Source organism: Xenopus laevis, chromosome 6L (genome assembly GCF_017654675.1).
Source record: "Xenopus laevis strain J_2021 chromosome 6L, Xenopus_laevis_v10.1, whole genome shotgun sequence".
Classification (NCBI taxonomy): Eukaryota; Metazoa; Chordata; class Amphibia; order Anura; family Pipidae; genus Xenopus; species Xenopus laevis.
In genome coordinates, this window is record NC_054381.1 from 117,819,609 (window position 1) to 117,891,697 (window position 72,089).

The window sequence follows — 72,089 nt, forward strand, 5'->3', positions numbered from 1 at the left end:
CTGTCTAAATATCAATAATAATACCGTCTCCAGAAACACCACCTGAGTGACGTTTTCCAAGCAGCAATAATATATTCCGTATCCACTGCTGTAGTGTATACGTTGACCTTGCAGACATTGTTTGCCCAGTGTGTTCTTCAAACAACTGCCGCCTAGCTGTGTGAGCTTTTTCACATTCTGTCTAAATATCAATAATAATACTGTCTCCAGAAACACCACCTGAGTGACGTTTTCCAAGCAGCAATAATATATTCCGTATCCACTGCTGTAGTGTATACGTTGACCTTGCAGACATTGTTTGCCCAGTATGTTCTTCAAACAACTGCCGCCTAGCTGTGTGAGCTTTTTCACATTCTGTCTAAATATCAATAATAATACCGTCTCCAGAAACACCACCTGAGTGACGTTTTTCAAGCAGCAATAATATATTCCGTATCCACTGCTGTAGTGTATACGTTGACCTTGCAGACATTGTTTGCCCAGTGTGTTCTTCAAACAACTGCCGCCTAGCTGTGTGAGCTTTTTCACATTCTGTCTAAATATCAATAATAATACCGTCTCCAGAAACACCACCTGAGTGACGTTTTCCAAGCAGCAATAATATATTCCGTATCCACTGCTGTAGTGTATACGTTGACCTTGCAGACATTGTTTGCCCAGTGTGTTCTTCAAACAACTGCCGCCTAGCTGTGTGAGCTTGTTCACATTCTGTCTAAATATCAATAATAATACCGTCTCCAGAAACACCACCTGAGTGACGTTTTCCAAGCAGCAATAATATATTCCATATCCACTGCTGTAGTGTATACGTTGACCTTGCAGACATTGTTTGCCCAGTGTGTTCTTCAAACAACTGCCGCCTAGCTGTGTGAGCTTTTTCACATTCTGTCTAAATATCAATAATAATACCGTCTCCAGAAACACCACCTGAGTGACGTTTTTCAAGCAGCAATAATATATTCCGTATCCACTGCTGTAGTGTATATGTTGACCTTGCAGACATTGTTTGCCCAGTGTGTTCTTCAAACAACTGCCGCCTAGCTGTGTGAGCTTGTTCACATTCTGTCTAAATATCAATAATAATACCGTCTCCAGAAACACCACCTGAGTGACGTTTTCCAAGCAGCAATAATATATTCCGTATCCACTGCTGTAGTGTATACGTTGACCTTGCAGACATTGTTTGCCCAGTGTGTTCTTCAAACAACTGCCGCCTAGCTGTGTGAGCTTGTTCACATTCTGTCTAAATATCAATAATAATACCGTCTCCAGAAACACCACCTGAGTTGTTGTTGTTGTTTTAAAAAAAAATGCCAGGCAAAGGCAGGCCGCCACGCAGAGGCACTAAGGGCCGTGCTGCTATGCTATCCTGTGGCCCTAGGAAATTGCCCAGTTTTACAAAGGCAATTACCCTGAACTCCCAAAATGCTGAAGAGGTAGTTGACTGGCTTACACAGCACACCCCATCCTCTACCGTTTCTAACTTTGCCACAACATCCTCATCCTCCTCTGCTATGGGCACCCCACATAACACTTCCTCCACCACCGGCGCCCCTTCTTCACTGGAGTCAGAGGAGTTATTTACACATGAGTTTCTTGAACTGAGTGATGCGCAACCATTATTGGCAGAAGAAGATGAAGGAGATGAGGACGTTACACCAGATATAATTCTGGCAGACAACACAACAGAGATGGACATAATGAGTGATGAGGAGGTCCCCGCTGCTGCTTCCTTCTGTGAGCTGTTAGAAGAAATTGATGCATCTGAGGAGAATGATGATGAGGAGATTGATGTTTTGTGGGTGCCCAGTAGAAGAGAGCAAGAGGAGGATAGTTCAGATGGAGAGACGGAGAGTCAGAGAGGCAGGAGGAGAATAAGACTAAGAAGAAGCAGGGAGGACAGCTCGCAGGGAACAGTAGGGCAACAACATGTATCGGCACCTGTGGTCAGCCGGCCAACGCACCCGCCATTGCCGCCAACTTCTACTGTTACCGCCAGATTGCCAGCTTCAAAAAGCTCAGCAGTGTGGGATTTTTTTAATGTGTGTGCCTCTGACAAAAGCGTTGTAATTTGCAATGAGTGCAGTCAGAAACTGAGTCTTGGGAAGCCCAACACCCACATAGGTACAACTTCTATGCGAAGGCACATGAACGGCAAGCACAAAGCACTATGGGAGCAACACCTCAAAGGCAGCAGACAAACTAAAAGCCACCCTCCTTCTGGTCCAGCATCTTACTGCTCTACCTCTGCTGTCCTTGACCCGTCTGAACCACCCTCCACTCCGCCTTCCACCTTGACCACCAGTTCCCAGTCATCTGCCCCCAGCCAAGTTTCTGTGAGGGCCATGTTTGAGCGTAAGAAGCTAATGTCTGCGAGTCACCCCCTTGCCCGGCGTCTGACAGCTGGCTTGTCTGCACTCTTAGCCCGCCAGCTTTTACCATACCAGCTGGTGGACTCTGAAGCCTTCCGCAAATTTGTAGCAATTGGGACACCGCAGTGGAAGGTACCCAGCCGCAATTTTTTCTCCAAGAAGGGAATACCACACCTGTACCACCATGTGCAGAGCCAAGTCACCGCATCTCTGTCACTTAGTGTTGGGGCAAAGGTCCATATGACTACTGACGCATGGTCCTCACAGCATGGTCAGGGCAGGTATGTCACCTACACTGCCCACTGGGTGAACTTGCTTATGGCTGGGAAGCAGGGAATGCGTGGCTCAACAACAACAGTGGAGTTGGTGTCACCGCCACGGATTGCACGCGGTTCTGCCACCACCTCTACTCCTCCTTCGCTCTCTACCTCGTCTTCTTCCTCTGCTTCCTCCTCCTCTGCTGCTGGGTCCTCCTCCTCCACACCTGTGCACCCCCAGCTCCCCCTAGGCTATTCGACGTGCCAGGTACGCCGTTGTCATGCTGTCTTGGGGATGACGTGCCTGGAAAGCAGAAACCATACCGGATCTGTACTCCTGTCATCTCTGCAGTCACAGGCCGATCGGTGGCTGACCCCACGCCAACTGAAGATCGGAAAAGTGGTGTGTGACAACGGAAGCAATCTGTTGGCAGCACTGAGACTGGGCAATTTAACACATGTGCCCTGCATGGCACATGTTCTGAATTTAATAGTCCAACGTTTTGTCTCGAAGTACCCAGGATTCCAGGACATTCTCAGGCAGTCCAGGAAGGTGTCGGCCCATTTCAGACGTTCCTACACAGCCATGGCACGCCTTGCTGACATTCAGCAGCGGTACAACATGCCAGTCAGGCGTTTAATTTGCGACAGCCAGACTCGCTGGAATTCAAAGCTCCTCATGTTGGAACGTCTGCAGCAACAACAAAGAGCCGTCAATGAATACCTGTTTGAACTGGGTGGTAGGACTGGATCTGCAGAGCTGGGGATTTTTTTCCCCCGTTACTGGGTGCTTATGCGCGATGCCTGCAGGCTCATGCGCCCTTTTGAAGAGGTTACAAACATGGTCAGTCGCACCGAAGGCACCATCAGCGACCTAATACCCTTTGCTTTCTTCCTGGAGCGTGCCGTGCGACGAGTGACAGATGAGGCTGTAGACCAGCGTGACGAGGAGCAGGAAGAGCACAATTTCTGGTCGGAATCACCAGAACGAGCCCAGGCACCTGCTGCAACGCAGGGAGAGGTGTCAGAAGTGGAGTCAGAGGAGGAAGGTGGCTTTGTGGAGGAGGAGGACCAACAGGAGCAGGCTTCCCAGGGGGCTTGTGGTGACCTTTTGGGGACCCCTGGTCTTGTACGTGGCTGGGGGAGGAGACCGTGGATGATACAGTCCTTGATAACGAGGAAGCGGAGATGGATACCTCTGCATCCAACCTTGTGAGAATGGGGTCTTTCATGCTGTCATGCCTGTTGAAGGACCCCCGTATCAAGAGGCTTAAGGAGAAGGACCTGTACTGGGTCGCAACGCTACTAGACCCTCGGTACAAGCATAAAGTGGCAGAAATGTTACCAACGTACCACAAGTCCGAAAGGATGCTGCATTTACAAACCAGCCTGCAAAACATGTTGTACAATGCTTTTAAGGTTGATGTCACTTCAGGAACTCATCAACATTCCAGGGGCAGAGGTGCCAGTAATCCTGCCACGAGCGCACCTGCAAGGACAATGCACTTTGGCCACTCTGTAACGTCAGACATGCAAAGGTTTTTCAGTCCAAGGCAGCGCCAGAACCCTTCGGGATCCACCCTCAAAGGACGCCTCGACCGGCAGGTAGCGGACTACCTGGCATTAACTGCAGATATCGACACTCTGAGGAGCTATGAACCCCTGGACTACTGGGTGCACAGGCTTGATCTGTGGCCAGAGCTGTCACAATTTGCCATGAACCTCTTGTCTTGCCCCGCCTCAAGTGTCCTCTCAGAAAGGACCTTCAGTGCAGCAGGAGGGATTGTAACTGAGAAGAGAACTCGCCTAGGTCACAAAAGTGTGGATTACCTGACCTTTATTAAAATGAACGAGGCATGGATCTCGGAGGGTTACTGCACGCCGGAAGACTTGTTCTGACTCCCCATGCAGCTGTCCTTCTCTGCACGCCGCATGACTCCACACACAGCTGTCCTTTAGCGTCCTCCTCCCTCCGCCACCGTTACAAACTAGGGTGCAAACCCTACTGGTTTCATTTCAATCAAAACTTTTTGGACAGGTAAATCCTGAGTTTTTCTGGCCTCTGTGCTTCAGTGGCTGCGACAAAAAAAATTCATATTTTCAGCATTTATATGGCATATTTTTTCTGGCCTCTGTGCTTCAGTGGCTGCGACAAAAAAAATTCATATTTTTAGCATTCATATGGCATATTTTTTCTGGCCTCTGTGCTTCAGTGGCTGCGACAAAAAAAATTCATATTTTTAGCATTCATATGGCATATTTTTTCTGGCCTTTGTGCTTCAGTGGCTGCGACAAAAAAAATTCATATTTTCAGCATTTATATGGCATATTTTTTCTGGCCTCTGTGCTTCAGTGGCTGCGACAAAAAAAATTCATATTTTTAGCATTCATATGGAATATTTTTTCTGGCCTCTGTGCTTCAGTGGCTGCGACAAAAAAAATTCATATTTTTAGCATTCATATGGCATATTTTTTCTGGCCTCTGTGCTTCAGTGGCTGCGACAAAAAAAATTCATATTTTCAGCATTTATATGGCATATTTTTCTGGCCTCTGTGCTTCAGTGGCTGCGACAAAAAAAATCATATTTTCAGCATTTATATGGCATATTTTTTCTGGCCTCTGTGCTTCAGTGGCTGCGACAAAAAAAAATTATATTTTTAGCATTCATATGGCATATTTTTTCTGGCCTCTGTGCTTCAGTGTCTGCGACAAAAAAAACATAATTTTTCAGGAAAGTACACATGCCTAATTTTTCAGGGTTCTGCAACAGTGGCAAAATCGCATCTTTTATGGTCACCGCAGGTGATCAATAAAGTAGACCAAAACTGGGCCCACACTGCAGAATCAGTGTTTTTTGGTTCACTTCACTGTACATTGAATTACCTCTGCCTGACCGTGCACGTGCGCACAAGCACGGTGACTGCTAAACACACCACTACAGAAATATTGCCACCAACAGGACGAACATCCTGGAGGTGACAAGCAACTAGTAATTAAAAACTATTATTTGCTCACTTGACGGTATCATTCATGAAAGCTCTTTGCGTTTTTTTGCGTTGCAGTAAGCGCCGCGTTTTGTCTTTGCGTGTGAACAGGCTGTAACCTTTACACGACTTGATTGGCATGTAGACGCCGGACGTTTTAAAGCAGTTTATTACACAAGTTTAGAAATGTAGTGTGATTTCTGCCCTTTACAGCACAAAACGCAGCGCTGTGTCAACGATGTATTTTTCAGATACATTTTTGCCCTTGATCCCCCTCTGGCATGCCACTGTCCAGGTCGTTGCACCCTTTAAACAACTTTAAAATCATTTTTCTGGCCAGAAATGTCTTTTCTAGCTTTTAAAATTCGCCTTCCCATTGAAGTCTATGGGGTTCGCGACGTTCGCAAACCGTTCGCATTTTTGACGCAAGTTCGCGAATATGTTCGCGAACATTTTTTCCGACGTTCGCTACATCCCTAGTCTTTTGTATTAAAGGTACTTGATGACTTTACATGACTCTCACAAATAGAACATCTAGTCCCCTTTCCAATAGAAAATATAATATGAAAAAGGTTTGTGGTGAACTCATATCATGGAATGTTTAAGACAGTGTTTGCTTCTACAGTGCAGGAGAGCAGGTCAGTGACCCCCATTTGAAAGTTGGAAAGAGTCAGACAAAAAAAGCATGGTTTAGGAGGAATGGACCTTGTCAAAATATGTAATTGCTTTATATAAATAAAATTAGCTGGACAGCAGTCTTTCACTGAACAGAACACACAGATTAAAGGTTTAGGTTTTTTTAAAGGTTTTTTCATGTAATTTCACAACCAGTATTGATGGAAAAATTCGAAAGCAGTTAATTTTTTGTCGGAAAAAACATGTGTACTACATAATTATCAGTAGTGGACTCCTATCTGATTCGAGTTGGCATTCCTGTGTTATTTAGTGCAGTGGTACAGAGGAGACAGGGAAACCTATAAGGACCACTCTAAGATATACTACATACAGTGACACAATGCTTGTGCCCCTTCGGCAGTTTATATGAGTGTGAACAGGTGAACAAGGTGGACAGTTTCAGTCTGGGTCTGAAGTGTGAACAGTACAGGGCTTTAGGGGTGTGAACAATAGAGTTGTTACAAGTGTGAACAATGCATACGTGATGAATACAGGGGATTACAGTCTAAATTTGAGGTTTAAACAATGCAGGGGCCAGTCAATATCTGTAGCCACCATGAAAGCCAACGAAAATCCGTGGTTTACAGCAAAGGTTTGTGCACGGCTAAGAAAGAGAGATTTTCTAGTCAGGGGACAGGGCTGCTCTTAAAACAACCAGGGCCAACCTCTCTTGAACCATCCAACAAGCAAAGCAGGAATACACACTTCAGATTCAAAACCATTTTGACAACACAAAAGACTCACACAACCTATGGCAAGGCATTCAGGCTGTCACACAATACAAGCCTGCGCAGAGCAGCAGCAATGAAGACACCACACTCCCAGAGGAACTGAATAAATTCTACACACGGTTAGACGCGCTGAACAAAGAGCCTGTGAAGAAAGCCACTCCTCCTCTCACCAACCAAATCATCTGTCTACCCACAGCCAACGTGAGGCGAACCTTAACCAAGGCCAATCCACGTAAGGCTGCCAGACCAGACAACATTCTTGGTTGTGTGCTCAGCCCGTTGTTGTACACATTGCTGACAAATGACACACACGCACAGCTAGACACAGCTCAAAACATATCAACAAGTTCGCAGATGACACGACTGTGGTGGGGCTTATCAGCCACAACAACGAGTCGGCATACAGAGATGAGGTTCAGCAGCTGGTGGTCTGGTGCAGTGAGAACAACCTGTCACTGAATGTAGATAGAACGATAGAGATAATCATCAACTTCAGGAGAACTCGCCCTGCTCACACACCACTCAACATCAACGGCTCCACAGTAGAGACAGTAAAGAACACCAAATTCCTGGGAGTCCACATCTCAGATGACCTCACCTGGACCACCAACACCACCTCCATCACCAAAAAGGCTCAGCAGAGTCTTCCCTTCCTGAGCTGACTGACAGCCTTCCTCCTTCCACCCTCACAGTGTTCTAAAGGGGCACCATAGAGAGCGTCCTGACGAGCTGCATCTCCATCTGGTACAGTAGTGTCAGCTCTGCTGACTGGAAAAGTCTACAGCGGACTGTCAGAGCAGCTGGCAACATCATTGGAGTGGCTCTTCCATCACTGCAGGACCTTTTCCACAAGCGCTGTGCAAGAAAGGCCTCCTCCATTGCACTGAACTCCACACACCCCTCACACAGAATGTTCACACTGCTCCCATCTGGCAGATGCTTTTGCAGCATTAAAGTCCGAACAACCAGGCTGTGCGAAAGCTTTTTTCCACAAGCGATCAGACTCCTCAACGCACTGCCTGCCCTCCCACTACATTCCAGACACACCTGAACTGAACTTTGTTTCACACTTCTGTACTTTACACACTGGGACTACCTAAGAGACACTCTGATCTTACTTTTACTTAAATCTTTCTCCTGCTGACAAAGCACTGTTGACACTTTTGCACACATTACATCTACATTTGTATTGTTGGTACTTTTCACAAACCTTGTAGATGACTTAACTATATGTCCAGACCCCTTTAATACTTCATCTATTGTTAATTTATTTGCACAATTCTAAAGGTTTACACATATATATATCCAATTTCTGCCAATAGTTTGCTCATTTAAATATTTACATATTTATTGTGTATTCTTTGTGCCTTTTTGTGATATGTACTAGCTGGAACCACGTGGTCTCGTCTCACTGTGTATTCATATACTGCTGAGATGACAATCAAGTTTACTTTGACATTAGTGATACCTTTTGAAGCTTACAAATGGTAAGCAGACACAGACGCCAGACTTTCATGTGGGGGTCCACACAATGGGAGGGGTCGTGGGTCACCAGTTGGACAGCCCTGATTTAGCGCATTAAAGGGGTGGTTCAGCTTTAAGTTAACTTTTAGTATGTTATAGAATGGACACCTCTAATTAACTTTTTAGTTGTTCTTCATTGTTTATTATTTATTTATTTAATATGTTTTTGAATTATTTTTCTTCTGACTCTTTCCAACTTTCAAATGGGGGTCACTGACCCTATCTAAAGAACAAATTCTCTGTAAAGTTACAAATTTATTGTTTTTGCTACTATGTATTAGTTCCAGTCCCTTATTCAAATCAAAGCATGGTTGCTTGGGTAATTTGGACCCTATCAACCAGATTGCTGAACTTGCACACTGGAGAGTTGCTGCATAAAAAGCTAAATAACTCAAAAACCAGAAATAATAAAAAAAAATGACAATTGCAGAATATTACTCTCTACATCATACTAAAAGTTATTTTTTTAGTAAGTCTCCCAGGGCATTTGTTTCTGCTAACCCTAACCCTTAACAGGTTAAGTCAAGGGGGTATATTTATCAAAGAGTGAAGTTAGAGTCCGCAGAGTGAAAGCCTATCTGACAGAGAGAGTTTGTCATATGCCCTAGCAGGGTCCTTGCCTGAAAAGTGTTACTTATACACTGTGGTTTATGTAAGAGGTTTTTACCATCAGGTCAAGTTGGCACGGACATTCAAGAGTCATCTGTTTCTTAGTAACAACACTATGTGTTTAGTATATGTGTGTGGGGGAGGGGATAGATGAACATAATTTCCAACTTTGCCAATTATCTAAAAGGACAACAGGCAAAAACAAATAAGGTAAATGATGGATTTAAAGGAAACTCATAAAGAGTAATAAAACATTAACCTTGTGGGATGTCTTTAAGAACTTGCTTTTGATGTGCTCATTTCAAATTTGTAAGGTCATTAAATTCTAATGAAATTTAGACTGAACTATAAAAATACTTAATTGAATTAGTCAAAACCACCAACTTGTATTGCATGATGTTATTCCCATTATAGTTATTAATGCTCTTGTCATAAATTGTGTTTGCCATAAAACTTTCCTAATAAGGATGCTTTTTTCTATTACTATAATTACCTGAGCTCTATCAGCATATTCTTGAGGCTTTGGAGTAACATTTTGTAAAATAATACGAATACAAACTCTTGTCTGACAATTCCTTTCCAATTCTAAGGGGGCAGTTTTATGACTAAAGTTCCGCTTTTTAGGATGCTAAAATACATGACTCTTAGGGGGTTACTTACTAAACTCGATTTATTCTGGTTGAAGTTTTTTGGGCAAAAACTCAAATTTTTAGAGCTGCAAAAAGTCAGAATCCGAAAATCCACCATCTCAAACCTGTTGAGGTCATGTATGAAGTCAATGGGAGGTGGCCCATTTTTTAAAGATATTGTGATCGGCGATGGATTTTAACCCGATAATCTGAATCTGAATCTAGACTGGATGTAAGATTCATAGTAAGCTTCTACCACGATCATTTGTGATATGAATTATTTTGTAAAGAAAAATGAATTATTTTGTAAAAAATCATAAACATGTTAATCTTCTGGCATGAATGCAGAAGCTTTTAATATTTTGATAACACTTCTTCCAAAATCCCATAAAATACAAATAAGTAGTTAAACATATGTATAATGTGTTATTTTTGCACTTGATGATATGTCTTGCTTCTTGCTGTGTCAGTCCGAAATGTGTTATTCCTTCCCTTTGGACTGTAATAACTGTTTATATTTAACAGTGTTGAATGTCAATGTTTGTTTAAAATGCCCCTGGCAAAAATCCTTTGCTTGGATTTTCTTTTTTGCTCATTTCAAACTTTTAATAATATTTTAAAACCTAAATTCAGGAATCTATGATCTGCCAGTGTTATTTATTCTTGGAATAATACACGTTTCCTAGGAACAGTTGGTGAAAAATGGCCACCCTCCAAAGAAACAGCTTCATAACGATGGGAAAAATGCTTTTCTCAGGCCTCAAGCAACAGTTTGATTGTGCTGTTCATTGTACGGTACAGGTAAGTGATACATTATCCAGAAACCCATTATCCAGAAAGCTTTGGATTACTCCATTTTAATCAAATAATTTCATTTTTTTTTGAAAATTATTTATTTTTCTCTATAATAATAAAACAGTCCCTGATCCTGGCTAAACTGCATTAATCCATATTGGGGCAAACCAATGATATAGGGTTTAAATATTTTAGAAGAGTTATTGTATGGTGATCCAAATTATGGAAAACCCCAGGTCCCATGCATTTTGAATCTGGATAATAGATAGTAACTGTATTGTCATAATGTGCATCTGGTACAGGTATAGGATCCCTTATCCGGAAACACGATATCCAGAAAGCTCCAAATTACTTCTCCCATAGACTCCATTTTATCCAAATAATCCAAATTTTTAAAAATGATTTCCTTTTTCTCTGTAATAATAAAACAGTAGCTTGTACTTAATCTCAACTAAGATATAATTAATCATCATTGGAAGCAAAATCAGCCTATTGGGTTTATTTAATGTTTAAATGAATTTCTAGTATTCTAGTAGTTAAGGCATGAAGACCCAAATTACGGAAAATCCATTATCCGGAATACCCCAGGTCCCAAGCATTCTGGATAACAGGTCCCATACCTGTATAACATTTATCTTTAATACATACATATAGGGGGTTATTAAATTAAACCTTTATTTTTTCTGGTTGAGGTTTTTAGGGGGAGAAAAATTCCAATTTTAAATCCTGAAAATCTGAATCCAAAAATCTGCCATCTCAAACCTACTGTAGAAGTCAATGGGAAGATATTTGAAGATATCGTGATCTGCACTTGATTTCGTACAATAATCAAAAAAATTCTGGGTTTTCAGGGGATAATTCGAAAAATTTGAGCAATTTGCTCGATTTTGTCGAGGCTTGTCCCGACGCAACTTTTTTGAGCTAATTTTTTGATAAATAAGCTAAAATCATGGATGGAAGTTTGGTTGAGCTTGGTTTAATAAAAAGATGAGATGAATTTGGGTTTATCTATCTATCAGTCTATCATTTTATCATCTAAATTGTAGGTCTGTGTTTTAAAAATCCAACATTTTTATTAATAGTATGTTGATATTTGGGTTCAGGGAGGTTTATTGATCAGAGGTTTTTTTCTACTTTAATCAACTCAAACCTTTACCGAAATCCAATGTTTACTTATTTACAAAAGAATTTGACTGTAAAAAACTAGATTGAATAAAACTGTGAAAAACTGTGAAAAAACTTGAATAAACTTTCAAAAAAATGTTTAGAAACACTGGAATTGCTTGAAAATCAGCCCCCTATTTAGGATTTATATGAAGACTTAAAGATAAAGGTCTCTGATGAGCGCCAAAACCTTGGCTTGCCTGTCTGAAATAAAAAGGTTGAAATTTTAAAAGGAAGAACTAAAAGTGTGCTTCATGGGTGTCAGGAGCTCGGCGAGCGCTCAGGCCCGGAGGGCGGCACTTTTTTAGGGAACAGCATGCTGCCCAACCACACCCAAATTGGTTCAAAAACACTGGGGATACACTGAATTTTTTAATTCCCTGTGCGTTAATCCACATTGTTCCACTCCCGATGATGAAAATTTGCATGAATAAAGGGGAGGGGACAGGGGCGACAAACGGCAGTGGGCCTAGGGACGCCTCGCTATGTAAATCTGGGTGCTCCTGCTCCCGTCCGCGGAGAATCTAAGATGGTGGCGCCCATGATCGCTGTGTGGTTTCCGGCATCAGCGCATTGACATTGGTGCAATGTCACAACGCCACGTTTTGGCACCAAATTCAAAATAAAAGAAAGCCCAGTACGCCGGTTTAATGCTCAACTATAGTATTTGTTCCAAGCATTCCTGGGTATTCCTAAATTCGTTTTTATTGCATTCCTGGATTTTTGACCCTGTCTGAACCTTGAATTTGCTAATTATCTGCCTGCCTTCTGAACGACTGCCTGCATTTGACTAAGTTTGTTCCTGAACCCTGTCTTGGGGGGGGTTAAGACAAATGTTGGCACGTTACCCAAGAGCTCTGTAGCTCTGATGCATTCTGAACCAGTAATGGCACTCCATATTGTTTAATATAATATGTCAATATCACATTTTCTTTTTTGGTGGGTTGCATATTCTCAGCTATGATATTGCAAAAATAATATACAACAATTCATCTGTAAGATGGTTGTTCAAAATAACAGATGCTGTAAGAATAGTGAAATGATGGCCTCTGTAATAGAAACTGATTTGTGGATATTTTAACTAAAGCATACTTTACGCATACTTTACAAAGTCAAATGGAAATGAAGAAGAGACCAGAAGAGCATTCATTCAGGATTCTATCCGCTAATCATTTGATTTGATATCATAGCAGCCAAATTCAAATGTGTCTGAATCATAATAAAAGCTCTGAACACCATATTCAATTTTTTAGCATGTGATAAACTGAGATTATTCTTGAAGAATGTTCTTCTACAACAGCGGAAAATTGGAATTGATTAGCACTCTTTCTTCATAATATTGTTTTGATCCCTGTTGCAAAAGAGCTGCATAATTCAAAATTATTTAATTCTGTTGTAATAATAAATGTAGCATTGTTCCTTTTTATTACCAGTCAGCAGAAACTTTTTGCTTGCGCTCTACTGATCTATTATTAATACAATCATGTTCCTTTGATTATTAATTTAATGATGAAGACAAAAAAATTTTTTTTTATTGACTTTAAATAAAACTGAAATGTCTGAAATAGAAATTTAACATGCCACAACTTTATTCATAAAAGTGGATTATTAGTTAAATTCAATTTCTTGAAGTATTGTGAAAGTGGTCAGTGGCAATGGTAAACGTGGTATTGAAAATGCATTTTTTAAGAGGCAAAATAAATATTGTGTGACAAGCTGGATGCCTATACACTTAGGGGCACATATATCAAGGGTCGAACATCGAGGGTTAATAAACCTTCGAATTCGACCCTAGAAATTGAATCATTAGAATATCGAATTCGAAGGATTTACCGCAAATCGTTCGATCGATTGATCGAAGTACAAATCGTTTGATCGAACGATAAAATCTGAACGATTGTAAGCGATTGATTGAAGGATTTTTCTTCGATCACAAAAAAGGTTAGAAATGTGCTGGGGATTGTCCCCATAGGCTAACATTGTACCTCGGTAGGTTTAAACTGCCGAAGCATGTAGTCGAAGTATTTTTTAAAGAGACAGTACTTCGACTATCGAATGGTCGATTAGTCGAACGATTTTTAGTTTGAATCGAAGTCGAAGGTCGTAGTAGCCTATTCGATGGTCGAAGTACCCCAAAAAAATACTTTGAAATTTGAAGTTTTTTTTCATTCTAATCCTTCACTCGAGCTTAGTAAATGTGCCCTTAATTGTTGGGGGATATTGGCAATGGTAGGCAGGTAAGCAGAGCTTCAAATGCATAAAGACAGGAACATCTTATGTTAAAAACACAAATTTATTTAGACAAACTCAAGACTTTTTCCCACTCTGGGGTTCTCACCATACAGGGTGGCTTCCACACATATTCTGGGCTTCTCACTAAGCCCTGCTGACTCTCCCCTCCTGGGATACAAACTCACCAGCTTCTGGCAAGCCTCACCTTTTGGCTTTTCTCGATCACTCCAGCCTCTGGCCTGTCTCACCTTTTGGCTTTCCTTGATCATTTTAGACTCCAAATCACCTGGTCACGTCTCCCTCTGCTCCTTGTAGTGGCAGGCAGCACCCCCAATACCTCTGGGAGTTCCTAATACAGACAGGTAACCTTCCTGCTCTGTGCCCTGCTCAGAGAGAACTTCCTTACACTCTGACTACAATTAAATACTTTCCACAGGAAATAAGCAATATGCAAACTGGACCATGGAATGGATTGTCTGGCTTGCATGTTCCTGCCAGACCACTATAGCTCCAGAGCCAGACAGCAAAATCCAAGAGAAACCATCCTCTGTATAATAACATCTCCCTTGCAGCTATCCTACTGGGGAGAAATGAAAGGCAAAACTCACCTTTTTACACATTTTTTAAGTCATTCTACCACAATTGTTATAAAGCACTGCATTTCATTAAAAAAAGAGAAGTTATCAAATGCCCCTTTACTAGATAACTTGTAATGGACACATGCCCAGCTCCAAATGCCTAACGTGGTCTACCAATGTCAGTGTTTACATCCTCAGTAGAAAGTCTCTTTACATGTAGGAATGTTTTATATCAGAACATGGCAGTTGCTAAGATCAGATTGGCTTCCTATTATATGCAAATACTATAATATAGTAAATGTTTACCTTTTTGATTCCATTTTCCCCAAAATATGACTTTGTAGCATTTGTCTTTAATTATTTTTGTGAGTCTAAGTGAGGTTAACAAAGTCACCCAAGCACAATACAGGTTATATAGTGAATAAAGTACCCCCTCTTGTAAATGATAAGGATATTATAAGTTACCAAGGAGTTTCATGACAGCTGAGTGTTTTTATACAGGTCATGGAACTCCGAGGTAACTTCTAATATCCTCATATTTTGCAACAGGGGGGTACTGTTGTACTCACCGTTTATAAGGATATCATTTACAAGATATTCATGGCTTTTGTGTATCATATAGTGCTGCAAAGTGTGTTGCCCATTGTGAACATTTATTGACATGTCCTATGAAGGTGACCATATCAGCCTATGGGACACCAGGAGATTATCAAATGTTTTGCCTGCTGCATTTTTGGCTGCCTCAAAAACCTGCTGTTAAACCACATGAATCACCTCCTGCTGAGAATTGTGTGAACTGCCAGATTTTTAACACCCTCTGGGAAGCAAATGTGGCAGAAAATAACTTTGAAAATAACTTAGATTTTTTGATAATTAACGGTTATGTACAGTCAAAATATCAGAAGGCACCATTAAGAATAGAGTGGGAAAGTCAGTCCTGTGGCAGGTATTTCATTGCAGTACCTAGCTTCCAAACATATACATAAAGGGGCCCATTTACTTAGTTCGAGTGAAGGAATAGAATAAAAAAACTTTGACCATCGAATGGGCTACTTCGACCTTCGACTACGACTTAGAATCGAACGATTCAAACTAAAAATCATTAGACTATTCTACCATTCGATAGTCGAAGTACTGTCTCTTTATAAAAAACTTCGACCCCCTAGTTCGCCACCTAAAACCTACCGAAGTCAATGTTAGCCTATGGGGAAGGTCCCCATAGGCTTTGTAACAATTTTCTGGTAGAAGAAAAATCGTTCGATCGATGGATTAAAATCCTTCGAATGGAACGATTCAAAGGATTTAATCGTTCGATCAAACGTTTTTTCGTACGAATTGCGGTAAATCCTTCAACTTCGATATTCAAAGTCGAAGGATTTAACTTCGACAGTCGAATATCGAGGGTTAATTAACCCTCGATGTTCGACCATAAGTAAATTTGCCCCAAACTGTACATATCATAAGGGGATTGTGTGTCAATATATTTTTTAACACATCCATTTTTATATTTAATGACATATATTTTAAGAAAATTCGCAATGTCAATGTCTTTTTGTATGTTTTTTTTGTACAGAAGTCTACATGGCACACTGAGATAATTTCGCACTTTTGTCTTGAGGAACTTAAACAGTAACAAACCCATGTAGGATGTATGAGTAAACCCTGACTACCAAAATTTGTATTTGTGTACTTTTAGAGGTTTTTTTTCAACCGCAAATAAACTCAGAAATGTCTACTTATTTATTAAAAGATCTGAAACTAAAAAGCAAAAATTAATTAAATGAATAAAAATGTGGAACTAATCTGAAAAATAATACAAAAACCTTGAAATCCTTGTTTTCGTAGGAATTTTTGTTCAATTCCCAAAGGAAAAAAACACCCAAAAACCTTTAAAAGCTTAAAGCAAAGAAAGATTTTGAAATGGAAAAGAATAGCTCCTATTGACTTCTACATGACCTCACCAGCTTTAAGATGGAGAAGTTTTGTATTAAAGTTTATCATAGTTTTTACACTTAATAAATAACTAATTTTTCATGGTTTAGAATAATTATTAAATACATGATTTTCAGCAATAAATAATAATAAATTATGTTTTTTTGTGATAAAAATCAGTACTGTAAATTCTAGCAGTTCATTAATAGAACAGATAGGGAAGAATACAATAATATAATATAGCATGACTATCTATATGCTATATATACCATTAAATATACAAGTGCATTGGTGTGCAAAGTGCCAAGATATACAAGAGGAAGGATGTCCATTGTCAATAGAGCTTACAATCTAAGTGTGAGGAAAAATATCTTTAATATATGACAAATATATGTGTCTGAGCTTTGTGATTTAAAGCACACCGCATTTTTTCAGACAATAAAATTATTACATCTATGTTCTTCAAATCACCATATAACAGAGGTCTGTGAAATAAAGTCCTTCACACTGTTAAATTATTCTACTAAATTATTTCGCTGGATTTGACAAATCCACGCTTATATTTCTGAGCAAAAAAACTAATTCCAGTTATCTTTAACCAAATATTACACATTTCTACAGTTATCAAATCTCAAAGATGTATGAGTATTGGTTTAATCTCTGTAAAGTCAGCTCTGGACCTGGATAGATTATAAATCAAGGCATAGATTTCCACACATGCAGGGCAGGTTGGTAAAAATGATGCATTCTTCTGCTTTATTACCTTTAAATTCAATGGAAACACTGACAATGTAAAGGCATGTGTTTATTGTAAGATAAAAATTATATTTCTTGCACACAGGAAGTTTAAAATATTTATAGTAAATTAGACAGACATGTAAAATTGAAGAATAATGTGAACCTTTAATGTAAACTTTGAGTATAGAAGACAAGATATATACAAACTGTTAGAACATGAAGTCCTGCACTAGACTTACAGGCATCTTTCATTTTAGAGTATACTCCCTAAAACATTATTTTTTTACTGTTTTGTGTGAAATGTAATTTGTTTTTTAATGTTCACTTTGAAATGTGATTCAGTAGAACATTGTTTTTGTTAGCATTATATGCAAATACAGTTAAATAAAAACATAAGTTCTGATATCTCTTCTGCTACATAGCACAATAAGTAGGTTCATAACCAACAAAGTATTAATGGTGTCCTATGGTAAATAGGAACATGATCATTATAAAGAGTCTTTTCTTACCTTAAAATAACTAAATAAAAAGAATAGTGTACAACATTGTAATATTTGGAGAAGCATAATGTTAATTAAAATTAACTCTAGTCAAGTAAATTACTATGGCTACAATAGGACTGTATATCTCTTTTCCCATCACCACATCCCATTTTTCCTTTTATTTAGGCCTTCCTTATGGCTGTTACTATCTTGTCCAGTTGATTAAGGGGTCCATTTTTAATTGCCTGAGTTTTCGTGCTCAGGAAACCCTGTATGAGTTTATTAATATCGCAACGTTTTGTGCCGAAAAAACCTCAGCAATCTTAGTACGTTTGCCCCAGGCACAGGCTTTTGTAACAGAGAAAAACTTTGGCATGTAAAAGCTAAAGACTGTTGAAACCAAGACAACAAAATATGTCTTTCCAGCTGTGAGGCTTTTCGGATGGTCTGTTATGGCCTGGTGCACTGTCAACCTAGAATTTATTCAGAGAATTATTAAAATAAAATTTGAAAGCTGGAAAAAGTCAGTAGAAAAAAACAAATAAGTAAAAAAAATAAGCAATGCAGACCAGTTGGAAAGTTGCTTAGACTTGGCCATTCTTTAACATACTTAAAGTTAATGTTAATTTGTGACTTGAAATCAGATCCATTCCCATTTTATGTAAAAACATTCACCATAGTATTTGGTAAGGCCTTTAAATGGAAAATTAACATTTAGGGGCATATTTATCAAGGGTCCAATTTCGAATTTGAAAAACTTCAAAGTTAAGTCGAAGATTTTTTTGGGTCAGTTTTTTTTTTATCGGTCTGTTTTCGATCGAATAGGTCCGTTTTCGAATCTTTACGAATCGAAGTAATAACGCATTCGATCAAATTTGAATAAAGGTTTTTCCCAAAAAGTCCACCTATTGACTCCAAATAGGTTCCAGGAGGTCCCGCGTAGGTTAAAACAGCAATTTGCCAGGTTTTAGATGGCAAATGGTCGAATTTTTAAAGAGATGGTACATGATAAATTTCGATGTTCGAATTTTCAAATTTTTTTCAAATTCAAATCGAATTTGGACTATTCCCTAGTCAAAGTACACAAAAAATAGCTAGGAATTCAAATTTTTTGAATTAAAAAATTCACCTCGACCCTTGATATATCTGGCCCTTAGGGGCATATTTATCATGGGTCGAATTTGAATTGACAAATCTTCAAAATTCAAATTCAAAAAGACCAACCAAAGTTTTTGATCTAATAGGTCCATATCGAATTTGGACTATTCGCTAGTCAAAGTACACAAAAATAGCTCGAAATTCATATTTTTTTCATTCGAAAATTCACCTCGACCTTTGATAAATCTGCCCCTTAATATAAGCTTTATCTTGTTGTAAGTAGGAACATTTGTATATTAAATGAATTAAAAATTATGTACCATTTCCTAAATTATAAAGTTATTTTTCAGTATCCTCCACTTAGCTTATCTGTCTCTCTACATGCAAGAGTCAAAGTCAGAGTTTCACTGGAAGTTCTGATGTTCTCCCTATACCTAGGGGCCGATTCACTAACTTCGAGTGAAGGATTCGAAGTTAAAAAACTTCGAATTTCGAAGTTTTTTTTGGGCTACTTCGACCATCGAATGGGCTACTTCGACCTTCGACTTCGAATCGAAGGATTCGAAGTAAAAATCGTTCAACTATTCGACCATTCGATAGTCAAAGTACTGTCTCTTTAAAAAAAACTTCGACCCCCTAGTTTGGCATCTAAAAGCTACCGAAGTCAATATTAGCCTATGGGGAAGGTCCCCATAGGCTTGGCTAACTTTTTTTGATCGAAGGATATTCCTTCGATCGTTGGATTAAAATCCTTCCAATCGTTCGATCGAAGGAATAATCCTTCGAGCGAAGGAATAATCCTTCGATCGTACTATCTGCCCTAAATCCTTCGACTTCGATATTCGAAGTCGAAGGATTTTAGTTCCTAGTCGAATATCGAGGGTTAATTAACCCTCGATATTCGACCCTTAGTGAATCGGCCCCTAAAACAATGGTTTAAACTAGATGTTAATTAAAATCTGACTCCTGACTAATGAGAGAATGATGAGAGACTGAGGGGGATAGTGAGGTGTAACTTGAATATTTCTGAAACTTAAAATTTATTATACATCGTATTTAGGACATTTCTTATTTTTTATAGAAAAAGCTTGTATTAAATGTTTATTTTCACAATAGTTCCTCTTTAAAAGAATTTGAGAAAGGTTTGGACCAAAAGTAAACCCTAAGGGGCATATTTATCAAGGGTCTAATTTCGAATTGAAAAAACTTTGAAATTCCAATTCAAAAAGACCAACCAAAATTAAGTCAAAGTTTTTTTTGGTCGAATAGGTCAGTATTCGGCTGAATTTGAATTGTTCGAATCGAAGGAATAGTGCATTCAATCGAATTCGATTCAAAGTTTTTCCCAAAAAAACCTTTGATTTTTCAAAGTCCACCAATTGACTCCAAATAAGTTCTAGGAGGTCCCCCATAGGCTAAAACAGCAATTCGGCAGGTTTTAGATGGTGAATGGTCGAAGTCAAATTTTTAAAGAGACAGTACATGAGAAATTTCAATATCCACATTTTAAATTTTTTTTCAAAGTCGAATCGAATTTGGACTATTCCCTAGTTGAAGTACACAAAAAATAGCTACAGATGAAGCCAGAAAGGATGGTAAATTTGGCGCGCTGTAACAGATCAAGTTAAACGCGCTCGTCGCATTAACTGCAGGGAATCGGGCTGTCCCGACGTGTACAAAAGATAAGCATTTAAATTAAAATAGTCGCAATTCCACTGATGGACACGAGGTGGCGCTTGACCCGATTTTCATTTCAGAGCCGACTCCAGTACTGTAGATCTTCCGTGACACAGCAGGCTCAACAAAATGATAAGCTATTATTGAAAAAAAACCTATTTTAAATGTAACATTTTGGGACACACACCCAAACAAAAGTTTATATGTGCTTTACATTTTTAAATCTAGGCTACAGTAACCTGCAACTATTTTCTAGAATTTTTTTTTCATGCAAAACTTCACCTCGACCTCTGATAAATCTGCCCCACTCTTTCTTCAGTATTTACTGATATGATGATTACCTTTCAAGAGCCCAATCATATATATATATATATATATATATATATATATATATATATATATATATATATATATATATATATATATATCTGTATATATATATATATATATATATATATATATATATATATATATATATATATATATATATATATAATATACTGTATTAAAATTTGGAATAGTCCAAATTTTAATTTCTAAATTTATCATGTACTGTCTCTTTAAAAATTGGACTTCGACCATTCGCCATCTAAAACCTGCCGAATTGCTGTTTTAGCCTATGGGGGACCTCCTAGAACCCATTTGGAGTCAATTGGTGGACTTCGAAAAATCGAAGGTTTTTTTGGCAAAACTTCTAATCGAATTAGATCGAATGCACTATTACTTTGATTCATACAATTCTAATTCAATTGAAAACTGACCTATTCAATTGAAAACTGACCATATTCGGCCAAGAAAAACTTTGATTTTTATTTCGATTGGTCTTTTTGAATTCGAATTGCGAAGTTTTTCGAATTCGAAATTTGACCCTTGATAAATCTGCCCCTAAGAGTCAAAGTGATAATACATTATGTAAGCAGCGATTTCTCTTTTTTCATATAATTTAATATGGCATGCATAATGGTGTTGGTGTTTATTGTTAGTTAAGTGATGCAGATTTATAGAAATTATCTAAAAAAAATCAGCTGATTTCTTTGTTTTTTGTTTCTATTAAATGTCTCATCTCTTTTCAGTGTAAACAAATCCTCACGCTGCAGGATAGTTGTAAAATACACGTGGCTTAAGATCCCAGATAATTCATTAATCTTATACCATGGTTTATAACATGGGAAAAACGTGGTGAAATGTGTCCAATGGTTAAATTACATCAAGTCATCTATTACATGCTGCTATTTCCTCCAGCAATGAGGGCTAATGTTGGAAGTATTGCAGTTCAGCTGTTTGTCACATAAGGCCATGTAAAGACTGCAGTTGGGTCCCGATGCACAGACAAGATCATAGCCTTTGGGCTGCCGTACAAAAATATTCTTGATTCCAAACAGTGAAAGAGCTTATAGCTAACAAGCTATTAGAGGTTTTGAATGAAATGTCAGTCTTATCCTTTCTCCAGCTAGCACAGAATGTGTAAAACTAATTTTTCAATGATTGCTAACAGAAGCAGTTTAAAAATAAAACCTTCAGGCTAACTTTCCTGCTGACCCATATGTTTAAAATGTTTTACTGAACATACTCTTTGCAGACCTGCAAGGCTTTTCTTCCAATTCCTAGTAAATAAGTAAATTATGTAAACTATTAAATATGTCAATGTTAACCATGCATGTACATATGATACTGTAAATCAAATAATCCCCAATATAAATATTATAATCAACACAGACTGCTGTATGACGCAAGATTAACCTAGTCTTACAGTTCCTGTTATGGATGATAAAATGCATGGCACCCACTATGCTGTAGATTTTACATTTCTGGGTTTTTCTTTCATCTAAAAAACGTTTCCGCCAAGATTTTATTTCCACAAATGTCATGTTCAAAGTGCAGGTCAAAAATGCATGGGGGTGGGTTATTTTTCAAAGGTTGAATTTGTGAGGTTTGCAAGGTTTTCTCTTATTTATTTTATTTTTTCTTATTTATGAAAAAACCTCAAAAAAACTCGAATCAATGCAGTCAAGGGGAAAAACTGGAATACTCAAATTGATCAAGTTATTGGCTAAAAAAACTCGAACAGCTCAAATTAATCAAATTTTCATGTGCAAACCATGAAAAAAGCCCAAAAATGCTAAAAAAAACCTTCAAATTGTTCAAGGGACCTCTGCCATTCACTTCTACATGACCTCAACAGGTGTTAGCTGTAATTCTCAAAAAATTCAAGTTTTTTGTTTATCCCAAAAATTTGAGTTTTTACTGAAACTACCCTTGAAAAACTTGAATTTTTCAGGAAAAACACAACTCAACCTTTGATAAATAACCCCCTAAGTGAGTGAATGCTGTTGCCTTCCAATTTCAAATTTAATGCCATATTGTATTAAATTATTTGTCAAAAGATTCACATTAACTATTCACTTGTTGCTGGAAATTCCTCTGTGCAATGAACCAGAAGTCAGCTTCGTACCAATAACCTAAAGTGCCTAAGCTTTTTTTCAGTGTCTGCAGCTTAAATTTCTAATATAAGTTTCTATTCTTTTGGACAGCTTTAGGGTTAATAATAGGTGGTGCATATATTTTAGATTTTAGGTCTCTATAAAAAGATATTGCATAAAACAACTCATATGTAAAACCCTGCTTCATGTAAATAAACCATTTTCATAATAATATACTGTTTTAATAGTATGTGTCACTGGTAATTCAAAATAGAAAATTGCCATTTTAAAAAATAAGGGCTGTCCCCTGGGATTGTACAATTCACATTGCACATAAACAAACCAAACAAACTATACTTCTTAGGTCATATGAGCCAATTAACAGACAGTGGGGGTCATTTATCAACACTGGGCAAATTTGCCCATGGGCAGTTACCCATAGCAACCAATCAGATTGTTGCATTCATTGTTCTACCTGCAGCTGCCTGAAAAAAGCCAAGCACTGTTTGGTCGCTATGGGTTACTGCCCATAGGCAAATTTGCCCAGTGTTGATAAATGAGCCCCAGAGTTGTGTCTTTTGCTTCCACACTTCTTCCTGTTACAGTTAGAGCTGCAGTATTTCTGGTCAGCTGATCAGATGAGACAGCACACAGACCATCATGAAATGGTGGTTCAATGCAAGAGATGTAAAATGGCAATATTTACTTCAATATATATTCCAGTTTGGTAAGATTTTTTAATATGCCACCTAATAAACTATTTGTTGCTTAAGTATTCATTTTGGGGGGTATAGTTTTCCTTTAAGCATTAAAAAATTGGTGTTACTGTTCATTAAGGAGAGCATTAGTCAGAGAGTTTAAGAGTCTATTGAGACCAAACTTTTGGCTTTATTGTAAAATGCTATGTGTAGGTGGAAAGCCAACTTAAATAATCACCCTGATAACACCACCTCTACAGTAAAGCCTGTTGATGTTAGCATCATGTTGTGGGGCTGGGTGAATAAAGCCAAATATGGGGCAATTCGAGAGGAAACCCAGTTTCAGACTGCAAGAGACTTGAAACTGGTGTGGAGGTTCATAAGCACGCATATAAAAGAGAACATAAGTGGTTTAAATGGGACCCTAAGAAAGAATTCCAAATTAGTTTCTATCATGTTAGTTGAGCAAAATAAACTTTACTTACACTATATTTATTATTTAAATGTTGTTTCCTTCAGTCTTGGAATTATACTATCACAGCAAGCAGGCAGAAGCCATTTTGTGGACACTGTTATTAAGATAAATTGTGTATCACCCCAAAATCTTGTGTAAGCACGAGAATGGGGAACGTAATGCCCATACACAGGGCCTTACATAATTATAGGGCCTGTGGAAGGAAGGGGCAATGTTAGAAGTGCAGTGACATGTAGGAAGGGCTGAATGGAAAGTGAAAGTAACTGACTGCCCCATCTCTATGCCTCAGGCATAGAGGCAGGGCAGATAATATTTGATTGACAGCTCAGATATTTAAACAGGTATGGAAGTTGTGTTTCATGTTTAATTTGCAAAGGACTTTCATTATGCAGCTTTTATGTGTAGGTGACAGGTCTACTTTAAAAGAACCTGGATATCTTAATACAGAAAGCTCAAAGCCCGAACATCATTCCAATTGAGAAAATGTGGCAAGACTTGCTATTCACCAAAGGCTTCCATCCACCTTGACAGAACGTGAACAATTTGCAATGGACAAACACGGATGTGCAAAGGTTGAAGAGATTTAAACCAAAACATGTACAGCTCTAATTGCAGTTATAAGGGGTTCTACCAAGTATTATTACTTTATAGAGTTAGTATTAACAACCAACAAATGTTGCATTAACTTTTGTGTCACAATAAAAATATGTTTCACCTTTAAATTGTACAGTTCTTGTGCAAAATGTTTTAGCAAAGATCAAAATGAAATCATTTATTAAAATCCAAATCCAAAATTAAATAATTTTTAACTGCAAGATGTAATACAACATACTGTGAAAAATCTGATCTCAATCTTTTCTTGAGATTCTTTCTTTAAAGGCAGTTGGTCCCAAAATGGCAGATACAATATTTTGTGTAAAAAAAAAATCTGAATTATCTAATATTTTATTAAAAAAACCATGCCCAAACTCCCATGCCCGATTTTAGCTTATTTATTAATAGAAAAAAAAATAATTATAATGGGATAGCAGAGAAACGCAATAAAATTGAGCAAAAACCCGAATGGCTCTAATTTTTCAGGCTTTTTCCCAAATTGCTTACATTTTTGGGTTTTTTCCCCCCAAATTGCTCTAATTTTTAAGGCTTTTATCCCGAATTGTTCAAATTTTGTCTGGCTAAACCCAGCATAGACCATGAAAACTTCAAGTTGAGATAGGTGGCTCTCCCATTGCCTTATACAGGACCTCGACAGGTCTGATATGGCAGATTTTTGGATTCAGGCTTTTTGCTGCATCTGGGTATAATGAATCTCAAACAATTTGATTTTCTTCCCTCCCTCTAAAAAAAAATTTTTCTAGTGAAAAAAACTAAATTTTTTGATATTTCAACATTTGGATTTTAATAAATGTAATTTGTTTATGTATATTAATTTAAATATCTTAATTTGTGTCATTTAACTCAGCCAAAGTTTTTTCCAGTTTCCTTACTGTTAGTTTTATTAAAACGCAATTGACCTCCTTCCTGAGAAGATCTAATCAAAGTGACAATTTTAAATTTACTGTAATTTAGCAGAGGCAGAAGGAATTATCATGCTGCTGAAGGGTCTTTTGTGAGTACTACATTTTGATGTCATTTCTCACCAGCATCATCTGCTGCCTGATGGCAAGTCTGAAACTTTCTAACAAATTCTCTTTTATAGCCTAGATTTTTATGACAAGACTCTGTTTTGCATCTAGTTTTACACTTTATTTTGTAAACTGCATGGACCAAGTATTAATCTATTGGTGTGTAAATCTAAACACATGCATTGACAAATATGCATACTGTGTGATTGATTAATAAAGTCTGTAGGACTATTAACTGTTTTTTTAACTTGGGTTTCCACACTGTAAAAACGCAAAATGACTGTTATAGAAATTAAAGGACCAGTAAAATCAAAAAATGAGATTGTTTTAAGTAATAAAAATATAATGCAGTGTTGCCCTGCACTGATAAAACTGCTGTGTTTGCTTCAGAAACACTACTATTGTGTATATAAATAAGCTGCTGTGTAGCAATGGGGGCAGCCATTCAAAGGAGAAAAGTCTCAGGTTACACAGCAGATAGCAGATAAGCTCTGTAGAACATAATGGTGTTATCTGTTATCCACTATTTATCCTGTGCCATGTAGCCTTTTTTCAATTTCCACCATTGCTACACAGCAGCTTGTTTATATGAACTATAGTAGTGTTTCTGAAGCAAACAGATCAGTTTTACCAGTGCAGAGCAACACTACATGATATTTTCATTACTTTAAAACACACATTTTTTGGTGTTACTGTTCCTTTAATGATAAAGAACATTCGATCCTTTATATCAGACATGTAAATAAATCCCCTGTTTGTTTAAAGGATAAAGAAAGCTAAAACGTGCAGCTATTTTGTTAGGCAACCCCCAGTGACTGTAGTCTACTTGGTCTTATGTGCAAGTAGAAGTGAAGAAGACACCTAAAAAATGGTGTTCTGGTGTTCAGCAAACATTAGTAAACAGAGTAGGAGGTAAGCAACTAGAATTCTGGTTGAAATTCTCTTTGCTTCTATAACAGCCTCTACTAGGAAGGCTTTCCTCTGGATGATAGAACATTGTTGCTTGGTTTCATCAAGCCACAAGAGCTTTAGTGAGGCTGGGCATTGATATTAAGTGATCAATTCACCCCACAAGTGTTCAGTTGGGTTGAGGTCAGAGCTCTATGCAGATCACTTAGGTTTTTTTAATCAAACCCATTTTGTATGGATCTTACTATGTACACTGGACCATTATTGCGTTAAAACAGGAAAGGGCTTCCCCAAATTATTGCCATAAAGTAGGAGTTGAGAAAAATATTGTTGACCACTGTAGGCTTAAGGTATGCTTTCAAATGCCTCAGACCATTACTTTTTATCAACTAAACTGTAATCTGGCATTATGCATTTAGACAGGTATTGTTCTCAAGACCCATACTTTCCCTTCAAACTGCTAGGTGGAGATCGGTGAATTATCTCTACAGAGAACATATTCCACTGCTCTGGAGTCCAATGGCAGCAATCTTTTTACCACTCCAGCCAATGTTTGGCATTGCCCATGGTGATTTTAACCTTGTGTGCATGTGCCCAAACAGGCCTCATGCTCCCAATGAATAGTCTTGTCCTGACATACTTCCAGAGGTAGTTTGAAACTTGACATTGAGTGTTCCAACTGAGGAAATGACATTTTAGATGGAGTGTCTAGATACTTTAGGACAGAATGGGTCTAGATACTTTTGGTCATATAGGGGCATATTTATCAAGAGTCGAATTTCGAATTGAAAAAACTTCGAAATTCGAATTCAAAAACGGAATTAAGTCAAAGGTTTTTTTTGGTTGAATAGGTCCGTTTTCGAACGAATAGGTTCATTTTCGTCCGAATTTGAAACGTCTGAATCAAAGGGATAGTGCATTCTATCAAATTTGATTCAAAGTTTTTCCCAAAAAAACCCCGTAGATTTTAGTCCACCAATTGACTCCAAATAGGTTCTAGGAGGCCCCCATAGGCTAAAACAGCAATTCGGCAGATTTTTTAATTACATTGTTTTTCAAATTCAAATTGAATTCCCTAGTCGAAATACACAAAAAATAGCTCAAAATTCAAATTTTTTTCATTCGACCTTTGATAAATCTGCCCCATAATGTAGAATTTTCATTTCAGTCACAATTCAGGGTCCTTAGTAATGTTTTAGTGTTGTATATTGGTATAGTATTCATTAAGGGTCCTACTATTAATCAAACTAATATATGTTGTAAACTGTGTAAAAACAAATGGGCAATTTCTAAAGCTGCATCTTTATGCATGATTTGACTCCATTAATCACAACTGTGGAAATCACCTATTATACAGAATGAGTTGAGATATTTACAGTAGAAAAATGGGTATTTCCATTTTAGACAATTCACTCATTATTATACCTCAGACATTATGTTAAAGGGGTTTAAATTTATTATTAGTATGATGCAGAGTGATATTCTGAGACAATTTGCAATTGGTTTTCATATTTTATTATCTGTGGTTTGTGTAGTTTATTCAGCAGCTCTCCAGTTTGCAATTTCTGTAATCTGGTTGCTAGAACGAAATTACCATAGCAACCATGCATTAATTTGAATAAGAGACTGAATATAAATAGGAGAGGATCTAAATAGAAAGATCAACACTAAAAAGTAGAAATACATTAGTAGCATTACAGAGCATGAGTATTGGGACAATGACCCCTATTTTAAAGCCAGAAGTCAGAAGGACAATGCAAATAATTAAAAAAATATTAAAAAAATGAAGGTCATATGAAAAGTTGCTATAGTATACTTCAAGGGTCAAAGTGAAAATTCAAATTCAAATTTTTGATTTTTTTATGGCCAAAACTGTCAAATTTAACAAATTAAACTTTGTTTGAGTTTCTGAAAAAAATTCAAAATTCAATTTTCAAAATGTATCATACACTGGCCCTTTAAGAACTCTAATTCGACTATTCGCCACCTAAAACCTGCTGAATTGCTGTTTTAGTCAATGGAAGACATCTTGGGATCAATTTGGAGTGGTTTGCAGCCTTCCTAACATTCGAGTTTTTTTCAGAGAAAAGACTCTAATCGAATTTTTTTTGTGGGTCGATCCTGTTCACCTGAAAATAAATTTTAAAAAATTCGATTGGTCGAATTTTGAATTCATGGGAGTATATAGGAGTTCATGGGAGTTTAAAACTCCCATGAATTCAAAATTCGACTGATAAATCTGCCCCTAAAAGTTAACGTATAACCATAAGTTATTGGGTGAAAGCCGCCGTGTAAATGAATTAATAAATAGTCATGATAGTGAACTTTGTTTTCTTAAATGCAAAGTAATAGCAACAACACTCACATATACTTTTAGCCCCAAATAGTGAAGTACATGAATTTAATGTATTGGAGGGACATACCCTTCTTTCATAATTTCCCATTCATTGAATAAATGAATTGAATAAATGAATTGAATAAATCAGTCTGTGGCTTAATTTGTTCTCCTGGCAAATGAGCTAAAGGAGGTAAATTCACAAGATATTTTCACCAGCTAAAAAAATACTTGGTCTAATTTTCATTCTATCATTGTTCATCACTCATGTCTTAAATATTATCTAGTTCAAAAAAGGAGAAGAAGCAAACTTTAACAATACATATATATTATTCTGTAAACGGAGCCTTGACATTCTGCTGTAGTTTACTACTGTTCTATGGATTTATTCATTACCAATGCAATGCAGGAAGCAAATACTTCAGTGTCCTCAGTGATCTAGATATAAATGTTGTTTTATGAACCTGTTTTTAAGAGGAGAAATCTAGCATTGTGCAGTTGCTTGTTTCCTCAGATAAAGTTCGATGCACAACTCAATTAGGATGATCATCCCATCAGATTTCAGTGGTGTGATCTCTACTGTTGTGTATACCATATTCCATATTTAATGACCATGATGACAAAACAAATTTAGACAATCATAAGCTTCTCTTTGAACACTCAGAGCAAAATATCTTTGCTCACAGTATGACAGTTTTCAAAACTCTAACCTAAAGATATGTCCTTCATAAGAAAAAATTGTAGGATGACTTGATTATCAAAATAGCTGTTCTTTTATTGTAAGTAATAAAGGTATATTCCAAGCTGTTTAAACCTTGATCATACAAACAGTGGCACTGGCATACCTAGATATTACTGGGCCCCACAGCAAATTATTTTTCAGGCCCCAAAAATGTCTAGAGGTTGACCTGTTTTACCAATATCAATTGAAATTACTGTATATATGAAATAGGGCCTCATGGGGCCCCTATACCTCCTGGCACCCTCTGCAACTAAAGGGTCTGCTTCCTCTGTAGTTACGCCCCTGAGTATAAAGGGTTTATATATTTTACGGCTGTATTCTGTTTAGGTTTAAGTCATGCAGAATACATTATGAAAGACATTTTTTTTTTTTTTTTTAAAAATGTCCTATTTATGTCTCTGTACATGTGCAGATTCTGCTGCATTCTGTGATCTGACCTTGTCCTGCCTTATTAGGGCACATGGTCTATTAAAATAGGGTTGCTATTCATTCAGCAGGTCACATTTTTTCATAAATTTTTTCCCTTTCCCAATGGTAACATCTGTTATCCAGAATGCTAGGGACCTGGGGTATTCCGGATAATGGATCTTTTCATAATTTGGATTTTCATACCTTAAGACTGCTAGAAAATCATATAAACAATAAGTAAACCCAATAGACTGCTTTTACTTCCAATAAGGTTTAATTATATCTTAGTTTGGATCAAGTACAAGGTACTGTTTTATTATTACAAAGAAAAAGTTAATCATTTTTAAAAATGTGGATTATTTTGCTAAAATGGAGCCTATGGGAGATGGCCTTTCCATAATTCTGAGCTTTCTGGATAATGAGTTTCTGGATAACAGCTCCCATACCTGTACTATTTTGCTAATCTTTGTTGTTGATCTTCCTAGTGGGAACTTAAGTGGGAATACTTTCAGTTACATCTTGCAGAATGGCTCAAAATTCTTCTTTTCAAGTCATCTCCAAATGCATAGTGGATAAATATATTGACATAAGGAAAAATGGACACTACCAGTTTTAAAGGCAAATGAAGTCTCCCTGTGGGATGATCTATTAAAGAAAATCTATACTGCCCCCTCCCAAACAATGTAGGTCTCAAACAAATATATTGTGAAAAATGTAATATAATGTAATATGTAACACTTTGGGACAGATGTATCAAGGGTCGAATTTCAAAGGCTTAAATCCCTCGAAATAGAATAGAATAGGCAATTCAGGCGAATTTACGCGCTGGCGAATAGTCGAATGGGCGAATATTCGCCCGCCAAATAGTGGCACGATCGAATATTCGATCGAAGGATTTTCATTTGATCGAATGATCGATCGAATGCCTTTTTATTAGATCAAAAACTTAGAAACAAAGCCTATGGGACTTTCCCATAGGCTTTTTAAAAGAGACAGTACTTCGACTATCGAATTGGCGAATAGTCTCAGCATTTTTTCACTTGATCTATTCGAATCATTCTACTCAGGCGAATTTACGCCAATTCGATAGTCGAGGAGCACAAAAAACTACTCGAAATTCATTCACCCGAGCTTGGTGAATGTGCCCCTTTGCTTTGTGGAAATAAACCATTTTCATAAAAACTATTTTATGGTCCCCTGGGATCCTATGATTCACGGTGCACACAAACAAACCAAGGGTATACTTACGTTAGGTCACATGAGCCAAGTAATGGACAAAGTACTTTCTTTTTCTCCCACGCTTCTTCCTGACACAGTTAGAGCTGCAGTATTTCTGGTCAGGTGATCTCTGAGGCAACACACAGACCATCACAAAATGGTTGCTCAAGGTAAAAGATGTGAAAGGCAATATTTACTCATATATATTCCAGTTTGGTAAGATTCTTTAAGAATTAATATGATATATACTATGGGGCTGATTTATCAAAGTTTGAGGTGAATTTTCAAATGAAAAAAATTTCTAGCTATTTTTTGTGTACTTCGACTAGGGAATAGCCCAAATTCGATTCGAATTTGAAAAAATTTTGAAAATTCAAATATCGATATTTATCACGTACTGTCTCTTTAAAAATTTGACTTCAACCATTCGCCATCTAAAACCTGTTGAATTGCTGTTTTAGCCTATGGGGGACCTCCTAGTACCTATTTGGGTTAAGGTTAAATTGATAAATATGCCCCATCTGTTTATTAATTATTAACTCTGAGAGTATAGTTTTCCTTTAAGTGGACCTTCAGGGTCTATTGACTTCTCTTGTTTTCACCAGAAGAGTTTGCAAGGTGGCTTGAGAATTTCTTACCAAGATAGAGGAGTCAAAATCCAACAGACATGGCCAGGCAACCAATGCAACTAAACTTAGGAGCCAATAAAAAAGCTTGCATAACAGTCACAGATTCAGCAATGATTAGTGAAGGACGAATTTGTCAAATTCCGCCAAAAAATTCACGAATTTCCTGCGAAATTCACAAATGGCTAAAAATTCATGAAACGCCGCCTGTGAAAAAGTGGTGGCGTCCAAAAAATGGACACTGGAGACAAAAAACTGCAGTTTTTTACGAATTTATTCGCCAGCGGTGAATCAAGGGAGTTTGCCGCAAATTTGTGCATGGCGAATAAAGTCGCCCATCACTAGTAATGATAATTAAAATGCATGGATACATGTGAATGATCACAAAGATACTAAAAATAATATAGAAGCAGTGGTTGGTGTGCAACATGATGTATAGTCATATACCCCCACATCAATTGAGGGCAAACATAGAGCAAAACCTTGCATTACTTGGAGTGCTATGAAATGAATTGGGGAGAGAAGCATGACAGAAAAAAACAACAAACAGTGGATAAAAGATACAGTTAATCAAGACATGGGGTTTGCCTATGAGAACTTACATTCTAGGTCATAATGGAAGAAGAAGGAGTTCAGAGACTGGCAACAAAATGAGGATGTAAGCTACAAGAATAGGCTGTCCAGTTCAATTTTTTCCTACAAGAAAAAAAGTGTCCTAATTTAATTACCATGTATGCTGTATAAAGGCGGAATATAATAACCTTTCGCAAGATGTTTTCATCAAAGAATGCACACAAAGAAGATGTCTCCAAGGGACTCTAATTTCTCGGTTTCAGTTTCCAATGTTTTATTTTGTATATTTACACAATTGTTGCAGTTTGTGTTTGGGGGTATCATTTTTTCTTCCTATTACTACGAAGGTAAAAGGAAGAAAAACAATTTTCCACAGAATATATTTTCAGTGTCTTTTATTTTTATAAATGTTACTGGGTACTATACTTCCACCTACAGGCTTTGGGTGGAACCTCTATTTCGGCTCAACAGCGGCCTTCTTTGACTACTACCAGTAGAACACGGCTTACACTGTACTCTCTAACCCAGAGAGGCTCTTCACAAAGTGGAAGAAGAAGGTAAGGAAGCTGGTCAACTATACCTCTCTTGCTGCTATACAGAAAAATAAAGACAGAGGGTGCCAGAGGTTCTTCCAAACAACAAAACAAAAGTGTTTATTGAATATACACAGGGTTTACTCACAGCACAGTTTCTCAGAGGCAAGTGGTACAGGCAACTTTAAATACAGAGCGTAACAGACTGACACTCCCCTGAGGACAGACTTACATAGTAACATACTTAAATCGGGTTGAAAAAAGACCAAAGTCCATCAATTTCAAACCCAGCATCCATACATACACATACTGACCCTTCAATACACTATATATACCCATATCTATACTAACTAACTATAGATTTTAGTATCACAATAGCCTTGGATAACATGCTTGTCTGGGAAATCATCCAAGCCATTCTTAAAAGCATTAACTCAATTAGCCATCACAAAATCACCTGGCAGGGTATAACACAACCTCATTGTCCTCACTGTGAAGAACAACCTACGTTCCTTCAAATGAAAGTTCATTTCCTCTAGTCCGAAGGGGTGGCCTCTGGTAAGGTGATCTTCTTTATGGGATAAAAGGTCCCCTGCTATTTGTCTATAATGTCCTCTAATGTACTAGTGTAATCATTTCCTTGCAAATGTCTTTTTTCAAGAGAAAACAACCCCCATCCCTCTAACCAGTTTAGTTGCACATCTCTGCACTCTCTCCAGCTCATTTATATCCCTCTGGAGCCCAAAACTGCACTGCAAACTCCAGTTTATGCCTTACTAGGGACCTATAAAGAGGCAAAATTATGTTTTCATCTCCATTTCAGAGTCCAATTTTTTAGACCCGAACCTGACCCAAACCCACAACCCATAGCCCGCGACCCAAACCCACATATTTACCCCGGCCCACAACTGCCTTATCCGCAACCTGATCTGCAACCTACCAACGTCCATTTAACAGGAACTGCTATTGCTGCAAACTGGAAGCGACTTCATCAAAAGTGGGCAGAGACGGAAAAAAAGTTTGTAAAATTGTATAATTTTAAAATGTGCAAAGTATAGACAGTATAACATATAAGAGTTTTGTAAAATTTTGAGTAAAATATAGACAGTATATCATACAATAAGATATATAGACCGCAACTCGACCCGCAACCCGACCTGCAACCCGAGACCCGCATACACGCATCTATACTCGCATCAGAAAATCCTATCCTCATTCAGCAGGGTACCCAACCTGCTGCAGGACTCTGCCTTGAGTTTATGCCTTTTTTATGCAAGATAGTACTTCATTTGCTTTAGTGACCACAGAATGACATGGCCCAGAAATAGACAATTTGTTATCTACAAAAATCCCCAGATCCTTCTCAGTTAAGGAAACTCCCAACACAGTTGGGGAGAAACATTTATCAAGGGTTAAATTTCAAATTCTTGTGAGTTTTTTTAAACTCACATAAACTCGACTACTCAAAATTTATTAATAAAATCAAATTTTTTATACTAGAACGAATGTAAATGACCCAAAATTCAATTCGAATTCAATCAAACTCAATTCATGTTCTTTCTCTGAAAAAAACTTGAAAGTCAGGAAGGCTGCAAACATCTCTAAATTCATCCCTTAAACAGCAATTCAGCATGTGGCGAATAGTCACATTTGAATTCTTATAGGGTCAGAGTATGATAAATCTCGAAATTTAATTTTTTTAAAAAACTTGAATCAAAGTTGGTTAACTGGACAGTTTTGACCATAAAAAAAATTCCCATAAACTCCCATAAAATCCCATGAACTCGAAATTTAAAAAAAAGACCAACCAAAATTTTTTTTAAAAACCCGAATTTTTCAAACTCAAATCAAATTCGAAATGAATTCGAGTTTTTTCACCAAAAAAATCTTGACTTTCAGGATGTCTCCAAACAATAGCAAATTGATTCCAGGAAGTCCCCTATAGGCTAAAACAGCAATTTTGCAGGTCTAAGGTGTGGAATAGTCGATTCAACTTCTTCAAGGCCCAGTACATGATAAATTTTGAAATTTGAATTTGAATGTTTTTAAAAACTTGAATCAAATGTTAACTATTCCCTAGTCAAATTACACTATAATAAGCTCTATATTCGAATTTTTAAATTCAAAATTTTAATTTTCACTTCAACCCTTGATAAATCTGCCCCTTAGTCTATAAATTGCATTTAAAGTATATTGTTTTTACCAAAGTGCATAACTTTGCTTTTATCAACATTTGATCTAATTTTCCAGTTTGCTGCCCAGTTTTCCAATTTAGTTAAATAACTCAGCAAAGTGGCAACCTTTTGCATAGAATCTATAGTTCTGCACAATTTTGTATCATCAGCAAAAATAGAAATAGTACTTTCAATGCCCTCCTCCAGGTCATTAATAAACAAGTTGAAAAGCATAGGACCAAGTACAGAGCCCTGCTGTACTCCACTATCAATACCGTACCAATTAGTTCCACTTACAATCTTTGTAATGTATCTTTTAGCCAGTTCTCTATCCAGGTACAAATACTATGTTCCAGGCCAACATCTTAACCAGTAACCTTCTTTGTGGCACTTTATTAAATGCTTTAGCAAAGTCTAAATAGATCACATCCAATGCCATCCCAAAACCGAGGTCCCTGCTCACCTTCTCATAAAAAGAAATTAAGTTAGTCTGGAAACATCTCTTACGCATAACACCATGTTGGCACAAACTCATAGTATTATGATTTGCAATGAAGTCCAGGATCTTATCCCTTAATAACCCTTTAAAAAGCTTTCCTACCACTGATGTCAGTGGCCTATAGTTTTGAGGCTGAGAACTGGATCCCTTTTTGAAACTTATTAGCAATTCACCAGTCTTTCGGCACTATGGTAGACCTCAATGAATCCTGAAAAATTAAGTAAAGAGTAAGTAATTAAGTTTGGCAATCACGTACCTTTGTTTATCTTAAAGGACCAGTAACACTAAGGGGCATATTTATCAAGGGTCGAATTTCGAATTGAAAAAACTTTAAAATTTGAATCCAAAAAGACCAATCGAAATTAAGTCAAAGTTTTTTTTCGTCCAATAGGTCCGTTTTTGATTGAATAGGTCCGTATTCAGCCGAATTTAAATCACAGAAATTAAAGGAATAAATAGTGCATTCTATCGAATTGGATTTGAAGTTTTTCCCCAAAAAACCTTCAATTTTTCAAAGTCCACCAATTGACTCCAAATAGGTTCTAGTAGGTCCCCCATAGGCTAAAAAAGCAATTTGGCAGGTTTTAGATGGGAATGGTCGAAGAAGAGACAGTACATGATAAATTTAGTATTCGAATTTTTGATTTTTTTTCAAATTCAAATGAAATTTGGACTATTCCCTAGTCAAAATACACAAAAAATAGCTAGAAATTTGAAGTTTTTTTCATTCAAAAGTTCACCTCGACCTTTGATAAATCTGCCCCTAAAAATCTATTTTATGCCCCTCTAACAATGCATCTGTCCTGCACAATTTTACATATTTCAAGTGCTTTATGTGAAAATACCATTAAAATGTATCTTCCTGTTCTCAACAAAAGGCATGCTTGATAAAGGGGCTTGCCCCGAAACGTTGCACGTTCGCACAAAATAAACCGCAAGGGGTAACCCTGCACTTTAATTGCCTTGTGTGCCAGTGTATCTCTGCACAATTGCTTACAAGGGGAACATACTGACATGTATATTTATTAAGTAATATTTTAAAGACGTCCCATTTTAGTTCTGTGTTTAACCCTGTGAAAAGCCTTTCCCACTTAGTATGTTGCAGCGATGCCCTTATCCTGTCAAAGTTTGCACGTCTAAAATTCAGTGTTTTAGTTACTCCCTTATAGAATTGCCTTTGCAACATAACCTGAAACCTGATATTCCCTAAATGCTCACCCATGCAAATGCTAGAGATACGTTTGTTTTTATTAGTTTATATTATATTCTTGGATGGGACTTTTTTCTATATTTTAGGACTTTAATATTGGTCTCTTGATTTGTTATAATTTTCTCAATATATTGTCATTGTCATCAGTCTCTTTTCAGTTGCATGTAAATTTTATGGTTGGCAATATCCACATGATTACTGCTATTTACTGTAATGGTATACTAAAAAGTTACTAAATTATTGAACCGGCTATTATAAAAATATCATTTAAATCATTCAGCACAATGTTGTAATGTGCATAATAACTGGGTATTTTAAGCAATATATTGATATATTTTGCAATTCATTATGGCGCAATTTATTTTCCAGTAAATACTATAATTTGTTTTTATAGCTGTTTCTATATAGTTTTATTTTCTGCATCTTTCAACATAACATTTCCATTTCCATGAAAAAGCTTTCTAGCTAAAAAAGTAATCATCACTGTGGTGCTTAATAATTTGCTATGCAAAATGTAGAAACAAAATCAAAGGTAGCAAGCCACAATTTTCATGTTATGGCTTCTAAAAACATCCAAATAGAGATGAGAGACACAGTTATAACTTCTAAATGAGACAATAATTAAATATTGCAGTACTTATTAGTGATGCACAAAACAAGCCTGGTTCACTTTGTCCAAAAATGGCAAAATGGTGAAATTTCCTTTCAACAACTGCATTGGGGTAAATAGGAAGGTACCAGCATTTTTGCATGTGTTTTTCAGCATAAAAAATGTTGGGGGTTTCCTTGAAACCTAGGGGCATATTTATCAAGGGTCGAATTCTGAATTGAAAAAAACTTAAAAATTTAAATTCAAAAAGACCAACAATTACGGTTTTTTTTGGTCGAATAGGACCATTTTTTATCGAATAGGTCAGTATAAGGCCGAATTCGAATCGTACGAATTGAAGGAATAGCTCATTCAATAGAATTAGATTCAAAGTTTTTCCCCCCTAAAACAGCAATTCGGCAGGTTTTAGATGGCAAATGGTCGAAGTTGAATTTTTAAAGAAACATTACATGATAAATTTCTATGTTCGAATTTTTTTTCAAATTCAAATAGAAATTTTTGAAACGTCAAAATTTTGTTTTTACGTTTTTTTCACATTAATTGAAAAATGCCTTGAATCATGAAGAAAAGGCAATCTTGAACTTGAATAAATTTGTCACCTATGTCTTGCTTAAGAGTTGGTACCCCATATCACATGTGACTATACAGTTCATATACATTAGGTAAAAATAAAAGAGAGCATTGTGTATAACTAATTTAGTTGCTGCTTTCTACTCAATGACATTGTGAGTGTTCAATTTTTACCTAAAATGTGATTTTTACAGATGCAGTTGACACAAATGTAAAGTATGAAAAAGGTATGGTTTATGTCTTCTGTATAAAGCAAATTTGTCTCCAAAAGCTACAGATATTAATGTGGCTACATTCTGATTACTACTGTCCATTTCCTATTGTAATTATATAGTGTTACCATACACTTGTGATTCATTGGCCACAACTTAGAATGCACACAGTATAACTGATATTTAACGCTCCCAAACTATGGCATAATAATGTCAGTTGTTCTTCTCAATTTGGATGCTCCATTTTTGTTTATAGTGTGGACATCACATTGAGTCTAAGAAAAACCAGTAGAAAGGGGTTTTAACTAGGCCTTCCATGGATAACTAATGTTCAAAATGTCATGCACATCTCTGCAAAGTAGCAATTGGAGCCAGTAAACAACCCCATTGTGTCCCATTTAATGTTTGAGAAATACTAGTTAAAATCATGGATCTAAAACAAGCTGTTGTGTTACTGATCAAGACATTAAAGCTTCTAGGTTGTAGACAAGGTTTGTGGTTTGGTCTTATGTATTCTAAACGGATCTACTTTTTTAGGTACTGATTAAGTTTCATTATATTTTATGTTCTTTCTTGAATCTTGTTTGTTAGCTGAATGTTGTCCTGCAAATGTAGACCACTGTTGAGTCCAACCTTTTTCTGTGTGTGTGTATGTGTTTAGGGTGCAGTTTTATCAAGGGTTGAATTTCAAGTTTTGTAAAAACTCCCATAAACTTGAAATTTGTAAAAAATTACCAATTGAAATTTATTTAAAAAAAAAATCAAATTTTTTAAATTTGGGTGAATAGGATCGACTCGCAAACTCAAATCAAATTTGAATCTAATTCGATTCGAGGTTTTTCTACAAAAAAAATGTGATTTCAAAAAGTCCACCAATGACTCCTCATTGATGGTAGGACGTCCCCCATAGGCTAAAACAGCAATCTGCCAGGTTTTAAATGGCGAAATAGTCTAATTCGAATTCTTAAAGGGAAAGTACATGATAAATCTCGAAATTTGAATTTAGATTTTTTTAAAAACTCGTATCGAATTTGGACTATTCCCTAGTCGAATTACACTAAAATAAAATTGAAATTATCAATTTGACCCTTGATAAATCTGCCCCTATGTGTGTTGTTATATTTATGACCATTGTGTGTGTGTGTGTGTGTGTGTGTGTGTGTGTATATATATATATATATATATATATATATATATATATATATATATATATATATATATATATATATATATATATATATATATATAACCATTGCTTAGTCTTATGAAGACTAAAACAAACAAATAATTGGTACCCAAAAATGATATGTCATGTAGACGACAGCTAGTACTTGAAGGATGTTGTTTTTAGTGATAAAATTATGGTTTCGTTGTCTGAACATTCATTTTGGGACCAGAGGGGCTTCTGTTTAGCAACTACATGTTTGCTGCTACCAAAATAAATCAGAAAACTTCGGTGACATTTGGCGCATGCGCAGTAGAGCCGTACTGGTAAATGTTCCTACTGCGCATGTGCCAGAAGACGCCGGTCAAAGCAGGAAGAAGACACACATGGGAGAAGATGGCGACTGTGAATTCCGTGGACAGGACCTGCGCAGAGGGGTGAGTAACAAGTTAGGGGCATTTGCCCATGGGGACAGGTAGGCCAAGGGGGAGGAGGGAGGGGGGGCAACACATGGGAGGGGGAGGGGTTTTGCGCCCAGGGGGTTTCCTTCTCCTTTAAGCATTAAATGGTAGCTGAAGTACCCACACAGAATACAAAATCAATGACAATGAGATGATGTTACCAGTTTTTGAATTGGTGTTTTATCATGTGTACTCTCTTCAAACGTTCAGATGTTGTACCATACTTGAGATGGTGCAAAAAAACACAAAAATACTTGTTATTTATGAATTCAAAGAAAATTACTCAGGCACTCAGATGCATTACATTTTAATGAGATGGTGTTGCAGATTGTTGCTATTGAAGAGACTTCCAGTACTTTCCTGGGTTTAGGTGCCATTTCTACTGAAACTCCATGCAAGGTTTTGGCTCCCAAGGAAACAGAATAGGTAAACTGTTAACATTTTAAACTTTTACCATTTTTAAAAATTTTACAACTAATGTAATTAGGCTTATTTTGAAAGAGCTGTGAAACTTCAGTCTTAGGCCTTTGAAATGTGAAACTAATTCCCTAGTTATACAAACTTAGAGTTAGGTACATATGCTTTGTGGGTGCATTAGATATAAAAGAAAATAGGATTTGGAATTTAAGCTTTTCTGAAGGGGTTAGCCAGTTCCTTGCATTTAGAAATAAGCCTGGGGCTGTGCTTAGTGCATGGCAATGCATACTGTAAGCTAGACATAATCCTATGTTTATTTAGACACAGGCTCTATGTTGAAGACTTTCTACCCAGAGAAATACCCTCAGTATGCCAATCCATTTACACCTTGTTTCTCTTATAGCAGTTTACCACCTGTTTCTTTCTAGCCTTTTCAAGAATTAAAAAATGTTATAAGCATCAGTAGACTTAGACACCAGGACATCCCAAACTCCACTTTGTGCAAGGAGTATGACGTGGCATGGATAAATCCTTTGTGCACAATATGAGAACAAAGGCATTGGATCTAATATTCAGAATGCTTCAAATTTGAATTGTTTGCTTAAAATGGAGTCTATGCAAGATGGCCTTCCCGTAATCATGAGATTTCTGGATAATGCGTTTCCAGATAAGGAATCCCATAAAGTATACACAAAAATAGATACAAAGGCACACTCACTTCAATGCTTTTGCATAAATTCAAAGTGTTTTCTTTTTATTTCTGGTGAGACTATGTTCAATTGTGAGAAAAGCCTAAAGGAGGGCACTTTTCACAGTACGGGTATTGGATCCATTATTCAGGAACCCATTATCCAGAAAGCTTTAAATTACAGGAAGATCATCTCCTACAGACTCCATTTTAAGCAAACAGTTCTGATTTTTAAAAAGGATTTCTTTTTTCTCTGTAATGATAAACCAGTACCTTATATTTAATCCCAAATAAATTACTGTTATGGGACTTTTTATCTGGAATGATTGGAGCCTGAGGTTTTCCGGATAACGTATCTTTCTGTAATTTAAATCTTCTTACCTTAAGTCTACTAGAAAATCATGTAAACATTAAGGGGCACATTTACTAAAAAACTGGGCAAACAATGCCTACAAGGTCAACGTCGTTGACCTTGTAGGCATTGTTTGCCCAGTTTTTTTGGCCGCAGCCACTGAAGCACAGAGGCCAGAAAAAATATGCCATATAAATGCTGAAAATAGTCATTTTTTGCCATACGTTGACTCAACGTATATGGCAAAAAATGACTATTTTCAGCATTTATATGGCATATTTTTTCTGGCCTCTGTGCTTCAGTGGCTGCGGCCAAAAAAACTGGGCAAACAATGCCTACAAGGTCAACGTATACACTACTACAGCGGTGGATACGGATTACGTAAAATATATGAATGCTGCTTGAAAAAAGTCACTCCGGTGTTTTTTCTGGAGACGGTAATATTATGGATATTTAGACAGAATGTGAACAAGGTCACACAGCTAGATGGCGGGTTGAAGAAAACAGTGTGCAAATAATGCCTACAGGGCAAATAATGCCTAAAAGGTCAACTTATACACTACTACAGCGGTAGTAAAATAAAAAAAAGTAAAATAAAAAAAAAATGAATATTAAAAAAAAAAAATTAAAGTTGGTGCTGCTGAACTACTAGGAGCAGCAGATTAGCACACCAGTCCCACTCCCCAACACTGCTAGACTAATAGCACTGGGCTCTTATAGTAGTAGTAGTAGTAGTAGTAAAACAACAAAAAAATAAATAAAAGCAGTCCTTACAAGGACTACTGTTATTGCAGCAGTCAGCAGATGAGATCAGAAGCAGGACAGCTGCCCACTGCAGCTACATACAGAGCACTGCAGTAGAAGGTAGATTACTAGCCAGCAAAGCTACCTAAGCTAAAATGTCCCTCAAACCCCTGCAGACTTCTGTCCCTCCAATAACAGAGCAGTATCAAAACGATTACTAGCCAGCAAACTTTCAACTGTCCCTGAAATCACTAACAGGCAGCAGCTCTCTCCCTACACTATCTCTTCAGCACACACAGGCAGAGTGAAAAAACGCTGCAGGGCTTCGGTTTTTATAGGGAAGGGGAGTGGTCCAGGGGAGAGCTTCCTGATTGGCTGCCATGTACCTGCTGGTCTGGGGTGAGAGGGCAAAAAAAAGCGCCAACAATGGCGAACCCAAAATGGCGAACGTCGCGCGACGTTCGCGAACTTCCGGCGAGCGCGAACACCCGATGTTCGCGCGAACAAGTTCGCCGGCGAACAGTTCGCGACATCTCTAATTCTGTATAAAAAGTCCAACACCTGTACTTTTTCTAAAATGTAGTCCACTTTTGAGTGCCAGTTATAGGAAGTCCCAGTTTACTCTATCAAAGGCATTCTCTGTGTCTTTTGGGAGCAGCAGAGAAAGCTCCCCATTATGTAAAATAGGTTTCAACCAGTGATGGGCAAATTTCTCCCGTTTCACCACAAAATTTGTGAATTTCCCGCAAAATTCGCGAAACACTAAAATATTTGCAAAGCGTGACAATTCTGTCACACATTAGTCAATGGGCACCTATGAATTGTCGGTAGCGTCAGAATTGTGGCAGGCATCAAAATAATTTTTGACGCCTGTAAAAATGTTATTCACCGGCGACAAAACACGGAAGTTCGCACCTGTCGAATAATTTCGCCCATCACTAGTTTCCAAATTTAAGTCTAAATTGAGCAAGGAAATGTGTCTGTAATTACTACAGTTTATTAAATCCATAGGGAAGGGGGTGTTAGCTGTGTCTAAAGTGTTCTAACAGGTGGACAGAACTAGCAAACTGCTAGCAAAATTTAGCTTTAGTGCCATCTGGTCCTGGAGCCTTGCATTATGAATTTTCCTATCCATGTAATTGCAGTCTCTAGGGTTTCTAAATGTTTTGTGGTGGGAATAGTCATATACATTCTCTCTCTCTTTGATTTTAGTTTCTTCTTTTCTGGTGGGTGGATATTGTATAGCTGATTGTAGCATTTTTAACGCTTCTACTGTTTTCAGTGAATTTGAATTTTTTAAATTATTCTCATCCCTAATTTTTTGAATATGGGAGTTGGAATATCTGGATTGTAGTGACTGGGCTAGCATTTTCCCAGTGTTATTCCCATGTTCAAAATAATTTGGTTAGATGATTGCAAAGGTTTACTTAACATTGAGATTTAAAAGGGTTTGTAACTCTAATCTGCACTCCGTGAACAGTCTGAGCTGCAATGTGGTTTTTCTTATGTACCATTTCTCTCTTGTAAATTTTATCCATGAATTGCTCAACCTGTGCAGTGTTCTGCTTTTTTAAACAGGACCCATGGTGGATCATGTTTTATAGTTTCATAGGTTCAGTCTGGTCAAGAGAGTTTTCACATTCTTGATTATCTGAAAGTGATTCGTTATGTTTATACCTGTATCTCCATTTGGCTATAATCTTGTTACATATTTTACGTGTGAGATATATTGAGATTTGATCAGTTGGTGCCAGGATTGAGCAGTTGGTGCTAGGAGATTAATAAGTAGTCTCTTCATTTATAGACATTTTTAGCATGGGCGTAAAATGTGAAATTTCTGGTTGGGTGAATGTACCTCAAAGTGGCTTTACAAAGGGGTAGGTTTATGGCAGGGTTGATACGGGGTTCAGGGTTAATTGAGGTGTTTTCTCAAATTGTGATAAAAACAAAAACACATTTTGATAAATTGGCCCCTTAGTGTGGCGTAACAGCAGTAATCAATATATTTCTCCATTATATTATATATATTCCTCCATTCTACTGAAAGTCTGCATTGTTTTATTCTTCTTTCTTTTGCTTTTAGGTATTACCTCTTTGGCCCTGTAGTGCCTGTGGCCTGATTAGAAGGTCCGGAATTCAAAGAGTTTGAAGAAATTGTATTCAGTCACTAAGATTGATGTCAGCGAAGAATGCAGGTAAGTATTCTGGTCCTGTAAGTATATGGGTTTTGCTAGCTTTAAAAACTTAAAAGTCTCCAGGCAATTCACCTACAGGTAAGTCCTGCAATTATGTAGCTTTGGTTAGCTTTAATAAGTTGAAAGTCTGCATTGTTGGTTTCTTCTTTTCTTTCTGCATTGATTTATTTTTCTGTCTTTTGCTTTTAGGTATTGCTACTTTGGTCCATGAGGTCCTGATTCGGCAGGTCCAGTCCGGAATTCAAAGAGTTTGAAGAAATTGTATCCAGTCACTAAGGTGGGTGAAGCCTCTGGTCCTGTATGTCGGCTTTGATAGCTTAAGTTGTAGGCCAAAGGGATATTCCCATTTGACTATTAGTTCCTTTTCTTTAATCATGGTCAGCAAGAAGTTCTTTTGTAGACCAAGAAAAAATGTTATGGTGCATAGTTTCCTCGCCTTTTGTTATATTCACTGGAATACTGGAAAGCAGATTATATCTCTGAGTTTGTCTGGGAGTCCTTTAAGTTTCTAAACTCTACAGATGTGATGTGTTGAATGCTTGGGCTTAAAAACATTCAGAATGGAATATTAAAATGAGAAAGCATGAAATGTTAATACATTAAAAATTAAAATAACAATACATTTGAATCTTCGCTGTTTTCTTTCTTTCTTTTATGTTGTTGCCAGGTCAATGTCCAGAATACGGGTGTTAATATTAAATAAAAAACAGAGAATGCCACACTATAAAATATCTTCTGATTTCCTTCTAAGATTCTAAATAATTCTAAATATGCAAGAAAAGGTTTCTTCATTATGATAATATTGACTTTTATTTTGAATTATATTTTTCTCTGCAGTGCATGTAACTCACCATAACACACTAATATTAACTTTCCATTTCGGTTTCTGACAGGTTTTGTGAACTCACCTGCCATATCAACAGATATATATTTACCTGTAGAAAAAAAATCTAGTTTTCAATGTTATATTTTAAAATGTAATAGCTTGTATTCTCTAAGTTATATTTATTCATAGTATCTGAGAACAACTCAGAAATAAAATTGAATACATTTGTCTGCTAAAAATTGTGTTCCAAGATTTGTGGATATAAATATTCATAGTATTTTAATCTCATAAAGTAATATGGCTTTAACTCACATTTTGTATTTCTTCAGGAACTCAATAACCTGTCAAAACATGTCATTTCGGTAATACTATTTCTTAATTATGGTTATATTCCTAATAATTGTTTTAACCAGCTCTCATTTTAAAATATACTGCCTTAGTTATAAAAAAAAAATGGCAGGGTTGCTATATTAAGAATTATGCATCTAGTCATTAAATATGATGTTATTATGAAGCGTACACCTTCTACAACATATAATCCAAAGAAATACACTATATTTAAATAAGCTGATATGGCATGCAGTGTCATGGGAATAATTGTAATAAACAAAAAAAAATATTATTTAATAATAAATAAATGTCTGTCGGGCTGTTAATATTAATTTATCATGTTTCAATTTATTTTTTATATTTTTATATTATTGCAACAAAAACAAGATGAAAAAAAAAATCTAAATTGTTCAGTGTATATGAAAAATTGTTGACCAGCTTTTGAATGAAACATGGAAATCTAGCATAAACAGCTTGTAGTTATATTTACATTTTATAAATATGTGATAAGATAAATAATGATAATGTACCACAATACTGAGATATTTTAGCTCAGATTTATTTTAAAGCTTTTTGCCTCTGTGTGTGTCTATATATTTATTTTAAATTAAAGGGTGTGACTATCTCGAAAAGGAAAATTTATTATATGCTTCACAACACTGAAACAAGAAATATTCAAATTAATTCTGTTCCTTTTCTGAAATAATCAAGTTACTCTTAACTACCCCTTCTCAGCACCGGTCTCTATTCATTTTCGGTTCCTACAGGAGTTGGGACTTTAATTTTGATTGACAGTTAGGTGAAATATAGACTTTTGGAAGGCTCCTTTTGCCTAGAAGTTGTTATTAGAGCTCACTCTTTTAAAATCAAAAGAAATCTTGTCTCTCTTCATGCAGGATTTATGCCAAAGTTGGTTATTTTGTCAGATTTTGTTTGTGCTGAAATCAGTTATTTGAGTGTGCTCTAACCTGCTAGGAAAGGGAACCTCCCTAAGAGATATATTGGAACTATCAATCTAAATCTGACACCCAGCAATACAACATCATTTTTAATTGATTAAATGATTAATTTATTGAGAAAGTTCCTTATTTCAATGTGATGAAGCTTATATTAATTTGCAATTTTCTTGATAGTTCCTCTTCAGATAATAAAGCATGTCTCTTTATCAAGTTCTTTCTTGGCAGAAGAATGCTTACCTTGACATAGATAATAAACATGTGTGCAGCAGGGTAGAATTGTGTGAAGGGGGGAGGGTAAAGAAGAAGAGAATGAGATTACTTGAAAAAACAAGTCAAAAAGATAAGGAAAAAGGAAGATGAGCACCCTACAGGTAGCAATGCAAACTGGTGGAAATGAGAGAAATAGAGCGCAATAGAGGAGAATGCAAAAGAAGTACAAAAAGAGAAAGTGTAACAGAAAGGAGAAGAAAATGGCAAAATAAAGATATGGGGAAGGGGTATAATTTGATGGCAAGAAGTAGAGGGAAAAAGATTGAGGTAAAGACAAAAAATATAGAGAAGCAGTGATAAGTGATCCGATAAGTGATCCCCAAAAGTACAAAATGTACTAAATTTATTTTCATTTGAATGTACTGTTTAACTTCCTATATAAGAGATGAAGCCAGAGACCTCAACAACAAATTATTATTTGTTTAAAGCATATTAAAGCATATTAAAGCATATTATTCAACCAGCAGATCCCATTTGTGAAATAGTGATAGATATTTGTTTTATAGAATGATGGAATATGCATTTGCCAGAGTTGGTTTTGAGAAAACAAAACCAATCAATTTTCTATTGAGACAGTATTTATGAAACTGCACATCGGTATGCACGGCCATTGTATCTTGCCTTGTCCAAGGGGTTTGCTGCAAGCAGTCACTGAATGGATTTACATACTCTTCTGGTCTATGTGTCTGGGGTAAAGGTCAAACAGAAAAAAATTTCACCGGGTTTAGGATATTCACAATAATTTAGCTTTTCTAGGAAAGCAACCACAAGCAAGAAACAGAAAAGAGGGCATTCTATTGTAGGATTTCCTACCGTTACTGAAAATTATGGACTGCAGAAGTGAGAATGCCTGTCTGATATAATACCTCTATGTATAATTACACAGCAATATCTAAAAATATTTAACTTATTTTGTAACCTTTTATATTTAATTTACAAATTTGTAACAGTTAACCAGACACTTTGGTTTTTGTTTCTTTGGTAAGTGCTTTTTGATTGGACATTATAACTCATTGTTAGTGCCTCCTTAAAAAGTTTATTAAAATGAATGATTAATTATACATCAATATAAGACAATTGTTGAATGCTCGCATAGTACTTTTAAAGAAAGGCACATATTTCTTCATGTGTAGCTGTTGAATGCTAGCAGAAGCTGCAGATTGTTTCTATACAAGTGACAGAAAAAGACTGAAGGGCTGTAATTAACAGCAACTGATGACCTTGGATGAACACGTTAAAATGCCTATTAGACTCTGGTAAAATGTAATTATGAGAATGACCTTGATGGCTTTTTTTCAAAAGATATTTCAATGAGGTGTATTTAATTTAGACATAGAATACAATTCACTTATCACTTCAGCTGTCACACTGTGCTTGCCTATTGTCTTTTGATTTGAATTAGTTGTTCACATTTGGTCTTTTCAGTTATCTTAAGCAGAGTTCTGATATAAGGGAAATTATATGAGGCAATAATTGATTTAGAAAGTAATATTGAAAGTAATATTTAATAAAACACTTTTGTGTTTTTTTTCAACCAAAGTATAAGAATGGTACTTCAATAACTGAAATATGCTTTGCTTAAATGGTATTCATTGGTAAAGCCAACACAGTCCACTGTATTTCTAATTTAATGTATTTGGTTGTTGGGGGGCTCAGTTTCAGCTGAATTCGTGAGAAATAACAAATTAATTGAGAAATCATTGATGCTGTAGTGATGATAAAAGAGTTTATATATGAAGGAGCTACAGAGGACATCTAGGGGCTGATTCACTATGGGTCGAATATCGAGGGTTAATAAACCCTCGATATTCAACTAGGAATTTAAATCCTTCGACTTCGAATATCGAAGTCGAAGGATTTAGCGCAAATGCTACGATCGTACGATCGAAGGATTATTCCTTCGATCGAACGATTAAATCCTTCGAATCGAACGATTCGAAGGATTTAAATCCAACGATCGAAGGAATATCCTTCGATCAAAAAAACTTAGGCAAGCCTATGGGGACCTTCCCCATAGGCTAACATTGACTTCGGTAGCTTTTAGCTGCCGAAGTAGGGGGTCGAAGTTTTTTTTAAAGAGACAGTACTTCGACTATCGAATGGTCGAATAGTCGAACGATTTTTACTTCGAATCCTTCGATTCGTAGTCGTAGTCGAAGGTCGAAGTAGCCCATTCGATGGTCGAAGTAGCCCAAAAAATACTTCGAAATTCGAAGTTTTTTTACTTCGAATCCTTCACTCGAATTTAGTGAATCGGCCCCTTCAAAAGTCAACAAGATCAGTAGTTTTGATGGCAGGTATCCTGTTTGGGATGTTGATGTAGCGTTGGAATTGGCAAGAATGTTTTTAATCAGCATGCCATTATACTAGTTGAAAGGCAGATCAGATTTATACACATGTACAAGGTTTTAATGAAGCATTTAGTGTGTATCATAAAATATTTCAACAAGAAAATGGCCATGGCTTTGTTTGCCAAGTGCATAAATTAAACCTCATCTGTACCTATACTAAACAGTATGTGCTAAACAATGAGTACACAACACACTTCAGAGAATGTGGTTTTGTTTTCAGTATAGAAATACAATATTGCTTACATTGCACAGCTTATTTTGTTCTACTTCAGACACTTAAGAGTTTACTGCCAAAAATGGACATAGACAAGGATATTTCACCAGTAAAATGCTCTCCTTTAAGCTTTGTTTCCTCTAGCAGCAAGCTGACTCAGTGCGGGTAGAAATGCTTCCACCACAGTTGGTGTAAGACCCAAGTGAATAAAAAAGTGAAAAACATATAAAGAACTACATGACAGTGTTCACAGGAGTAAGGATCACTCTAAAAGTCACAAAGTTTGCAGCCAATCAGCAAATTGACTTTACTGGCCACATGTATTAAGGAAGCATCTGATTGGTCTATAGAGGTTTTCAGAATTCATAAAAACTTTGCAACTTTCATAGTAGTATCCAGTTGTTCTAAACAGGAGCTAAAGAGAAGTTATGTGAACTATTTATTGACAACAGCATTATTTGAGAGTTTTATTGCAGCAGCAATCACTAAAGGACGTTACTAGTATGCAACTAATGACCATTTTATGCTTTGATTATATTGATTGTGATGAACTGCTTAGCACCCCTTCATTGTAGCACTGAAGCCCTATGTTTGATTCCAGGCAGGGCACAATCTACAACGGGTTTGTATTTTCTCCTTGGGTTTCCTTCAAGTACTCCAGTTTTCTCCCACATTAAAAAAAAACAAGCAAGTTTATTGGTTTCTGGAAAACATGGCCTTAGTGTGAGAACATGATTGGGACCTTAGACTGTTAGCTCCACTGCGGCACATACTGATTTGAATGATGTATATGCTCTGTAAAATGCAGGCCACATATATTCAATACGGATTAATGTGGCCTGTAGTAATTGTTCATCTTAATTAAGGACTAATATGTTGATTTATGTGTACTTATTGTTTTGCATATTTAACACAGGCGGGTTCGTACAGATTATCACCTGATAAAGGGGCACACCACAAAACATTGTGTAACTGTATGACGGATAAATCACAAGGGCTAGTCACCTTTTGGATTTGCCCTTTGAGTGCTGGTAAATTTCATTTAACAAGTGTTGATAGGCTGTACCATCTGCCAGATAATGGGTACCTGGCGCTAATGACAGGTGAGACGTGGGGGTGCAAATGGAAAACTTTGAGATTATTTTGGAATATGTTGTCACTTACATAATATAAAAGAACATGTTTGGAAAAAAACAATATATTTAGGTCTGTTCCAAACTGATTTCAAACCAAACTGATTTATAAATATTTATGAATCTCACTGCAAAGGTAAAAGGTAACTCCTTAAGAAACTCATGACCATTGTTTGAAGGAGATCAAGACGTAATTTTAATGACAATGATTTAAGTGACACAATGTACTATAGGTTGAGCTGTTAATTGAACCCTTTGATCTTTTCTCAGACAGTACGCAAGGTAATGAGGCGCCACCAGGAATGTTGAGAAGATGAGTAATTACCTCCGAGAGTTTAGACAGAGTGCAACTAATGAGTTCTGCTTCCTGAAGCTCAGTTTAATTGGAAACTGAACCCCTGAAGCGTTTATTTGTATTTTTTTTTTATTATTTTTGCATTGCTTCACTTGCAGCAATGATAGTGAAAACCGAGGGAATCTTTAGGATAAAGAGGTTTATGAATTACAAGAACCGCTACTACAGAGATAGCTAAATATACTCCTCTATGAGTGATAACTGTGCATACTGCACAATATAAAGGGGTGAAACTATTCCCTAGCATACAAACTCTAGGTCATGACCAAAGGGAAACTAACATTTAATTATACTATCATTGGGGTTGGTAAAGACTAAAAATGGCATTCTACCCCCATGGCATTTACATAAATAATAACATTTCCTGCACAGGGAGATAACCTATATCCACACTGGCATTTAATCACAACAAGCACAGTTCTACAGGAAAATGTATATGTATGCTTGGCATTTAATAGACTTTAATAGGGCATATGTTAAAATCCTGTATGTAAAGTATTTATATCAGAAGGAGAAACTGCTGACTACAGTGTTTCCAAGTTAATTTACAGGTATTTATATATATATTAAAAGTGTCAAGCTAGTGCTAATAGGGGCACGTTGCTGACAAGGAAGCAGAGTTACAATGGTAGGCACAATCATTTATACTGAAAATATGTAAAATAAATGGCATATTTATGCGATTAATATTTATAAAGGACCAATATATTTTGCAGTGCAGGTCTATATTTTAAACATACAAATTACTAATTTTGCATAATATATATGTAGCACAGACATATTCCACAGCATGTTAAAGATAATATACATCAGTCACATCAGTCCCTATCACATGCACATACATTATACCAATTACTAATTGACAAAATTGACACTATCAGAAGTGACATTACACTACTCAGCCCCCCTAGATTTCCAACACCCTCCCGAGTCTCTCCTGTGCTCCTTCTCCCCTGTGACTGATGAGGAAGTCTCAAAACTTTTGACCTCTTCTCACCTTACTACCTGCTTGTTTGATCCTATTCCTTCAAAACTTCTCTGCAATACCAATCCTCGTCTAAAGCCTTAACTCATCTATTTAATCTCTCACTCTCAACTGAAATCTTTCCTTCTCAACTAAAACATGCTCTTGTCACCCCCATTCTCTTGTCACCTCTCTTGATCCCTCCAATCTTGATGACCTATGACCTATCTATTTAACTACTTGAGCGCCTACTCTACAACCGACGTTATTCATCTCTGACCTGCTGGACCCCCGGAAATCTGTTTTTAAGCAACAACACTGCACTGAAACTGCCCTAACCCGACTAACTAATGACCTTTTAACAGCTAAAGCCAACAACCATTTCTCACTACTAATACTGCTTGATCTCTCTGCTGCATTTGACTCTGTAAATCACCCTCTTCTCTTCCAGTTCCTCCATTCGCTTGGCCTTCGTGACATGGCCCTTCCTGGTTTTCTTCTTACCTCATTGATCATTCCTTTAGTGTCTCCAACAATGGAGTAGCATCTTCTCTCCTCTCCTGATCTCAACCCAGAACTCCTAACTCGGGTCTCCTCCTGCCTGTCCACTATCTCTACTTGGATTTTGCAATGCTACCTTAAATTAAACCTCTATAAAATGGAAATGGTTCTCTTTCCTCCAATCAACACCCATAACATCCCAGAAGTATCTATTATAGATAAAATTCCATTCCAATCACCCCATCTCCCCAGGCCCAGTGCCTAAATTCTAAACGCCCAAATGCAATACCATATCCAGTACTACATCTTTCACCCACTTAATTCTGATCTTGCCTACTCCCGCACATTGTGTCTTATCCCCTTCCCGTTAGATTGTAAGCTCTTTTGCACAGGGTCTTCCTCACCTTTCGTACCGATATTGGTTGTGATGATTGTAACTCCATATGTTCTATGTTCGATGTTAACAGATATATAGCGTTGTGGCCTGTTTTGAATTTCAGTAGTTTTATTTTATCCTTAAAGGTTGTGGCATGACAAAGGAAGAGCAGCGGGGGAGATGTATGAACCCACCAGCTGCATTTATTATGACCCATGGAGGGGCTGGGTAGCTTTTAAAGCTTTGGGTAGCATAGGGCGTGGATAACCCGGTGAGTTCTGATATGGAGTATGTCCAGGGAAATACCACTCCATTACATCCATGGGTAAACTCATCCTCACAATCCCTTTTTCTTCATACAGATAAGAAATACAGATAAGAAATCTAACATGATTTTAGTGGATGGTTGCTATTAAAATCTGTTTGATAAAAACCCCATCCCCATAAACATAATTAATTATAGTATTATACCTACCCCACCAGAAACTGTTCTGTAATGTGAAAACTTGTTTGTGTTTGCATTTAGTAGCAATGGTGAAAATCAATAATTTTTCCATTTGCTCCAATACTAAATCCTGCTCAAAACATTTAGCTAGATTCTAAGCCAAACCTGATGCCTAAGTTATACATTCAGATTGCACAATCTCAAAAAATAAATTGGTTGTCTAGTGCTCTAACATCACATGCCATTAAGGTTTGGATCCCTTTTGCCAAGGCACTCTTAGATTTGACTGACCCCTATTGAAAGTGCTGCAATTATGCTGAATCCCTAGCTTTTTGTGTATTTTTAGGAAGTGACCATTATCCCTCTATTGGGCATGTTTTAAATCTTAACTATAGAGTGTTCCATCAGTCTATTGTCTGTTTATATAATATTACATAACTATATATATATATATATATATATAACTGTATATCGAACTGTACCTGGTGGTAAGATAGGGTGGCTTTAGAGCAGTACTAAAAATGAAACAGTAGTATTGTAGATCCAAGAACTAGAGTTATTGTGAAGTTCCATCTCTCCTACTTGTTTTGTTTTTATATGTCTCTTTCTCCTTGTGTAATTCTCATTCTAACAGATAAAGAACTGTAGCTAACTGCCTATTGATTATTCAAACCAACAATTGATCAAATTTATATAATGCATAAAATCTCTGTGTCCATTTCTTAGATGTGATGAAAATCGTGTATCAGTCAACTCGGTAGCATAATTAGATTTGCTTTATATGCTGTATAATATATGTATCTGGTTATTTATTTCAATTTAATGAGAAAACAGTTGTAACAACAAATTCAATGTATTCTGTTTTTTTTTATTTCTTTATCATAATTTGGTCCTGTATCCTGCTTTCCACCTGTTTTTCTTGTTTACATTGAGTTTTTTTCTATACTAGTCTGATGGTAACTTCTAACTCATTTGTTGTTTTGTATTGTCTGGCAGAAGGGATGAGCAATTTTTTCACCTGATTTGTGGTGAAATTTGTGCTTTGGAGATTGACAAAAATGTGCATGAATCTGCAGTAGAAATTTACCACGCTTTTGTTTGGCATTGGAAAAAAAATGCAAATTGACTCCAGTGCATTTGGCACAAGAAAACAACAAGAGAAAAGATGTCCATTGACTTCCTATATTTTAAAAGGGATTACGATCTCAGCCTGGCAATTATATGCCTGTAAGTTTGATATCTGTGCTGGACAAATTATTTGAAGGCTTGTTAAGGGATCACATTCAAACTTTTTCCTAATGAATGGCATTATGAGCAACAATCAGCATGGCTTTATGAAGGATTGGCCATGTCAGACACATTTATTGAACTTGTTCATTATTGACTTGGGGGAAGGTATTGTAAGTAATGTATCAGTGTTTGCAGATGCCACAAAACTATCCAGCCCAATTAATTCCATCCAGGATGTGGCATTCTTGCAGAAGGATGTTGACAAACTGGCAATCTGGGCAGCTAAGTGGCAAATGAGATTCAATGTTGATAAATGTAAAGTCATGCATCTGGGATGTAAAAATATCCAAGCCACTTATACCCTTAATGGGACTGCACTAGGCAAATCCCTAATGGAAAATGACCTTGGAATCCTTGTAGATACACTTGGCTGTAGCAAGCAATGTCAGTCAGTGGCATCAGGAGCAAACAAGTCCTTAAAAGGGGCATAGATTCATGGGAGGAGGGGGTATTATTCCACTGAACAGAGCACTGGTAAGGCCCCATCTAGAATATGCCATACAGTTTTGGTCTCCAGTGCTCAAACAGGACATTTTTGTATTAGAGAGGGTACAGAAAAGGGCAACTAAGCTGTTAAAAAGGTATGGAAAATGTTAGCTATGAGGAAAAACTGGCCAAGTTCGGGTTGTTCATGCTGGAGAACTCTTACCCTGGTAGTCTAGTGGTGCGGCAGGGACGCCCGCCGCGCCGCTCCTCCTGCCGGCTTCCTTCCTAGTGCGCCCGCCGCGCGGATTCTCGCCATTTAAAGGCGCAGGCACGCTGACGTCCTACGGCAGCGCGCAATGGCGCCAAATTCAAATATTTAAAGGGGTATTCGTTAATCTAATGTTGCCCGTGATAGGTTTTGTTCCTGGTGCCTTGTACTTTGTGCTATTTAGCTTCTTGTCTGTTGATTCCTGTGTTTGACCCTGCCTGGCTGTTTTACTACTCTGAACTCTGGAACCTGACCCTTGCCTGTTATTTGACTCCGATTCTGCCTCATCCCTTCTGATTGATCTCCCGGTTTTGACCCTTGCCTGCCTGACCTCGCTTTGAACGCTGCCTGCCCAGACCCGGCCTGAATTGTTACGCTGATTTTCTGCCTGTCTCGACCCAGCCTGATCTGACTACTCTATTGCCTCAAGCCTTGTACTACAACCTTCTGTCCAAAGGCTTTGCTCTACAGTCGTGCCCCTCTGCCTATCCAGAACTCCCATCTTGCACCTCTCGTTTAAGTCCAGGTGGCATCCAAGTAAGCCGAGGGCTCCTCCCGAGGCCCAAAGGCGGTCACACTACTGGCGAAGCACGAGCCGAGACCAGGGTGCTTGGTGTTTGTTCTGGTGTTGGGTGCCGACCGTTACCTTAAGGGGTATATGATAACTATGTATAAATATATAAGGGGATTGTACAATACCCTCTGCTGATTATAAGAAAGGAAGTTCTGTCTAAATATTCGGAAGGGTTTTTTTTTACAGTGATATATAACTGTGATGATGTGGAATTATCTCCCTGAATCAGTCATACTGGCTGATACATTAGATACTGTAGCTTTAAGAAGGGGTTGGGTGGCTTTTTAGCTGAGGGAATAGAAGGTTATGAAAGATAGCATAGTACTAGTTGATCTTGGAGTCTTGGAGTCAGAAAGGAATTTTTTTCCCCTCTGAGGCAAATTGGAGAGGCTTTAATTGTTTTTTGTTTTTGTTTTTTTTGTTGCCGTCCTCTGGATCAACTAGCAGTTAGGCAGGTTATATATACCGTAGACTTAGGGGCAGATTTACTAAGCTCGAGTGAATTTTCTAAGTTAAGAAGTTAGAATTTCGAAGTAAATTTTTTGGTACTTCGACCATCGAATAGGCTATAGTCGACCATTCGACTTAGATTCGAATGATTCCAAATAAAAATCATTCGAATATTCGACCATACTGTCTCTTTAAAAAAAACTTTGACTTCATATTTGGCCAAACTAAAGCTACCGAAGTGCAATGTTAGCCTATGTGGACCTTCCAGTGCACTTTTCTAAGTTTTGTTTGGTTGAATAAAAGTAGACGGATTTCAATCGAGGGTCAAATTTTGAAGTTTTTTTAACTTCGAAATTCGACCCTTAGTAAATCTGCCCCATAAGGTTGAACTTGATGGAAGTGTGTCTTTTTTCAACCTAACTAGCTTGCTACGAATTTGTTTATTTGATAAAAGTAGGGGGTGCAATGTGGCAAAATTATTTACATATTTGTACAAGTTAGAGCAATTTTTATAATTTGTGATATTATAGGCACAATTGGAAACACTGCATAGATAGATTTAATAGTGACACAGGATTAAAGCAATAAACCTCTAGACAATGGCAGTATTTATATTTGGGATCAATCTATTCTTTTTAAAGTTTTCAGCATTACTAAAAAATAATGCCTAACTTCAAAGAAAAGAATGTGTATATATATATATTTCATTCTGGTCTGCATTTTCATTGATTTGAATAGCAGGAGGTAATTTCAAAGGATATAACAGGAGCTTCTCAATTGCATCATTTATAAAAACAATATTGTTAATATAAGAAAAGCCTTTTAAGCAAAATGTTTGAAAGTCAAAAGAAGAAATCGGGGCTCATTTACAAACATAGATACTAATTTGTATCAGTTAAATATAGCAACAATCAACAATTCGTTTTCATTATGAAATGAAAGCAAAGATCTCATTGGTTGCCATGGGCAACTGCCCTTAGTAAATGAACCGTAATCTCATATACTGTAGAAATAGGGTTGCCACTTGTTTTTGAACCTGACAGTCTAGTTTTCCAAAGAGCTGTCTAGGTTAAAAAGGCCTGTCTTGTTTTTCAAATTAGGAAAACCGGACAGAACTCTCCTAAATTGTCAGTTGCTGATTGCCATGTCATAGCCCCTGCCCCTGATGCCACAGCCTCATTCCGAACATTACCGTCATGACCTGTGATATCACACCTGCCCGGAATTGAAAGGTGCCAACCCTATGTACAATAGATTTTATAAAATTAATAAAATCTTAATTAAAAGGCTATTGTACGGTACAATAAAAAATTTTAAAAGTGGAACATAAAACACCCGTCCCATATCCTCATGATAATGTAAGAGCTTAGAGGATCCCTCCCATTCCTTCCTGATGGTCATTCATTTGTCTTTCTGTGCAGCTCAAATCCTACATGTTAGCTCAATATTGTTATTATGTTGGGTCATCATCAAAGAATTTACCTGATTTCTGGAGGCCATGTGGGAAGAAAGGCAGACCAAGGACAGTTGTCTTGGTGCCCCAACTGCACATGTGGCCCCTGAAAAGCAATATGCTCAGCACTTAAACCTCGTTCACAAATATGCTTAATATCCATGTACAGAAAGTACATCAATTTTGAGTTTTAAAGGAGAAGGAAAGGTTAAAACTAAGTAAGCCTTATCAGAAAGGTCCATCTAAATATACCAGTAAACCCCCAAAGTAATGCTGCTCTGAGTCCCCTGTCAAAAGAAACACAGCATTTCTTTCCTTCTATTGTGTACACATGGGCTTCTGTATCAGACTTCCTGCCTTCAGCTTAAACCTCATTGCCCTGGGCAAGAGCATGCTCAGTTTGCTCCTCTCCCCCCACCCCTCCCTTCTCTACTGTAATCTGAGCCCAGAGCAGGGAGAGACTCAGGCAGGAAGTGATGTCACACCACATTAATACTGCAGCTCCTATTCTAAACAAACAGAGAGTTTCTAGAGCTTTTTACTCAGGTATGGTAAAACATTCTACAGAATAAATATAGCATTCTAGCTTGCACTATTGCAGCTAATCTATTGGCAATAAAATGCCTCCGTAGCTTTCCTTCTCCTTTAAGGGCGCTCACTGCTTATATTATGTGGTTTGGGTGCATCTCGACCTCGAACCCTGCGCTTGAATTTCTCACTCTTTGAGATTCTCACTCAAGGAACATTCAACAGTTCAGACAATTCAAATATGCTTGTCTGGTTTATCCTGGGACTGGGGTGCTTCTGCTGTAGCTAAGGGAAACACAACCAGCAAGTGTTCAATTATAGCAGCCCACACTGGGAAACTTCAAGGACCACTCAAATCAATGTTTAATACATTTAAAAGTATCTATCTTTATTAATACATCTGATAAGAACAGAGTCGGAGGTCTGACGTGTTTCGTGTCTATGCACTTCCTCATAGATCTCAATGTCCATTACTACATTAGAGGAAAGCCCTTCCCATTAAATTACCATACTCCTTATAAGGCATACAATTTCAAAACCAATATAGATTCTTCAAAGCAATTTATATATTTATAATGTTTAAAAATGCTTGCTATAAATCCATCATAACAACAGACTTCAATTCATATTATATACATACCGTTAAAAAATCAGTCATATTGTTAAACACTAGTTTGATACATTGTAGCAATCCTATAATTGAACAAATATACTTTAAAAGTAACTCAAATGCAGAATTTAAACCTTGAGGTTGCCTGGTACACAATTTATAAATCCACTTTACCTTTCGCAATCATTTAGATTGTAGGTAACCCCCTCCCCCCCAGGTCCTAAAATTACCTTTTCTATATCCTGAGCCCTCAACAGACCAATATTACTATTACTACACTCTTAAAAATGCCTGGATACTGGGCATTTTTAGATCTAATTAAATATAAGTGCTCCCTTATTCGCTCCTTAAAATATCTAATGGTACAACCTACATATTGTTTTTGAGTATCTCAAACAGGTAAGTAAATATACTACTGATATTATATAGGAGCAGACAAATTGTGCATGCCTGAGATTCTGTACAAGTACCTTTAGCCATAGCTTAACTAATTGTTGTATAATTCTGTCCATGTCTGAGCCAAAGGTTGAAGCGGTCATGGCTTGTTGACAGGAATATTGCATTCATAAATAATAAGTATTCCAGGAAAAGACTGAATCAAGCTCTGCAACATAATTAAAACCAAATAATTTATGCAAAAAACAGACATTTAATGGACTCAGATCTGAGACAAATTTTGGCAAGTGCATTTTAAAGCCATAGGACAAAAATACTTAACAAAAGGTGTTTGACATGTTTCAATCTAATGATCACCCTAGAGCTGTGAATTATAGTATGACATTGCCTTTATCAAGAGGACCCATAATTTATACATTGTTTGTCATACGGTTATCTGGCTTGTTTGCATTTCTGAGTGCCACGCTAATCACATATCCAAAATGCAGAGTATGATTACTTTTCAAAGCTTGTTATATTTCAGAAGCTGCAGATTTCTGTTGTGCAATGCAGCCCGAAAACAAAGATGCTATTAATCAACAGACTTGCACTGATTTGATCAGGCATTTCTTTCATTATCATTTTCTCCATATTTTAATAAATCATATTTAATCTTTCTGAGCAAAGTTATTTTTAAAGTATGTACTACAGAGACTCTGTATTTTATAGGGGTTTTTATCATCCCCTCATTTTTATAAAATATATACACTTTGCTTACCATGATTTGTTCTGGTAATCCAGGGATGTAAACAATGGTACTCAATTTCATCAGTGCAGTTACATATAGAAACTAGAATCATGTATGACCGCAAGTACAAGTGTGAGCTCATTTAATACAATTTTACGTTCTGCATCTGCAGCACTTCCAGGTATATTTAGGATGTTTTATGTTGGTATGTTATGAAATGTGAAGCATATATTGGGGTACAATGCAAGCTTTCTGGCGATTTTTAGAAATTTCATTAAAAAAGCCTGCGTTTAGCATGGTTTTGCAGTTTTTTGGTTTGCAATAGAAAGACATATTTCTAGCAATGAGTACATTTTTTTGCCAGCCATGGATTTGCGGTGAATTCTGCAAAAAAGTCGCCATAAGAAAAAACACTCATTGATTTTAATGCTTTTAAACAAAAAAGTTGCCAAAGAAAAATGCCCATTGACTTTAATGCATTTGCACAAAAAAGTTGCAGAGTCGAATAAATTTGCCACTAGAAAAAAATTGTCGCCAGTGAAAAAATGTTAATGCTCATTGACTTCATTAACTAGCAATTTTTTCAAAGATTCATAATTTTTTTGGTGAATCGAAATAGGACAGATTCCCTCATCACTATTATTTACTCATTTTTGATTTGTCACAATGTGTACTTTTGGAAACATACGTTTTTTTAGGGTCTCCGTACTGTTAGGGGGTGCTATGGCACATAATACACATACCGGGTGCTTATATTGCTGCAGCCAGAGTGTCAGTCCTGAAAATTCATATGCAGTGTTTTCATTTGAATGCTTCTATGCGCCACATAGGGCTTGTTTCAATTCAATAAAAAGGGGCACATTTACTAAGCTCGAGTGAAGGATTCAAACTAAAAAAAACTTTGAATTTCAATGTCTTTTTTTTTGGGTACTTCGACCATCAAATAGGCTACTTCGACCTTCGACTTCGAATCGAACGATTCGAACTAAAAATCATTCGACTATTCGACCATTCGATAGTCAAAGTACTGTCTCTTTAAAAAAAACTTTGAGTACCTACTTCGCCACTTTAAACCTACTGAGCATCAATGTTAGCCTATGGGGACCTTCCCCATAAGGTTTCTAAGCTTTTTTTGATCGAAGGAAAATCCTTCGATCGATGGATTAAAATCCTTCAATCATTCGATTGAAGTATTTGCGGTAAATCCTTCGACTTCGATATTCGAAGACAAAGGATTTTACTTCGAGGGTCGAATATCGAGGGTTAATTAACCCTCGATATTCGACCCTTAGTAAATGTGCCCCTAAATGTGCGATAATGAAAAGATGTGTGTTACCTTCTATAAATAATGCAATATTGTACCTAATTTAATTCAGTGTGATATGGAATTTAGCGGTGCGAGAAACTTTCAATTTAGAGGTACTACCTTATCGCTGTTTCTGGTTTTGACTTTTTGTGCGGAAATGGTTATTAACGCTCTTTTTCGCAAATCACACCACAACTTAACATGCACAATTTTTCTTCTGTCAAGAATTGCATTAATACAAGTTTACAACTTTTCAATTTTTTGATGCGGAAAATAACTTTTGGCTACCCTCTGAGGGGAAACGCTGCCTAAGATTTTTAGAAAAATCTTCTTTTGGCTCATCCTAACTTATCAAAGGTGATTACTTCAACACAACACTCAGACATAGCAACACTATAGAAAAGACTTGCTGTTCTGGAAGATTCGTGGAACTACATTTGCCTTCCATGCTGCAGGTGCTTGTCTGCTCCAAGTCCACTATTGCAGGTATGTTTGGCCTTGCAAAAAATACACCCATGTGCATTCTAACACCCCACAAGACAACCATGTAAACTTAACTGTGCACAGAAACAACCTCAACTTCACTCTTTTCTTTTTTTCACACTTTAAAATTTTTCCACTTGTGAACTTAACCATATCCTCTATATCATCTTATAGTGTACGCTAGGGATGTCGCGGACTGTTCGCCGGCGAACTTGTTCGCGCGAACATCGGCTGTTCGCGTCCGCCGCAAGTTCGCGAACGTCGCGCGACGTTCGCCAATAGGCGTTCGCGTCAAAATCGTTCGACCATTCGACCATTCGATCGCTAAAATCGAAGGATTTTCGTTCGAATCGAACGATCGAAGCCATTGGATTGAATGAAATCATTCGATCGAATGGCTTCGATCGTTCGATTCGAACGAAAATCGTTCGATCGAACGATTAAAATCCTTCGATCGTTCGAATCGAACAATTTTCGGATGTTCGAAGTTCGCAAACTGTTCGCGAACTGTTCGCATTTTTTGCCGGTGTTCGCGAACGGCGTTCGCGAACACATTATCGGCGGTTCGAATCGAACGATCGAAGCCATTGGATTGAATGAAATCATTCGATCGAATGGCTTCGATCGTTCGATTCGAACGAAAATCGTTCGATCGAACGATTAAAATCCTTCGATCGTTCGAATCGAACGATTTTCGGATGTTCGAAGTTCGCGAACTGTTCGCATTTTTTGCCGGTGTTCGCGAACGGCGTTCGCGAACACATTATCGGCGGTTCGCTACATCCCTAGTGTACGCCATACCAGCTGAAAATGACCTTCTCCAGCCTTCCAAACAGATCATCTATCTTTCATTTTCGGCAAGTGTTTATCTTCTCTTATGTGTGTTTTGTATTTTAAAATAAGGTTGAATGCTTGAGTGTTAAAATAACCCACATCTAAACAAATATATCTGTAACATCCATCATCTACAACAATCCATACAAACATATACTTACTTATTTATAACCATTTACTGGCCATGTTGAAATACAATTCCGGCTTTTTCAGAATGTGCATTTAAAGGTATAATCACCCCGTTTAATGAAAAATATGTTGTGATTATTTCAACATAATGTTATGTATGAACAATTGCTAACTGAACCTACCATCACACAATTTGTATGTAGGTTGTATTTTTTAGGTTTATAAATAGTTTATGTTTGTATCCAGTTCTAATACTAGTCTTTTCTGCCATTACAAACCGGGGCTGCTTGCTAGGGTCACATAGTATAACAACTACATAGGCATTGTAAGGAAAAACAGCAGTAGCTATGATGCAACATAAAAACATGGTCAATTAACCAAAAATTAAGCTAAGCATTATCAACATGCTATGTTTGTTTTGAAAGCTTCAGCCACATTGAGTTTTCTCTGTGTAGCCAATGCCATTATTTGATGTTAATGTCACTGTGTTTATAAGTGTGTCTCACAGGTCTAAACATTTTTTTCTTAGATGAAGAATTGTTTAACCCTAACACAGTTCACGGTGGCCCTGATGGGACAAACCCACATGGTGATGTGGCTAAAGAACCAAGTGAAATCAGGTCACCTACCACCTCCAGACGTTGCTCTCATAGTTCTTGTAGAAGAACAGGGTGTTCTTCAAGCCAAGTCAATCCACCAAGGTCAGAAGATGACATCCAATCAGATGATGATGGGAATCATTGCTACTAGAGAAAATTTCTCTTTGACCTTGACTGGGTTACCTGGTGGGGTGGATACAGAAGATCCATCAACTTATCAAACACCTGGTAAGTTGTGTATTTGATTAACCTACAACCAAAATTTCATACTGGTTGATTTTTTAAAAGGGTTCTTGACCTTATCCGTAACAATTATTCTGATGTAGATTGTTTCTCATTGACACTTTGCAACTGGTCATGTTGTTGTATGTACTGTATATTTGGATTGCATCAAATCTCCTATTTTTACTGTTATCATGTATCTGGTTGCTAGGGTCAAATGGAGCATAGCAATCAGCCAATGTTTGGAAACAGAAATTCAAATGTGGCTAGAGGATGTACTACATATAAAGACAATAACATTGAAATATGACCCTCACACAGAAATGCTGGTTTTGTAGTCACCCCCATTTTAAAGCTATAAATATTGGAAAGAGTGAGAAATTAAATGAACATTTCCACATAAAAAATGAGTCAGATTTTATCATTTGGCTGGATGTGTACTTTCCAAAAATATATGGTTTTGGGGGGGTCAATTTTTTGTGTTTTTACCCCAGAAGAAATGCAGTAAATGTGATGATCAGTTGCTGAAATAACTTCTGGGACAATTTGTTTGCGCTCACTACATTTTGGGGTCTCTAAAGGCCAGATACTTTGGTAATACAATTTTTTTTCTTGGTCCCTAATGCTATGTGGGAGATATGAACTTGCAAAGTGAAATTTTTGAGTTGAGTCTAATTTTAATACATATTTATAGAAAAACATGGTTACCCATTTTCAAAAATATATGGTTACCTGGGGTAAACCTACTGTTCCAGGATTTATTGGCTAAGTACGCCATATACTACTATAGAGCTTTGTCAGAAATCCTCATAAAACTATACATATCTGGTATACGCGCATTCAAGACACCTAAGGCTTTCCAAATCATTTGTTTTATTGTGCATAAAATAAAATATTTTTGTGGTATAAATCCCTATATTGTGAAAACTGGCATGTTCCATTTTTTTTGTTTTTTATTTTTGATATTTTTTTGGTTTGGTAGTTAGAGCTCAAAATCTTATACCAGAAGTGAAAATACACAAAAACTCAAGCAGATTTAGAAAGCTCAGGTTCTCCTGAAAAAACCAATGCATAGTTTTCCTAGGTAAACTAAAACCCCCTTCCCCCAGGAAATTCCCCAAAAATAAGAGAGCACAACATTTTTAAAAAAAAAATCTGCAAATGAAATGCGAAAATTCTGCTGGAACTGGAAGGGTTTAATGTACACAACCCATTCATAAAAGGTGCTTCCCTAGAGTTACACACTGTGCCATTTTGTCTGTCCTGCCTTTCACACTGAATCACACACAAGTGTACCTACTGATCTTGGGGAACCCTATTGCTGCCATAAAACTGAAAGTGGGGATAATACCAAGGTTTCTACAGCAATGTTTGTCCTTGGGCCAAAATAATCACATTCTAATGCCTTTTAATGCTACAGGGTTGAAGTTTCCACTCTGAAAATATTAGCTGCAATTGAACCAGGCACAATACTGATATGGCCTCAATTTTAGAATTGTTTGAAAAAAAGTAGCATTGTTGGTAATAAATATAATCATTTGCATCTGAAAATTGCTCACTGCACAGATTCAGTTGTATAACTTGTATGGACTGATCAAAGAGAATTCATTATTGGCTGCCATTGCCAACTGCAGTTTATCATTCCAACAGTATATGAGTCCAAGTTTATCAAACTATTTAGACTAGAGGACTTGAGATTACTATCTCAGCTATAAAGCATGCTTTCTAAAATGTGGACTTCAAACACCACCTCAATTTTGTTTTGTTAAATAAAAGCTGTATCTTTTCAAAACATCACAAAATACAAAGTTTATATTGATGGCAGGGCCTAAATATAATATTTCAGTAACCAGCCTTAAAGAATAGAAAATAGACAGCCTACACGGTTGACTGTTTTAATACACTGAAATATTTTAAATGATCCTGTTTTACTATGTAATCAATGTCAATTATTAAAACTCTTTTTATTTCTCTTCCCTGCCTATCTAGCACATCAAAATGAATACAATACACTTCATCTTATGAATCTTTTGTACATATCTAATGAAGATGTAATATGGTAGAACAAACAAAATCAATACCAAATACGAAATTTCTCTCAGGTTTGCTTAGGGCATATTTATCTTATAAAGTTTAAAGCAGCTGCATATACTCTGGTAGTTGTAGGGTTTATTGATATTATAGATGTTCTGGAACCAAGGGCTTTGTTAGTAAAGCAAAGAGAGAACTATAACACTGATATTTCTTGACACATACACAGATATTTTAAAAAGTATGCCTTGCATTGTTCTCACTGAAAAAAAAAATGTATCATACCCAAAAGCTAAAATGTTGAAAGGTCACTTCATATTTTGCCATTATTGCAAAGAAAGCATATTATTTTAGTCAAACTTAGCTATCATTATTTGTTTTAATACTAGCATGCAATGTTGAGGGCACAAATAGTGTGACAGAAACAGACATTTTCTGTATTTACCCATATCAATTTTCAAGACTTGCAATATATATAATTTGGCCAATTATGCCACAGTCATCTGCAGTCTCAACATTTCTACATTCCCTTTTATCTGATTAATAAACAATATCAGTATTAATTGTTATTGGGACTAAGTATGAAATCAACGGTGCCTTGTCTGTAGCTCTATAGTAAGAGATAACATGCCAAGAAAAATGCAGGTCATTCATGGGTCAATGGTTTGGGGTTAGATAAATGAGCTACACTGTTTTCATCCCAACCATGTTTATTTTATACATTAAAGGGATACTGTCACAAGAATTTTTTCCAAAATGAACCAGTTAATAGTGCTGCTCCAGCATAATATTGCACTGCAATCTGTTTTTTAAAAGAGCGAACAGATTTTTTCTATATTTAATTTTGAAATTTGGCATGGTGCTAGACATATTGTCAGTTTTCCAGGAGTCCTCGGTTCATGTGACTTGTGCTCTGCTGAAGGATTTGTTTGCATTGCTAAAATTGCCCTTAGGAAAACCCCTGCTATTCTCATGTCTACCACTAGGACTAGGTGGGGCTAGCACTGCAAACACTACCCATATCATGGTATAATACAATGGGAAGGGGAGAAACAATAGCTGTCTCAAAGCAGTTCCATTCTGAAGTGCTGGCTCTATCTCAAAGCTCAGAATCAGGCACAATGCACTGAGATATCTGCCACCACACCAATATTACAGCTAAAAAAATATATTTGTTGGTTCAACAATATAGTAGAGTGAATTATTTGTCATGTAAACAGTGTAATCTAGAAATAAAAAGTAAAGCATCAAAATCATGACAGTATTCCTTTAATGCCATTCTATTACTGTATTTTATTCCTTTATGATATTTATAAAATGTGGAATAACTATATATTGGTAATTTAGCTAATTTATGTACTCTAATTTTAAGACCAAAAACAAGTCTCACCTTAGAAAGCTGGTTGCCTTATAAAATGCTACAGAAATATTTTATATACTTTTTTCTTTATTCATTATAACAAATGTGTCTTCTTTTAGATGGCCTGTATCTAGCAAATGATGTCATATTAAAATGTAGATTTTAATTGCCTCAGTGTTACTACTGCAACTTTTTATAAAAGTATCATTTTTAGATTTTCATTTAAATGTTTCATTTTTGCCCAGTTTGGATCATTTCATCATAATAATTAAGGATTTTGACTTCTGTTAAACTAATAAGAATTCTCTTTTTTCAAAATCAGTGTTCAATTCAGAATATATTCCGTAACTGCATTGATGTGTTTTTTTACTATTTTTTCCATCAATTTATTTACTAGATTTTTTATTTGGTTTTCTTGAAAAATGGTGTTATATACACTTTTCCATATACCAGATATTGTTCTGTGGTGTAAATGTCCAACAATTTTCTTAGACCACCTAATTTTCTTTTTTCTGTTGCACGTACACTCTCTACTAGCCTTTTATTTTTCAGTCCTACTACTTGGCATCCTTCTAACTGACTACTTCTGACACTCTTCTCCATTAATCTTATCATGCTTCTGACTGTCTCCTGAAGTTCTGCCAGTCTTTTTCCTCTGGGACTTAATTCATCATTGTTTTAGGTCTGTTATTGACCAGTTTTAAAAAGTTTGTGTTTGTTAGGCTCTTTTTTGTTTTCCTGTTTTGTTTTTCTATTCTAACTTGGATGTCAAAGCTGAAAAGTCAGGTATTTGGGTGGTAAAAGGCTCTGGTAAATCAGTTTGATTGTGGAGGGATTAACATGTTGCTATTCGGCATTGGTCTCATCGCATTGACTTGAATGGGAATGAGTTGAGTCAGCTTAAACGATTGCTGCAAAAATATAGTTTTGAGTGCATTTTATCTTTTGAGCAGCTGATGCATTTTAGGCTAATGCACTTATAGCAGCATTTGATAAGCTGCCTTTGGTTGTAATTGTTTGTTTTGTAGAAAATGCATTCACCATTCACACATTTTACAGTAGTTCATTTTATTCGGTTACTTTGCACTTTTTTTTTATTCGATATTGTTTTTGTTTCTGGAGTCAGTCTGTAATACATCAAAGTTCTTTGATATTTTTTTTCCTTTCTTTATGGTAGCATTATAAGCTTATTTTAATCTTATGTGGGTGATTTGTTTGTACAGTCTGAGCAAGAATATGCTAAAAGTACAGTCAGATATCCAAAACATTGCCTTATTGTTTACGAATTACAACATTTACAGTATATTTGAAGTTACATTTTATCATATATGATCTTGCTAAGCATTTTTTTGTAATTCCCTGCATTCATGAAGAAAGGTTTGCCTTGTGAATTATTTGATCTATTTTTCGAATTTATTTTTTCAGTTTGAACCATTATCATTACTATGGGGTTGCTTCAGTATGATGCGTAATGTCTTTAAAAGTTTATATCATGGTTGCAAAGATGCTTAACAATTAACCCATGCAAAGAGGAATAGGATGGAGCACACAAATTCAGCAGATCCAAAACATGTTGTGCTAATAAATATTTTGCAGTAAAATCTGCTGAATTTGTGCGCTCCATCCTATTCCTCTTTGCATATATTATATTGTTCGGACTGGCGTGGCCTAATCAGGAGAGAGAGCAGCAACAGATGGTGGATTTTCGTTAGAACAAACCTGCCTTGTTCACAGTTAACAATTAACCCAGGTGCTACTTATGAAAAATGTGTAAAGATACACATTGGTCTTAGAAGTAGACTGAAACGTTGGCCTGTTTTTAAATTTTCTCTAATAAACATTGACTTTTTAAATAATACCTTGTGGAAGGCTCCTGGTGTGCACTCACTTTATATATATATATATATATATATATATATATATATATATATATATATATATATATATATATATATATATACACATATCTTTATGACTTATTCCCAAGGAGTGTGTAATAGAATGCTTTCTCAGCATCATTCAACCAACTATGTTTCTCTGGCACGGTTTTAGCCATGCTATAGCCCTGCTTAGTAACAACAGGTTTTATGAATTTTTTTTTGATTTTAGGACAGTTGCCAAATATATGTTAGAATATTTTTAAACACCTCTTGGGGAGTTGCATTTTTTCCATTTTTTATCCAGTATTGCTTAAGGAGCAGCATTTTAAAAGTCTGCATTAGACAGGTAGTTTACAGCCCAAAATGTAGTCATGCAGGCACCTAATGCCCCAATTAAAAGGGTGCATCTTGTACTTGAGCTTTTATCATTTCTTTAAGATAAACATATGTGGCTAAGAGTAACTCACACTTCACATTATGACCACTATGTTGTTCTCAAAGAGAACCAAACTATAACCATTATGCTCTTCTGATTGGTCACAACCACTATAAAAGAGATAAAAAAGGGGTGTGCCCATTAGCCTATGAACAAGTGCCCCATCAGGCATGAAATACTTTAGGCTTCTCTGTCTCTCATGTCTTAATAAATGATTTTGCACTTTTAATTACTTTGGCTTGATTTTTTTTTGTGAAACTCATATTGTTTTGTTTTGACTATAAAGTTGCACCCTCAGACTGGATTGAACTGTGAGATGCTTCCCTAATCTTTACTTATTTTTCCAGCTGCACTGTTGGATACTTGGTTAATGCCTCTACCTATTTTTTGGATATGGCAGACTGCACCATTTCCTTATATTTTGCTTTAGGCTTCAGAATTAGTTATTACTTGAGACTGCCAGGTTCATGTATGTGGTCCTCTGATTACATTTAGAAGCTATCAAAGGGTGCAGATTGCTGACATTATATCATATTATAAAAGCTCTGTTCATAATTTTCCCCTTATTATGCAGTTGTGGAAAGCTGCTCATATCTGTAATAATATAAATCTCAATGACAATTAGATCTGCAATATGTTAATTGAGAAGTCTATTAAATTTGATACAGCTGAGGAAAAAGGATATGTTTAACATGTGTCTAGACACACTTCTATGGAGCTCAATTCGGAGTCTCCGTTAAATGACCAAATAGTTTCATATTTGATTACCTGTATTAATGTGGAAATAAATTTCCTAGTCACACTATAGGGCATCATTAAACCAGAGTTAAAATGATTCCCTAAAATAAATTGCATAAAACAGTGATTCATGAGAATACATGCACATAACCTATAAAGAACATATTTTCATGCTAATTGCTATGTATATACTGTATATATATATATATATATATATATATATATATATATATATATATATATATATATTTATGTCTACCAATTAGAATTCTTAAATTAATTATGTAAATAATGGCAATTTACCAGAAAGATCTGACTTTAAAGAATGAAATATATTTAAATTAATACATTCCTGCGTTGCAATTTAATATTCACATCAATGAATCCTAGGGGGGAAAACACCTTATTAAAATGCATGTGAAAACTCCCTGCTCTTCCTATACTTTTGTTTCAGTCTTTCTGACAAGCTAAATAAAACAAGAGTGCATTGATTTTACAGAGTGAATTCTATCCTTGCAGCTGCAGAGCTTTTAAATAAAAGAAGCTTACTTTTTGGAAACCAGAGCTTATTCTGCAGAAAGACCTTCAATCTACCGCATTTTCCAAACCGGTAGTTTTAGGTTACATCTGCCGATTGCTTAGATATCGAAACCTCTATTCCTATAAAACTGCCAATTGCAATATGTAGTAAAGCTCACAGTAACATATCCTCACCAACACTCTCTTAAAATGCTAGTTTTACTTATCTGAAACTCCATTTCTTCAATGAAGCTTCCACCATTTGGTATGTAAGAACAATCTTAGAAAATATGTTTTTAACTTTATTTTGTTTTGTTTTCTATGTATTCTTAAAGAAATACACTTTAAACCCTGAATATCACAAAATACCAAGTGTCCTTCACCTAGTACAATAGGTCAGATTTAAACTGTGTTCAACAACAGTATGAAATGTTAAATGGAAGGAATTGCTACATCCATCTGCATTAGAACATAGGGCAATGCATCTTATGCAATTATAGATGGCAAAAGATCATATCAAGCCACTTTGTAACATTAAATAATATCCTCATATGCAGAAATATTATGTAAGGTCTAAAAGCACAGTACAATACAAAAGATATTGCTATATGTATGTATATATGTATATTTTTATTTGTATAGTGCTCCTTGAGGGCAAAGCACTGTACAGCAAAATAATAAATTAGTTCTAACAAACAAGGGGTCATTAAAATAAAAAGTAACAATAAGTGCATTATTAGAAATACAATTCACATAAATATAAAATATGATTACAATACAGATTAAGTGCTCGGTGTCAAGGAAACAAAAGACTAGAGGACCCTATCCGGTAGGGCTTACAGTCTAAATCAGTCTATATTTAGTGATGGGCGAATTTATTCGCAGCTAATTTGCGCAATTCGCCGCTGGCAAATAAATTCGTGAAATGGCCACGAAAATTCACTGATGAAAATTTGCTGCCGTTTTTTTCGCGAATTTTTTTGGCGAAGCAAAACGGCGCAAATTCGCCCATCACTATCTATATTTATTGATTGAAAATTATTATAATGTCACGTATATAACAACTATGCCATATATTTCGATTTTTTTTTTCATTAGGTCTTCAAATCAGCAGGACTAATTAATGACCAAGTCACATTCACACAGGACGGTGCATAATAATTAAATGCCAAAGAACTGGAATCTGTATCAGGCCATACATGCTTTTACATTTTATTGTGTTTTTCTTTGAGTGACTTCTGCCGGAAGCAATGTAAAATAACAGCAGCAAATCTGGTGTTTGCACGTCAGAAAATAGAATGCACCTTGATAAATTCCCCATTTATTTTACACAGCTTTTTACAAGGTTTTGTTCTGCAAATTTTGTTTTACACAACTTAATATACGTATATATATACCCCTTATTTTTTTCCTTCTGTCTGTAACTACACAAGCTGGAAGTTGATTGCCTAAGGAAAAGGTCTGCCACCTGACTTTCCTTAGCTTTGAATAAAAGGGCCCACATGTCTAAAGTATGGTGGGGATATCTTTACTCTCAATAGCAAACGTTGAGCAACAAGGAACAAAACTTCAAATGATGGGTATCTGCAAGAGAGACCTGTAAGTGTGGCTACCTCAGTTTCTTAAGTAGCTATCCTTTTCCTCAAATAGATTCCTATGTATGTTTCTGAATATCATGTAATATATTGATATATATAGGGAAAAAATGGTATACTCTTGAACAGACATTTATTCCCTATCCAATTGAAAACACATTGTGGGTTGAAAAC